We start from the raw sequence: 72,089 nt of genomic DNA, 5'->3' as shown, positions 1-72,089 counted from the left end.
CGCATCTTATTTTATTATCACAAAAGTGCTTTAAATGTCCAGATTTCAGGCCATAATAAATTAACAGATTTCGCGCTCTCATAATGCTTATTAGATTAATAAATACATTAACTTAATAAAGAAAATATCCCCTTTTTTCAGAATGGAATATCGACAAGTTTCATCTCCCGCTTAGGAAGAGAAAAAGGAAGATAGTCATCATTTTCATATGATGACATAATGTTCTTAGAATGTCCCTGTCCTATGTCAAAACTCAAAGTAATAATAATGAAACATATCAGATATTTTTTAACTGTGATTCATATCCACCTCATAATTTTCCTATAAAGTGCTTGAAATGCAGATTGGAATATGAAATATTTTAAGCTCAAGCTTTGCGCTCGCATTATTGATTTTCATGATGAAAAAAAGGTATTTAGAAAACCCAGATTCTAGGTCGAAATCTGAAACATGCGCACGCATGTTTATTCAGATACGCAGCTTGTTCTCTATTTCAATAACTATGATTCTATATATCCAGTTTCCGATCAGAATATCAATTTTTTTCTGCTCACCCTTTCCGCTCGCATTATTAATGTAGGAAGATACCAATTTATTCCCAATTTTTTTCATGATTTACAAAACATGAAGAGAGTGTGTCCCGTTTTTAGGTTTGAAATCTCATTTTTTTTCCAGCTCGCATCAATTGTTTGGTTATATACTTATACCGTTAATGATTACAAAAAGTGCATAAAACGTTAATTTTTTAGGCCGGAACGTCAAAAAAAATTCACCTCGCGCTTGTCATTATTTAATCATTGAAATATGTATCGTCTTAATGGCTAACTGCAAATCTACCTTAAGAGGTCCCTTTTCGACAAGGCTAGAACGCATTATAAAAATCTAGTTACATACGCATCTTCTTCAGGTTTACAAACATTCCCCAGAATGTTCAACTGAATTTTCAGGACAAAATACATGGAATTTCAAAATTGTTTAGCTCGCACTATTCTAATAGGGATCCGCCCCTGATCTACGCCATATCGCTGGCAGAGAACCTTCAGCCTGCGCTGGTGTTGGACATACGTCCTCCACTTCCTCCTTTTGATGGCGATTCCCAGCGCAGACTGCTGAAGCAGGGTATCAGTGAGTGTCCAATCCTTCCTCAGGGCCGAGAGAAAGAACCAGAAGGGAGGATGAAAGCGCCCTAATGCTAAGTTCACACCAACGGCGCTTTGATGGCGCTTTAAAGCGGCGTGCAAAGCGGTGGCAAAGCGTAACAAAGCTTAATTAAAGCGTAAAGACCGTAATAGAGCATGAGAAAGCTTTGAGCAATTCGGGACATTCGGCAAGAGCGCCACAATTTTTTAAACTGTTTAAAAATTTGAAGCGATCTTTCACGGATTGCGTAGAGCGGGGAAAGCGTATTAAAGCTTATCAAATCTTAGTCCAGATTGGACCTTGTTGTTTGGAAGTGCTTTTTCCCAAAGCTAACATAGAGGGCACATGTCTCCCAATCTCTAATCAGCGCCAATCCACTCATCTTCCCTCCCCAACAAGGTCCAGTACAAAACTTTGCTGTACCAGAAAAGCTAGGCATCAATCAAACAAGTTACACGGTAGGGGGTCAGGTGCCCTAGTCTCACACACCAAACAAGACACATTTTTACCCAAAACAACTTCACCTCTAACAGGGTGAAAAATGCAAAGTTGTGTTGTTTTTTTTACACTGTAAACATAAGGCTCCGTGTTCATGCACTTAAAAAATATCTATTCAGCGCCTTCCTCTCTCGCCAAATGATTCCACCCATGAACCAAGTATCAAAGTTTGAATAAGTAGACTACACAAGTCACAAGGAGGCAACAGCTGGTAAACATCTCTGGCTCAGGCAGCATCAACAGATCCTGGCCCCCACCCCCATCGTGGTCAATGGGCAGTGGAGGGTCAGGGGAAACCAGACCAGTGGCCTACAGGTACGACTAGTCTCTTGTACCAAACTTTTGCCTCCACTCAAATACAAGTTTACCCCCAAGGACGATGAAAATACACAGATGTGACCGATGTTCTACAGAATAGACATATACCACCATGATAATTTGATATTCACATTTTGTTCTATTGAAATGTTTTTTCTCTTACCCAATAATTTCATCCGTGGAATAAGTATTACAGTTTATAAGACTAGACTACGAAAACCAGGACCCTGTTGCTGCCATGAAATGACCTCCTGACCTCCATGATAAGGGGCAGTCAGTGGTTTTTGTATATGGAGCTATATATGGTTTGGACATGGTTTGATATGCATGTGTTTGCAGTGTATTCCATACTATGGACATCCATGTCCATACTATGGACATCCATGTCCATACCCAGCTAACTATAATAACATTCATGAAAGATCCTAGATATGCTTTCAAAAGAAATTTTTAAGAACATTTGTATAACATTAATGAAACAATATTCCCCTGATGTTAACATGAAATAAACGTTAATATTATGGTGCCAAGCAGATATATTTTCCTAAATGTTACATAGATCTTTACCCATAGTTGATGAAAAAAAACACAAATGATATTTTTCTAACGTTTTTATAATGTTACATAATTAATGTGAATAATTTTTTTTCCAAACGTTCGATGTTATGACTATGATGATGATAAAAAAGTCATGAATGTTTGTTTTCAAAATATTTCGACAAAACATTTTTGATAATGTTATGATTTTCTTAAATATAGTAGATACATGATAATTTTGCCGTTTTTGCATATTGAATTAACCTTTTGATAGGAACACAATAACATTTTATTGACATCTACATGTACATGAATTGGATGTAAAAATAGCATTTTGAAAATGTTGTTAGAATACTTGAGATGAAATGATCGATATGAAATATGGTTTTACAACATCTCAACAAAGCATTCTTGAAAAATGTTTTCAAGTGTTTTCCAAAATGTTAACTTTAAAAAATATATTAGAAACATCCTGATAATTTTAACATAAATTGTTGAGAAACAAAACAGATATACAATTTTATAATGTTATATACATGTACGTACATTGGATGTGATAATAAATGTTATGAAACTATATGTTTATGTATCATTTTGACTTAATTAACGTTCTTGAAAAAAAAAATTTCCTAATATTTTTCAAAAGCGTTAATTAAATGTATCATTAACATGTTTTTCAATGTTTTATGATGATATGAATATAATTTTTTTCAGAAACTTGATAATACTACTTACATTTTTGTAAGGTTATACATTTGATGTAAAATAAACATTTTAAAAATGTTGTAAGAATATTATGACAATAACATCAACCGTTCAACAAAACATTTTTGAAATATAATTTCCAAAAATATTTTAAAATGTATTAGAAACATCGTTATTTTTAGTAGTATAAGTTTAACATTTTTTTGTATTTTGCTGACATTTTGATAAAGTTATTGGGATCTATGATTTTTAACTCATCCGTCCCGAAGGGCTAGATGAGCTTATGCCGTGGCGTGGCGTCCGTCCACAATTTCAAAATGCTTCTTCTCCGCCATTTCTAGTCCGGAATCAATTCTGTTTGCTTTATATGATAGCACTAGGTAGGGGATTCAAAACTTCTTCATAGAATTTTGAAACTCATTAAATATGCTAATTTATGTGCATTTTTCAAAATTCACAAAAAATGCTTCTTCTTAATTAGTTGACCGATTTTGAATTGTTTGCTTCCATCTGGTAGAGCTTCATGAAGGTCACCAAACTTCTACACAAAATTTTGAAATTTGGCCGGAGTAGAAAATTATTTATGCTAACTTATGCGAAATTCATAAATCACAGAAAATGCCACTTCTTTATTTGTTGACTGAATTTCAAAATGCTGCCCGCTTCGTCATTTCAAGTCTGATTTTAATTCTGTTTGCTTTTAATATGATAGCATTAGGTGGGGGATTCAAACCTTCTACACAGAATTTTGAAACTCATTAAATATGCTAATTTATGCGCATTTTTTCAAAATTCACAAAAAAATGCTTCTCCTTCGTTATTTGTTGACCTATTTCGGCTTCCTTTTGGTAGCACTTCATGAGGTTCACCAAATTTCTACACAGAATTTTGAAATTTTGACTAGGAAAAATCTTATGCTAATTTATGCGAAATTTATTCATAAATCAACAGGAAATGCGTCTTCTTATTTATCGACTGATTTTTTTTTTTCCATCTGGTAGATCTGCATGAGGTTCACCAAACCTGTACATCATTTGTTGATCAATTTTAATTGTCTTTGCTTTATATGCCGCTTTAGGTGGTGATACAAAATTTCAACACAGAATTTTGAAACTCATGAAATATGCTAAGTTATTTATATATTTTCAACTAAAAAAAATAACTTATTTATTTGTTGATTATTTTTGTTCCATCTGAGAGCTACATGAGATTCACCAAGGTTCTACACAGAGTTTAGAAATGTTGACTAGAAAATTATTCATGCTAATTTATATAAAATTTATTCATAGATCACAAAAAAGCTTCTATGCAATTTCTTCATCAATTTCAATTCTATATCCTCAATTTATGTCACCAATATAATTCACTACAGTGACGTCAACTGGGCTGAAATTAAAATTGTGTTAAATATCGTTGCGAGATGCTGGATGAGCTCCACATCATTGATGTGCTAGTTTTAAAAGGTTGTAATACTAGTATCATATCAATGACATCAAACGTTCTTAGAATGTCATAACTGAAACTGCTTTATAGTATTTTCACTAAAAAAAGAGAGAAAATATTGTTTTAATACATATTTATTATGATATAACATCATCTGATCACTTAAGAAATAAATTCATTTTACTATCATCGTTTTTATAATGTTATACATTATGTGAAAAAAATAATGTTGGTAGAATATGACAATAACATAAAACATCATTATCGAAATGTCATGATTATGATTATGCTTCTCAAATATTTTAACAAAACTTATTTTTAGAAATGCTTTTCCAATGTTTAAAAAAAAGGTTTAAAAATGAATCAGAAACATCCTAATTTTGACATTTTTATGATATCATTTTTAAAGGACAAGTCCACCCCAGAAATTTTTTGATTTTTATAAATAGCGAAAAACTCTATCAAGCACAACGGTGAAAATTTCATCTAAATCTGAAGTAAAATGAGAAAGTTACGAAGTTTCCATTATTTTTCACAATACAGTTATATGCACGACTCGGACATGCAAATGAGAGAGTTGATATCCCTCATTCACCATTTTTTGTATGATATTGTTTGAATTATAAAATGTATTTCAATTTTTACAGATTTGACAATAAGGACCGAATTGATCGAACCATAAATTTTTAAAACAAAGGTAATACCACATGTTCAGGGAGGATCAAAACTTTGTTTCACAGGACAACAGGGATATAATTGGAATATTCAATATTTCAAATAATAAAATACAAAAGAAATAGTGAGTGATGTCATCAGTCCCCTCATTTGCATACCTGTCCAAGATGTGAATATAACTGTTTTGTGACAATTATAAAGCGAGACTTAAAAATGTCATAACTTTCTGATTTTGATTTAATTTTTCAGTATTATTCTTGTTGGATTTTTTCTCTTTTTATTCAAATTAACTTTTTATGGGGTGGACTTGTCCTTTAAGAAACGAATAATTATCATGCCATGGGTGTGACAATAACAAACTTTCCCACAAAATTATGATAATATATATATTTTTTTAATAACTAAATATTTTTGAAAAAAAAAGGTTTTCTAATGTTTTCCTGAAGTACTAATGAATTGTACAACAAACATTCATATTTTGATGTTTTTATGATATCATAATTTTAAGAAACAAAATAACATTTTACTATAATATCTCTATAATTACGGTAAATAGATATAAAAAATACTATCTTAAAACTTTGGTAAACTTTAATGATAAAAGTTATGAAAATATCTTCTCAAAATGTTTTAGTTAAACATTCTTGAAAAATGTTTTTTCTTTTGTTTTCCCAAAATGTTGAAAAAAAATATTGAACTCATTTTTTTTTTCGTTTTTATAATATAATTTGGATATGAACGGGGCAGCAACAGGAGGGCAGCAGGCCCAACAGATGAATCATGATGATGCAAAACTATACTTTTGATCATTTCAGACATGTCTTATACTTCATAGACATCACCATTATTGTTATAAAAATTGCAATGCACTTTCCGCCTTCATCTGGTGTTTACAAATGCGAAATTATGTTGATATTTTTTTCGAGTTATACCATATTTTTAACTTGTATTTAAGTGTAACAAAGCTTGCGTGCGCTTGCGAAATCTCTTCTATCCAATGAACGGCCTTATACCTCTCAAATTTTAAAGGTCAAGGCCACCCCAGAAAAAGGTTGATTTGAATAAAAAGAGAACTCAAACATGAATAACGCTGAAAACTTCATCAAAATCGGATGTAAAATAACAAAGTTATGACATTTTAAAGTTTCGCTTATTTTTCACAAAACAGTTCTATGCTCAACTCAGTAATATGCAAATGAGAGAGTCGATGATGTCACTCACTCACTATTTCTTTTGCTTTTTATTGTTTGAATAATACAATATTTCAATTTTTACGAATTCGACAATTAGGATCCCCTTGCTTGAACCACAAAATGTTACAATAAGGGAAGTTCAGGGAGGAATGAGACTTTGTTTCACATGACAATGACGATAAAATAAAAATATTTCATATTTCATATAATAAAATACAAAAGAAATAGTGAGTGGATGATGTCATCGGTCCCCTCATTTGCATGCCGACCAGGATGTGCATATAACTGTTTTGAAAAATTAAGCGAAACTTTAAAATGTTATAACTTTCTTATTTTACATCCGATTTTGATGAAATTTTCAGTGTTATGTTTGTTTGATTTTTTCTCTTTCTATTCCAATCAGCTTTTTGTTGGGGTGGACTTGTCCTTTAAATTATAAGGCCAAATCTACTGAAAATAATAAAATAATTTTTTCTTTATATGAAAGAATAATTTTGATTGGCGCATATACTATTTTTGTGAGCGCTGCTAAAAACCAAACAACAACATCTTGACTTTAACAGTGAAAATAGTAATTTAGTAGGGGAGAGAGATAGGGTTCCCATGCACCCGAATGATATATTTTTTTAACCTACATTTTTGTAATCCGTAAGATGTGTAGTGAATGAATTTTGATGTTCCCAAAACGAAATATTGTCCCATGGGGTTCAAATTCAAGATGGCGTCCAAAATGGCCGCCATATTCATGGGATTTGGATTTTCGTACATAGATTCCGACACAAACATTCATTTGCCACAAAATTAGTGTCATATGAAAGATAAATAAATTTTCTACAAGTTGATACTATTCATGGGTGATAAAATGGTAATTCGGCTGAGATTTTAGTACGAAAAGTGCAATTTTGAGATTTTTTTCCCAAAAATTGAAAAATTGCGAAATACATGATTTACCATAAATCTAAAGAAAATAAAGAAATCACCTCGAAAATTTCTAGAAAACTTTCCTAATATACAATTATTAAGTGGACGAAATTCCAAATCGATGTCGTTTTTAGTCACAAACTTATTATGTCTCAAACTTGAAAATTCAATTTTCAGAAATTTAGCTTTTTTTACTGCATATCGGAGACTTGGATATATTAATGTATATTGTCACATTTTCAACCCAGAAAATGGAAATAGGCCTTCATAAAATGCGAAATTATCGATTATTTTGTTGGTAGAATTTACTACAATCCCTTTATTCTTCGATTTCAAGTCGGTTGATATAGTTTTTAAAAGAATTTGGCCAAAATTTGTGTGTTTTTTGTAAAAAAAAATTGCACATGCACTGTTATTGATCAGATTTATTATGAATATCAGTATTAAATGCACAATCTCAACATTCGATATGAAAGAGGATGTATCAACGAGAATATTTGCAGGCTTCATGCCACCATAAGTATCTTCATTTGCTTCAAATAGAAGGAAAATATGCTGAATGTATTGAGCGATTTTGCGCTAAAGTGAGGCCAAAAAGCAACCTTAGTGTGGCAGTCACATCCATGAAAACGATTGCAAAGTGATGAATGGTATGTCATTCAAATAATACAATAGCTTGGATCAGCCTCTCGCATCGATTGTGTAGGTATGACTAACACACCGTAATGTCCAGTATGTAATGTGCATGGTAAAAGAAATGTATCTGATTCAGAAGGATGCAAAGACAAAAAAAGGTGTTTCTGTTACATTATAAAGAAATTCATTAAATATTGTCTATTGGAAACAGTTATAAGATACACTAGCACTGCAGGTAAAAGAGATGAAGTTCTTACACATCAATACACAGCTCAAAGGAATATGTCGAAGCTACCCCCACTTTATCTGTATTTTGAATCTATGGCCTGTATTCCTAAATCAGGTTTATCTTCGAACACAAAATTAGTGTCATATGAAATATCAATAAATTTTCTACAAGTTGGTATTATTCATAGGTGATGAAAAGGTAATTCGGCTGATCTTAATAAGATAAGTGCATTTTGAAATTGTTTTCCCCAAAAATGAAAATTTGCAAAATACTTGATTTACCATATATCTAAGAAAAATAAAGGAATTGCCTTGAAACTTTCTAGAAAACTTTCCTAATATACAATTATTAAGAAATTGATTATTTTCCTGCATTTTACAGACTTAAATTACTATATTGTCATTATCTTTACCACCCCTTTTCACCACATTGATAAGTTTTTCTAACCTTCACCTTTTCAATCCTGGAGTCGTATACTGAATGAATTTATTTTGATGTTCTGAAAACTTGAATATTGTCCCTTGGCCGCCACTTTGACGGCCATCTTGGATTCTGACAAAAGAACTCTTACCAATATTTTGAGGGTATTCTGAGTATGAGAAATTAATTGAGTGGGTTATCTTTATTCTTTACAATTTAAATCAAACAATTCTGATACATTAAAGTGCCAAAAATGACAAAAACCTCTTTCTGTTGACCAATGTAAAGAAGGGGAAGGCATTTTTGGAACATTGAGATGTGTATGGCTGTGTTATTAATCTATTTAATATTTTCAAAAGTAGAAAATGTGGTGACCAATCAGTACCACGGAAAAGGCCTCCTGTAAATTGCATTTTACAACTTCCAACAATTAACTTATATCATGTCAAAATGCAAGCTTTATGGTTCTTAGGGAGGACTTTGACAAACAGGCAGTCAATCTTAGAAGTCATTGGCAGGCTCATGTGCTACATTTGGGCGATCTTTTTTAGCTAAAACTTTGTGCCAATGTGATCTTGAAAGATATATTCCTGATCCAGAAGTTGTAAACTTTGGACTGGAAAAGCAATTTTGCTTGCTGCAAAATTCAAGAGAGTTTTATTCTCTTTGAGAAAAAAAACCCTGGAATTTTCTTGGTTGCCATCCGGGCAACCATGATGGCAGTTTTGGTTGCCAACGTCACCCGGGCGACCGCTAATTTCGATTCCTGCTTTGGAGTGGGGATGGTGGATGGAATTTCCCTCACGTGTGATCCGTTCCTTTTCAAGATTCCTCCGTTTGGCTTTGATACTTCGTAAGACCTGGGTTCCTCACAGACTTTGGATGCTTTAGCTGGTATCCAAGTGTGTTATCTTGGATGTATAACTCTCACTGGCTGTCCTACATGCAGAGGTGGTAGATCAGGGCCCTGTTGTACAAAGAGTTACGATTGATTCGATCAATCGTAACTATGGCAAGCCAGCAAAGTCAACATACAAAATGCATGTTTGTTAAAAAAAAAATAATAGATATGAATGCATATCCATAAATTCATTGATTTCTTGACAATTTTGGGTGTTCTCCTTTGATTACAAAGGACATTTTGCAAATTTCCTGTAGAAAAAATTATGACACTGATGGATTTCCATAGAGTTACGATTGATCGGATCAATCGTAACTCTTTGTACAACGGGGCCCAGAACTTGCATGTCGATAATGCACTTCCTTCACCTTGCCTTGCCTAATTCAAGAGAAAATCAGTGGCAGTAGAATCTCTCGAGAAATAGTGACTTGATAATGTGGTTCTGATGGGTCTACCAAATAACATTTCTACCGGTGATCTAAAGTAACTTTCGACTGGTGTTGCTCTCAGGTTCATCATTGCTAGTTGACTGTCTTGGCCAGTCTGAGAACATTTTGTCAACAGATTCTTGACTGTACGAACCATCCTCTGAGCTAATCCGTTTGATCTTGGATAGTGTGGAGAAGAAGTAATGTGCTTGATATTCCACTTCTTTTTTTCTGCTGCCTTGCTTGATGTTTCTGGCATGTTTCACTCTGCTTTATCAACTGGTCGATGTCCTCGTTGATGTTTGACAAGAACACCGTCTCACGAGCAAGTCAGCTGGTACTTTCGATTCCCATGTGTCCTAGGTGAAGCTGTCCAAGGATATCATTCCTCAGTGACTTCGGTACGATGACTTGACTTCCCGTGAAGAGTATTCCATGTGATAATCCGATGTTATCTCTATACGACCAATACTGCATAAGGGATTTCAATAACTCTTGGATTGTTTCAGGCCAACTCTTAGTAACTATCTGCCATAATGATCTAGGTATTGGATCATTAGCTGTTTCTCTCTGAAGTTCTGTCCTCTTGTGTTTTCTGAAGAGTAATAAGTCGATCGCATATGCGAATCTTTTTCCTAAGAGCAGATGGATTTAACTCTGACACCTAACGGTACATCGCATGCTTCCTTGGGATTACAAAGTCAACTCAATGAATCGGAAAGAATCATGTTGTTTCCAGGTCGGTAATTGACTTGAAACCTGTTTCCTTGGACTTTGATTATAAGCGATCGCTGTAGATGCGGCAGTGCACTTGTAAGAATTTTTTCCATATAATTTCCAGTGGTCTGTGATTGATTATGACTGTGAATTCCTTCTCGAACTGATATTATAGAAGCGTTTGATACCAAACATTAGGACTAAGATTTCCCTCTATGTTTGAGTAGTTGGACTGTGCAGTGGAAAGACTTTGGATGCAAACGCAGCAGGTTACCATCCTGAAGCAAGGCATGCTCCTAGATCTTTCATTGATGTATCCATCTCGACAGGCCTCTCTCTCTGGGTCATAGGACTGTAGGCATGCACCTGATGATACTGCACATTTCAGGCTGTTCAAGGAATGCTCATGATCATCGTCCCAGATGAACGGTACTTCCTTGTGGAGAAGTTATCGAAGTGGTGCTGACTTTTCCCACAAATTAGGAATATATGCTGCTAGGTATTTGAACAATATTAGGCATTTCTGAACATCATCCTCTTCGTCATTGGGTAATAGTACTTGGGTAATGTGTTGGCTTCTACCTTGCTAGGATCTGAGTAGATATCTGATCTAGTGCACTTGGAGCCAAAGAAGTTGATAGCTTCTTTCTTGATTGTGCACTTGGAGCTGTTGAACACTGAGCCTTCTTGCTTTGCCGTCTCCATGAACAAGTACCGATTCTTGTCGTGTTCCTCCACGTTGATCTTGTCCTACAATTAATGTGCTGCACTTGCGTGGTGCGTCTATGGTAGGTTTAGCGATGTCCTTGACATGAAACATCGTTTTTTCCTTTGAAACTACCAATAGCATCGAACTGCTCTGGAAATGCTTGTTCGAGATCCTCATCACTTGTGATAAGTATTCGTTCAGGTTTAGGGTTAGGTGTTGGTGTGTCATAATTGTACATTGAGTAAATTGTGATAATTCCAAGGTCAGTGCAACCTAACAACCCAAGGATAGCTGAAACCTTGACATCTGGTACATAGAATGTCTATGTTGAACATTTTGGACTGTAACATTTTATGTCAAATTAGTGTACCTTTACATTTGATTGGAATCTCACCATAAGCTTCAAGTTTTACTGGTGTTTGTTTCACTAATGATTCCCACTTTGAACTGTATATTTCCTCGGCGTACGGACTATGATAGTGTTAGTATTTGCACTTGAGTCAACTCTTAGGTAGAGCTTATGTTGACCGGCTCTGTGGGCATATGTAAATGTTAGCAAATGCTACTGTGCCTTCTGAATTTACAACTGTGTGTGGTCCATTGGTATGTATTATGTCAAATTATGCAAAGTTGGATAGACTGCCTTTAGACTGATAATGATTAGGATCTGTGATAGTATCGTGTGCTGTGTCCATTTCGCTGATTGGTTAGTTCTTTCGACGTTTTGATTTTGATCGTGATTTATTTTGTTTTGGTAAACGACCATCACATACCATGTCAGCTCTTCGGTCATCTGAACTACGTTATGGTTTTTAACTATGATCACTTTTTGACTGACGACAGAATTACCCCCAATGATTTTTAATGTGGAGAGCAAATTCCATTAATATTGACCCCAAATGGTTCATAGTTGTCTGAGATTGATAATTGAGGTTTTTTCCTTCATTATGAAAGCAAACGGAACAGAGTTGTAAACATAAGAGATATACAATAAACATAATATTGGCTCTTCATAAATTTAGCAAAGAGTTAGAACGTGTTGGAAAATAAACCTGATTTTGGAATACAGGCCATAGATTCAAAATACAGATAAGGTGGGGGTAGCTTTGACATGTTCCTTTCAGTTATGTATTGATATGTCAGAACTTCATCTCTATTACCTGCAGTGCTAGTGTATCTTATAAATGTTTCCAAAAGACTTCAATAAATAAATTTCTTTATGATGTAACAGAAACACGTTTTTGTCCTTTACATCCTTCTGAATCAGATACATTTCTATTACCATGCACATTCTATACTGAACATTACGGTGTGTTAGTCATACCAACACAATCGATGCGAAAGGCTGATTAGAGCTATTGTATTATTTGAATGGCATACCATTCATCACTTTGCAATCGTTTTCATAGGTGTGACTGCCACACCGACGTTGCTTTTTGGCCTCACTTTAGCGCAAAATCGCTTAATACATTCAGCATATTTTCCTTCTATCTGAAGCAACTGAAGATACTCATGGTGGCATGAAGCCTGCCAATATTCTCGTTGATACATCATCTTTCATATCGAATGTTGAGATTGTGCATTTATTACTGATATTCACAATAAATCTGATCAATAACAGTGCATGTGCAATTTTTTTTACCAAAAACATACAAATTTTGGCCAAAAGTCTTAATTCTTTTAAAAGCTATATCAACCGACTTGAAATCGAAGAATAAAGGGATTGTAGTAAATTCTACCAACAAAATAATCGATAATTTCGCATTTTATGAAGGCCTTTTTCCATTTTCTGGGTTGAAAATGTGACAATATACACTAATATATCCAAGTCTCCGATATGCAGTAAAAAAAAGCTAAATTTCTGAAAATTGAATTTTCAAGTTTGAGACATAATAAGTTTGTGACTAATAATGATATCAATTTGGAATTTCGTCCACTTAATAATTGTATATTAGGAAAGTTTTCTAAAAATTTTCGAGGCGATTCCTTTATTTTCTTTAGATTTATGGTAAATCATGTATTTCACAAATTTTCAATTTTTTGGAAAAAATTATCAAAATTGTACTTTTCTTATTAAAATCTCAGCCGAATTACCATTTCATCACCCATGAATAGTATCAACTTGTAGAAAATTTATTTATCTTTCATATGACACTAATTTTGTGGCAAATGAATGTTTGTGTCGGAATCTATGTACGAAAATCCAAATCCCATGAATATGGCGGCCATTTTGGACGCCATCTTGAATTACCCATGGGACAATATTTCGTTTTGGGAACATCAAAATTCAATCAATAAACATCTTAAGGATTACAAAAATGTAGGTTAAAAAAATATATCATTCGGGTGCATGGGAACCCTACCTCCCTACCAGACTAATTGTGACGATGGTACAACGTTGGAATGTAGTTTGTTCCTGGTTGTTCGAACAATTACGTTATGCCAACGTTGGCATGGTTGGGAAACATTCAACGTTGGGAAAACGTTTGGCCATCTGGACATATTCATTAGCCAGAGAATGACCAAAATTTCAGCTTATATATACGTGACTATGTTTGCGTACCTGTTAAACGTTTCACAAAAGTATGGAGCCTGATTAACATATCATTAATTCATTAAATAGATTATTCATAGGTGAAATTTTAAGGTATATATATATAGAAAAATTGTTATTAAATGTATTCTGCCAGGTATCGGAGAGTCGTCTCATATATAGGAATCAATGGCAGGTTTCAGTGGATAGGTGTAGATATAGAATGATAGGTTTAAGATAAGGATAGGATTAGAATATGATAAACTAGTTTATGGGATAAAGTTGTAGAGATGAACTTCACCTTGAAAGCACATTAAAATTTTGAAAACATTCACTTGTTACATTAGTAAGATACCATTGCAACATTTTCTCAACATTTTTAAAATACTAAACATTAACAATTATATTTTCAATTTTTTTTTAACTTACTGTTAGATATACTTGCTAACTTAATATACAATTGTCCATCAAATTGAATAGCTCAAGGAAGGATGAAGTTTATCAAATTTGAACACAATTGGTACTTGCCGGAATTTTCATAATTTTCAATTTCTTGATAAAAAACCCATTTGATTTGGTCAAGTCCATCCCAACAAAAACTTGATTTGAATAAAAAGAGAAAAATCCAACAAGCATGCATAACACTGAAAATTTCATCAAAATCGGATGTGAAATAAGAAGTTATGACATTTTAAAGTTTCACTTCATTTCACAAAACAGTTATATGCCGCACATCTCGGTTGGTATGCAAATGAGGGAACTGATGACATCACTCACTCACTATTTCTATTATATTCTATTATATGATATATTTTGATTTTCTCGTCATTGTCATGTGAAACAAAGTTTCATTCCTCCCTGAACACGTGCCCGGTGGAATTCCATTATTTGAACATTTTGTGGTTCAGGCATGCAAGGAGGTCCTAATTGTCAATTTCGTAAAAAAATGAAATATTGTATAATTCAAACAATTAAAAAAAAAGGAATAGTGAGTGAGTGACATCATCAACTCTCTCATTTGGATGTAACTGACTCGTTCATATAACTATTTTGTGAAAAATAAGCGAAACTTTTAAATGTCATAACTTTCTTATTTTACATCCGATTTTGAGAAAATTTTCAGCATTGTGCTTGTCTGATTTTTCTCTATTGATTCTAATCATTTTTTTTTCTGAGCTGGACTTGACCTTTAATTTCCATGTTATTTTCATTCATTTTGCACAACAAATTAGTCTAATTAGACCAAATGGTAAATGGACTTAATGGCTATTGGCCAACTGGTCATTAGACGGAATGACATTAAACTAAATTAAAGTAGACCATGTGGTGAGAGGACGAACTGATGGTAGATCAAATATAGACAATTTGCAAATGGATGAATTAGCATTAGACGAATTGGATATAACCCGTATAGGAACTCAGTACCCAATTATGGAGTAACAAACTCATCAATACATTTGAAACAACTTAGCTCCATGCATGTATATATCGCATTACACCATGGACCTAATAGGTCCATGATTACACTGACTGCCCCTTATCATGGAGGTCAGGAGGTCATTTCATGGAAGCAACAGGGTCCTGGTTTTCGTAGTCTAGTCTTATAAACTGTAATACTTATTCCACGGATGAAATCATTGGGTAAGAGAAAAAACATTTCAATAGAACAAAATGTGAATATCAAATTATCATGGTGGTATATGTCTATTCTGTAGAACATCGGTCACATCTGTGTATTTTCATCGTCATTGGGGGTAAACTTGTATTTGAGTGGAGGCAAAAGTTTGGTACAAGAGACTAGTCGTACCTGTAGGCCACTGGTCTGGTTTCCCCTGACCCTCCACTGCCCATTGACCACGATGGGGGTGGGGGCCAGGATCTGTTGATGCTGCCTGAGCCAGAGATGTTTACCAGCTGTTGCCTCCTTGTGACTGGTGTAGTCTACTTATTCAAACTTTGATACTTGGTTCATGGGTGGAATCATTTGGCGAGAGAGGAAGGCGCTGAATAGATATTTTTTAAGTGCATGAACACGGAGCCTTATGTTTACAGTGTAAAAAAAACAACACAACTTTGCATTTTTCACCCTGTTAGAGGTGAAGTTGTTTTGGGTAAAAATGTGTCTTGTTTGGTGTGTGAGACTAGGGCACCTGACCCCCTACCGTGTAACTTGTTTGATTGATGCCTAGCTTTTCTGGTACAGCAAAGTTTTGTACTGGACCTTGTTGGGGAGGGAAGATGAGTGGATTGGCGCTGATTAGAGATTGGGCAGACATGTGCCCTCTATGTTAGCTTTGGGAAAAAGCACTTCCAAACAACAAGGTCCAATCTGGACTAATCAAATCTTAACAAAGTCGTAAGAAAGCTTAACAGAGTTTAAGAGAGCTTGGTTCAAAGCGGTGACCCAACTTAGAATAGTATACAAAAAAAAATTGAAAAACTATGTTAAAAACTCTGAGTTTTCCACAAAGTTTTTTCGATTTATTTTCCTTTTTTAATTTTATAATGTTTTATATTTTATTTCCTTAGTTTTATTTTCTCTGTTACAATAAGGGTTATTTATCTCACATATAAAATTGATTTTCTTACTAATTTTTTAATTAGTAAGAAAATCAATTTGTAATAATCAATTTAACAAAAAATTGCGTATTTTAAAGATCTTTTATCGCACATATCTAAATTTCAAATTCTGCAACTTGATTCCTTTAAATTTTCACTCCTGATTTACAATAGTAGCATTATCTGATTTTTCATGGGTAAAAATCAATAAAGTATGTATTTATATTTTTACAAGCAGATGAAATACATAACACCAATAACATCAATAATATTAATATCTTCACAAGTACACATAATACAATTTTTTTTTCAAACTTATATTAAAATAAACAAAGTGTGCATATGGGAGAATGTTCTTATTTCCAGACACAAAAGTCTTTATCTTCATCATCTGCTTCTGACGATATCTGAGCCACTCCTTTCTAACTCAATCAGGAAATACCACCCCAGCCATTCGTTGTTGCCAGTCAACAACACCCACTAGAGAGACGAAGTATTCTCTGAGATGATCTCTCTGATGTCTGGCATCCACAGTGGCGAGGTTCCCCCTTGCAGGTGGTTGCGGAACATCTTCCCAGCGAGGTCCATCTCTCCAGGCCCCTGGTGCGAAATTGTGCTCTTCATCTTCGTGGTCCACCGCATTGGCTGCCAGCGCCATCATCCTCTTCCTCAGCAGGTTGTGGAGCACCACAGCAGTCTCCACCAAATCTCTGACGTTATCTACCTTCTGTTCCAGTGTTCCCAACAGGCACCGGCCATGATGCCAAAGGCATTCTCCAGCACTCTTCTCCCCCTTGAGATCCTGTAGTTGCAGATCCTCTGTTCATCTGTCATCCCTTTTCTACTGTATGGCTTCATCATGTAAGCTCTTCAGGGCAAAAGCATCATCACCCAGGATGAAGTAGGGAATATCAGGCTGATTTTCTCCAGGGAGCGGGCATGGTGGGGGCAGCCCAATGGACCCATCTTCTAGGCATTCAAAGAGCTCAGAGTCTGTGAATATCTGGGAGTCAGACATGTGTCCTTTAGCTCATTCCAGATGAACTTGTACTCTGCATCTACCAATGCCAGCAGTGGTATAGAGAAGAACCCCTTGTAGTTGTGGTAGAGACTGTCTGTGTTTGCTGGCTTCTTAATTGCTTTGTGCTTTCCATCCAAGGCACCAATTGCATGGGGGATATTCCATCTCTGTTCAAACTGCTGGGCAAGGGTGGTCCATGCTTCAGGGGTGGTAGGTATATGTTGAAGACCTCATCTTTATACGCCTCTACAATGGCACTGCACACTCCTGGAATCAACTCTGATATGGTTGAGATACCACATCTGAAACTATATGCCAGTGATATGTAGTTGTCCCCAGTGGCCAGATGTCTCAAGGTGATAGCCAGTTTGAGGCCAGCTGACAAAGGGTGTCTGTAGTTAGTCTGTTGCTTCTGGATGACTGGTGCCACTCTCGCAAGGATCTCATCGAACACCTCAGGGGTCACTCTAGTGAAGTTTGTTAGGGCAACAGGGTCCTCTAGCCTTAGTTGTGTGTCCAAGAGGATAGTGTACTGGCCATACTGCTCACTTCTTTCTTCAGTGAGCCATGGCCTGGTCCAGCAGCACCTGATGAATGGTCTTCTCCCTCCTGCTGGTAGTTCAATCTCCTCTTGTCTTTGATGTTCTTCCTCTCTCTCCTCTGCCTCGAGGGCTAGGATGTAGTTATATAGCAGGGAGACAAATGTCATGTCTACATCATAAGATGGTTCATACTCTGGTACATATTAAACTTCCATATCTTGTTCTTCTGCCAAAGATGCAATGATTTCGTGTATCTGCTGCATCTTTATATATACTCTGGATCAGAGGCGGGATGCAATCAAAATTTCGAATTTTGTCATTGCGTAACAGAGCATATCAATGCACAAGAGAGCTTGATAATCGTATCAGAGCGTTATTTAAAGCGTGATAAGCGCATCAAAGCTTATCAAAGAGTAATAAAGCATATCAAAGCGTGATTTAAAGCGTAATAAATCCTGATCAATCGACATCATAGCGTGAGAAGCCGTAGCGATTCGAGAAATAATTTGTCGCCCAAAACGGGAACGAACTTCGTATCAGAGCGTATCAGAGTTTATCAGAGCATAACATATCTGAGGAGATCGTGAGATTTTTGGAAAAGTATAAAAAATGACGCCGAATTGATCGTCGATTTAAAGCGCGGCATTCGCCGTTGGTGTGAACTTAGCATAAAAGGAAGTAATAAACAAACCATATGCAACAGCCTAAATGAACAATGCAAACACAAACACTATGCATAACCACCCAGAATATAAACTAGTAGATCCTCTCAGAAACAAAGAACGACGGATTCTAGGCTGCAAAGAATTAAACGATAGACTTCTTAAATCCGCAATTCCTGTGTAAGCTAATGCTAATACCATGCGCAATCGTTATTTCCAATGAAAGTGGCACTTACATTACTCTTTTGTTTTAAACTCTCGGTGTTACATAATGTCTGTGTTATCAAATATTAGGAATGCGTTTAAGCGGCGTGATTCCCATATCATGAGCAATTTCCAGTTGTAAAGGGTTCATAATGTACATTTGTTGTTTTCATTCTGAATACTGAGACTGATCCTCTAATGTTCTGCTCCCAACTCTTTCCAATTTGTAGTTGCAGTTGTTAAGAAGGTGTTATAGATTTGCGAATTCACTGTGAAATAGGGGTGAACTATAATACTTGTACACCCCAGTAAAAGTTTATTTCAATAAAAAGAGAAAAAAATAAAAAGCACAATGTTGAAAATTTGAACAAAAACTGGATGTAAAATAGCAAAGTTGCAGAATTTTTAAATTGTGCTTAGTTTCACAAAACAGTTATATGCACATCCTGGTCAGTATGTAAATGAGGAGACCGATGAGGCAACCCGCTCTCTATTTCGTCTGCATTTTATTATATGAAATATCTTCTTTTTTTTCCTTATTAAAATTTAAAACGAGATTCGATTCCTCTCTGAACATGTTGAAAATTCATTTTTGCAACGTACTGGGGTTCAAATAAGAGCTTCCTTGTTATTGAAACTGTAAGAATGGAAATTTTTCACATTTCATATAATAAAATACAAAAGAAATAGTGAGTGGGTGACGTCATCGGTCCTTCCATATGCATACCGACCAGGATGTGCATATAACTGTTTTGTGAAACTAAGCACAATTTTTTAAATTCTGCAAACTTTTTTTTTCTACATCCAGTTTTGTTTCAGCATTATTGTTGCTTCATTTTTCACTTTTTATTGAAAAAAAACTTTTCCAGGGGCGGACTTGGCCCTTTAGAGTAATAGGTTTATCATTTTTTTAATTCTTATTTATTTTATTTATTTTTTTCTGAGAAATGTTTCGGTAAATAATCGCTACATACCGATGAGATTACCGAAGCTATTATTCCACCCTTCACATAGATTGTTTGTTCGATCCCCATCATGAAGGGTAATCTCATGTACGTTCCAGTCTTCTGGAGGAAAGCGTGGAGGTGTAACTTGTCCATCTGCTCTGACTGTTCCGTTCACATAGGTGCGGTCAAAAGAATCAACCACTGGCTGAAGCGCAGGAGTAGGCATTATGCGCCATAGGAATGCCATTCCTTGAAGTACTCTCTTGTGGAGGGAGAACTGCCAAGCCGTTTATCATGCCTAAGTAGTTTCGGATTTCCTCATCGGCGGATCATTTGTCCCTACATGCGGAGCAAATGTTGGTGGAGGAACTGTCGGCGGAGCAAGTGTCGACGGAGCAATTGTCGACGGAGCAAATATTGGAGGAGCAATTGTCGCCGGAGCATGTGTCGTTCGGGTAGCATTTGTCGCTAAATGTGGAGCAATTGTCGGTGGAGCAACTGTCGGCGGAGTAACTGTCGGCGGAGCAATTGTCGGCGGAGCAATTGTCGGCGGAGCAACTGTCGGCGGAGCAACAATCGGCGGAGCAAATATCGGCGGAGCAAATGTCGGCGGAGCAACTGTCGCCAGAGCAAATGTCGCGGAGCAAATGTAGCATTTTGGGGAGCATTTATCACCGGAGCAATCGTCGCCGGAGCATGTGTCATGGATTCGTTGAGTTTAGTTGACATTTGTTTTATATGAACTATCAGTATGTTCAGTAATTCACTATTACTTTTCTTTATGTATTTTTCTGAATTTTCCTCTAATTCCCCCCATCCAGGACGCGGGGCAAGCAACATCGCAAAAATAATAATCATTATTCAAGAAGATTTTATCTCTTGAGGTAAAATCATTCATGTTGGCATACTTCACGCCATCGGCAATAGAAGTATAAACAATTCAGGGCGGGACGCAGGGACGGATCCTGCTTTCACCAATGGGGCGGTAGTGCCATCTAAAAGACTGGAGTTAATTCAAAGACAGAAGAATACAATGCGAGTGCGAAGCCCGAAGTCATATTTGTTTTCAGACATGAAAATCGAACACTATGCAATTTTTGCAATCATGAACAAGATACATATATAACTAAACAATTGAAGAAATGCTCCGGGCTGAAGATAAGAGAGTAACATTCACAAAGTAAAATGTTGAAAGTTTCAATCCAGATAACAAATAACGAAGTTATTGACATCTAAAGAAATCATAATTGTTTATTTTTTTCATAAATGTGTAAATGATGTGTCTCCATTAAGATAAAATAAGTTGCAGCAAGAAATAACTAATGCGCTTAATCAGTTGTCAATCCAAGTGTTTTAGTTGATAGTAAAAAAAAAATTCAACAAATCTAATTTCATATAATAAAAAACATAAGAACAGGAACATTGATAAGACATGCCTAGAACTGTTTCACCGGAATAATGCAATTCTTTAAAATTCAATGACTTCGTTATTTGGTATCCGATTTTGATCTCATTTCAGCATTTTGCTTTACCTTATCAAGTCAATTGGAATATGATCTTCAGCCCGGAGCATCCTTCTAATACTAGCTCAAAGTGTGAGGTGGAGATTTTGAGGTGACTCCTAAAGACGTAAATGCGGGCATGAAGCCTGAAAAAAAAATTCTTAGCACCTTCTCAAATAATGAACAGAACTTGGCACTATGGGTTACACAAAATATTTAGTGGATTCTAAATTGTATTCAAGATAGATTGATTTAAACAGTACCGGACATGAGAGATGTCTAAGAGCGGTTTGTTTTTAAATGCGATGTTACCAACTTCATCAAAATTAATTGAATTTTTGATGGTTAGGATTGAAATTCGATCAGATACAAATAATTGTCTCCTGTCTTGCTTGTCTTAAATTAATCTTAATGTATCCATGCCTGCACATAATTATATTTTTCTTCATTTGCACTACATCAACAGAACAACTAACCATTTCCCCTCGGACGCTACCGATGCTAGGTGGTACCCGTGTTTTGATTTCGGGCAAATGTTTCAAGCAATCAACTCGAGACATTGAATGTGCCTTTGGAATCTACCGTGTAAAAGGTTATCTAACGATGACCAACAGTGTTACCTGTGTGACCCCAGCGATGTTTGTTTCCGGGGTCATAGATGTTCGGCTCTCACTAGACGGAGGCTCGATATTCAGTTATGTCGGAACTGTTGTTGTAGGTAAGGACTGTTAAATAGCCATGCTCGGAAGCTTCTTGATTTGTGCATGGACCTACAAATCATTGTCAAATAGTCATCTACATGTAATATTTCTCTTCATATCTGTGTTTCTTGGTTTATGATGGCCACTGTGAATTGCTTGAAAGATTATAAATCCGTGATTAGACATTGATATTGCACAAAATCTATGCGCAGGAGATAATAAACCACTTAGTCCTGAAAAATCAAGGTGCGATGATAGCTTCAATATAGGTAATCTTCGTTTCGTATTAATTTTATTTCGCATATTTTAAGATAAAGCGACCGCCCAATGAATGAATTAATCCGTTGGTTGATGGGTTGGTCGGTTATTTGTTGGTTGATTACTCGTATATACTCATTCAGTGGATTAGTTAATTGACTGCTATTGATTGGTTGATTGATTCATGGGTTGATTTATCGATTGCTTGATCGATTGATATCTTGATCGATTCATTAGTATTCTCATATCTTTATCAGGAGACGAAATATCCCCTGTAACATTCACGACTGATCCCGACGGCAATCTCACCATAACCTGGAATCCTTCCGAGCTCCCTGATGTTGACGAAGTCGATGTTGTGGTATACGAGTTTTCTAGTGACGCAAACTTCATCAGTTGGGAAGCTATTAACACTACAACAAGAATATTTTCAAACGAACCAGGACGTCTTGGGATTACTATTCATGCTTATCCTCAAAGGGATGTGGGCGAAATGTCTCCCAAAATTGGAGCTCTTGGAATTTTGGCTCGAGATGAAAGGAATTCATCGTGAGTTCTCAAAAGGGTATATATGAAACATTAGGGGAGTCCGTTGCTGCGAGAGCAAGGGGGAAATCAAACCGATTGAATTACCATGATTAGACCTACGTTATACACATGGAGAACACTAATGCAAAAGCCTTAATTGTTTTATGATGAAAATTACAAAATTGTGGCTGTCCATTAGTTATGTGACCTAGGTGTAGGATCCAACCTTATTGTTGCATCGTGAATGAATGTGAATATCTGCATGGTCTTTATGCTTATTAGTTTCTTTTTTTTTCTTCAAATATGGGCCCCGTAACAGAAATTTTTCTGATAAATTACAAGTATTAATGTACATCTCTGATTGGTTTTGCATGGTCGGTGTTTTTAACAGAAGCGCATAGAATCTGGATTAGCCATGTCATATTAAACTTTGTCACGGAGCCCTAATGACAGGAATAGTCCCATCCTCTTTCGTAAAGTGTTTAAACGTCAGCTTTTTAAAAGCGACGCAACTTCGGCGACGCGTTTGCCTGGGTAAAACTACTGTTATGCGAGTGCCTGAAACAAGGAGTAGGTCCTCTTGGAAAACAATGGTTAGAATGGTTAGAATTGTGTAACAGAAGTCGTGGTGCAAATGCAATGCCAAATGTCTTTCTAGATCACATTTCATAGTAAAATCGTTATATACTTTTGAAATGTAATTACTAAATCTCTAACATAAATTTTGGAAATATCATTATTATAAAAAGAAAACGAGCAGAGTGTAAATTAGTGTTTACCTTAAATGAATCATGTTTTCATAAGAATCGATTAATGAAAATGGTAACTTAATTTTGCAACTCGGAATAATAGCATAATATAAATCAGATCCTTTACCAAAGCATTTTTTAATGTAGTGATTGCTTGACATTTTTCTTTATTTTTTAGAATTGAAAGGAGGGGAATTTGGAGCGCCATCCAACCTCTCAACTGGCTATACCCTGTCAACATGACGTCATGGTGTCAATCATGGATAACTCGAGAACTCACCGAGCTTAACGAATGGCTCCCTCAACGGCCAGCATGTCCATGTACAGAGAGACAAGCAAGAAGAGATATAGGATCATTTACTGTTTTCTTGGACTGTAGGCATAGAGAGGCTGAAGAAAACTGTTTATCTGGCCGAACGGATGCCATGCTCTGTGTGAACACTATCGTTCCAAGGTTATAAGAGCGATTCCTACTTCAAAGTCAATATAAATTATATTATCATTCGTCCCTGATTTAATGAAATTGCTAAGTCTTGCCATGAATGCAGAAGCATGTTCAGGTTTCCTTTATTTATTTTCGACTCCATATTAAACAAATATGAAATAATAACTATAGGGAATGCACTATGTAAGTGATATCATCATAAAGGAAATCGATAAATGTTTTCGGTAAGCTATAAACAATAATGAAAATCATACAATTATGAGATATACAATGAGGGTAAAACAAAATGTAGAACAATCTCGATCACTAAAACATCCTTCTGCAAGGCTATTTTTATAAATAATTTAGATAAAATAAAAGTCGTGGAAACGGAGGGATACACTAAAAAGCAGGGCTTGCTGTGTGCATCAGAGTATGATGTGTAAATCATAGAGATGTCAACGGCTTTCAAACTGCACAATGTTTTTATTTTATCTTCTGCAAGGTGTGTATATGAATTCATATATAATAATCAAATATGAATTGAAATAATGTTAAGAAAAAAATCAGAAGATAGGTTATTGGACGATATAATGTTAAGACTGTAAAGAGTGTTACTTTGAATTAATTTTCACTTAAAATTTTTTTGTTGTTGTTGGCTAGAGAGAACAAAGTGTAGCCACGTGTCGGTAAAAGAATATTTATTATTCCAGAGATTTGTTTTTGAAGACGAGACTTGAGTTGTTTGATCCGTTCTGGGGCCCATTTCATAAAGAGTTGCTATCATAGCAAGTTGCTATGATAGCAACTCTGGTAGAATAGCAGCTTTTACTTCCTATGCTAGCAACTTTGCATTTCATAAAAGCACATTCGCATGAAAGTCAGCTTGACTTTCCAGCGAATTATTTGAATAGTCATGTACGAGGCTGATTAGGGGGAAATCCCCTTTCTCTCCAGTTTTTTGTTTTTAATTCAAGTCACAAGTTTAAGGTAGAAAGCACTGGCGGATCCGGGGGGGGGGCACAGCCGGCCCGTGCCCCCCCCCCCCCCCCCCCCCCACACACACACACCGTTGAGAAGCAAAACAAGAAGAAAAAAAATTGAAAGAGAATACAAGTTTTTTATTTTTATTTATTTTTTTTTTTGGGGGGGGGGCGAAATTATTATTTAGCAGCTGCAAACAGGGTCTGCAGCGTAAGACTAGCCATTGAAGCAGAGTGATGGCTTGCAATTCTGGAAGAGAGTAAGAAGAAAATGTTGATTTTTTTATAGCATTCTTTCTCCATTGTGTATGTTTTCAGAGAATTGATGTATTTTAGCCCTATGCCAGGGAATTTTTTTTTTGCAAAAAAGTGAAAATGTATCATTGCCGGTCGAAATTTCACCTTCAACAAATTTTCTACTGTACAATTTTGATCCCAGTCCCACACTTGACTATTTGTGTCGGTAATGGAAGGTTGTATCAACAACAAGGCAGGCGCAGGCCACTGCTGGTGCAGTGCTGTTAAAAATGACCCTGAAGCAAGAAAAAAAATCCTCTCCATTTGTCTTTTTTTTTAAGTCTGTCTATAACCTCCCTTTTTTTTTCTTCCTTGGCCTGCCCTGGGATAAACTGAACAATTCGCTGTTTCGGAGGAATTTTTTAACATTTTATTTTTGGTAGGTAGGACAAAAAAAAAACCGCATTTCTACTAGAAAGCATTACCTTAATATATTCTTTATTAGCATTATTATCACAGACATTGCTCTAAATATCTGTTCTCTTGTAAGAGCCCTTTGAGCATGCCTGAGCACAACGTACGCCTTTCTTAACAATGAAAAACCCTTTACAGTGTCAACTTGACGCTCCCCCATGACCAGCGTCAAATATTTAACCCTATATGACGCTCCAGTAAACGTCAACTTTTATTAAATGCGCTGCAGCGTCAAATATTAACTTTGACGCTTCAAGTGAAAATTTGACGCTGTTTTGGGACTTGACGCTGACGCCGTACCTTTATGAAATAGGTCCCTGGTCTACTGACCATGTAATGCGCTTTTTCGATGCGGACTTTAAATGAGTGACGAAAGTTATATGACGCGCTTTTACCAATTATATTACTTACAAATAATCAAATAATGTACTTTTTGATCAATAGTGTTTCTGGTGCGGGTCAGGAATGCTGCTACGACAATGACGGCCATCTGATTGAATTTGATGGGAATGGTGCAGGCTTTTCACAGCGTCAACATCAACGTGTCACCTCGCCCAATCCGATTTCCGGACTCGGCCCTGTGCCAATTCTGTCTCACTATCTATCTGACACGGTTCCATACTTGCAATGCTGTGTTGCCGAAGGAAGAGATGAACAACGTTTTTGTGAGCTTTACCGCAGAGTGAGACCACCCAATAATTGTTACAACTATCAACCACCAAAACCAGGTATAAATTACATTATACGCAACTTTAAATCATTTAAGATTCAAATGTAATATATTTTCTTAATAGTTTGCTCTTTGTAAGCGAGAGAACACATAAATGCTGCCTAGTTTTTTTTTTTGTGAGTCTTTTTCACCATTTAATCACATTCTACTATTCATTGCTATATATCATTTTTTCCCAATCATATTACATTAACAGGCATTTTCTCGATGTATTAAAGGCGGTGGATCATTTTATTTTTTGGACCTGATTTTACATTACAACATGTAAAAAGTGGCCCGTATTTACCAAATTACACACCAATTTTTGTTGATGTTGCTGATGTTAGTGACAAAACCTTGATCCTTCGCTCATTTGTTTTCAATTCACAATGAATATGACCACGCTTTCAATAGAGTAACGTGTATTTGTATCATCAAATATAGCTTCTGCTTTTGGAGATCCCCACTTTATTACATTCGATGGTCTGAATTACACGTTCAACGGGTATGGCGAGTTCACACTGGCCAACCTGGATGAAAACGAGTTCATACTACAAGCGAGGAGTTTGCCAATGAGAGGTTTGTAACGTACTATTTAAATTCAATAAGTATAAATCGGCACGAAACTTAATTGTTTTGATAGAGAAATATTATTTAACACCCAAAATATTAAGAAAAGATACATTTATAATTTCTTGATATCATTTTATAAATTATTTGAAGAATAATGATCCCCTTTACCAATAGACACACTATTGTTTCAAAAATTTAATAATTTTCAAGATACTCGTAATAATGTACACGACACATATCTTTTATAATAAGGAAGATTCAGGACCGTTATTGTGTATTTTCTTATTGCGTAATAATAATACTATTATTTACCACCCGATTTTGTGTAGTATCTGTCTTGTTTCTAAGTCATAATTATTCAGATACTTGCTATCATCGATGTATCATTAAGCATATGTCATATCATCTCTCATGTTACTTTGACTGGACCTCTAGAAAGAACAGAGCCATTAATTATATCAATAGCTCTGAATAGAGTGATCCGTCCGTATCTTTTTAAGTGTTTACATATGAAAAGTTTTGTTTCAAAAGGAGCTAAATCTTCTTTCTTTGTTTTTTTTTGTAAATCAACTGTTTTTCATTCACCACTTTCCCTTAACCACTGCTGTTTTATTTGATAGATATAAAAGTACTATCGTGTTAGATTGATTAAATCATGATTTCAAAAGTTTTGCATTCATTATCAATTTTTAAGAATATTGGAAATTTTATTTTTCATGGATTTAGCTAATTTTGGAACAAAATCTTAGTAAAATGTAATTTTTTGCCAATTTAAAACTTTGTTATTGGAAATTGAACAAAAAACACATAAATATGACTAGAAAAATACATTTTACATCTTTTCTGATGTTTATCCATTGAAAATTACCAAACATTTTTATTTTGTCATCTTTTCCAAGGACGGCGATTTTTCGATATCTACTTCCAAAATTAGCTAAATCCAAATATATTCATACAAATTGTAAAATTCTGCTATTGTCGGCGAAATTTGCTCTAATGGTGTAAATTTGTATCCGCAATAATACCTAAACATTTGAATGCATAACTTTATGTAAAATAGGGGGGGGGGTTAGATAACCGTATAGTGCATTTAGCTCTTTTTGGAACAAAACTGTTTTGGATTTAGCTCCTTTTGAAACAAAACTCAAATTTGCAATAAATTTTTACCAACCTTTCAAAAAAATTAAATACGATATGTTGCATTTGATTACCACGTCTAACATACATATATTTGTATTTAAGAATCAATTTTGGTAAAAGGTGGATTTAGCTCCTCTTGGAATCAAGCTCTTCATAATTATATTTATATCTAATCTTATATCTCGTGCAATGTGTTTTGTTGTGATATTTATACGGTATATAAAATATAATCAGACCAAACAAAACACAGCCCTAACCTCACACACACCGTGTACGCAGTAAAGTATGTAACAACATGAAAAATGGATAATGATGTGGCTTAGATGTATGAATTATAATCATAATATTTAACACTGAACATATGAAAACGTTTGATATATAACAAAATGAAGCGATTCATATAAAACGTAAACTTAAAGAACTAGGTAAATCATATGTGACTCAACTTTGTCATTATATTCTCAAACTAGAATTTGAATCAAATGGCAAAATATTGAAGCCCAATTCAACTACTGTATTTCTGGACGAGAAAGCAATTTAATTTTATTCTCGTTAGTTTTACATTATGGCAATGTAGACGAAATAGAATATACCAGAGCATTGCTAAACCTTTCACTCTACATGGTATGATTCATGCTGAATAATTTTTTTTTCTTCACTATACATCGTATGATTCATGCTGATTTCTACGTGATTTTTGTTTTATTGCCCGTTAACTTCCAGAAGCACCGAATGCTACAATATTCACGGCAGTTGCTACAAAGTCTAATGGAAGTGACGTCATACATGTAGAGGCCAATGGGACATTTGGAATGAGCGTGTTTTTCCGAAGGGAAGGAAGGCAATGCTTCGAGGAAGCGGATTTTACGTTGAGGAGTACTTGGTATCTTCGAGGTAAGAGAAGTTAAAATAATAACACCTGAAGGGTCAGTGAAACTTCCTTGAATAGATAAAAGAAGATTTTACTGCGTACACACTTTACTGGGAACTAAGCGGTATTTAGTTTCACGTCCTTGAAATTACAAATATTGCTTTGCTAAGTGATTTTTGACATTTATGCATGTTTAAAAACAAAAATATTATTTTCTGACATGGTTTTTAAATGCGTATGGTGATAATACGTAAAATTAAAGATCGCCCAAATGTAAATGTCACTAGCCATAGTACAGTAGCAGTACTCTGGCAGTCGTCCTTTTTCTTTTCCTCCTCCTCATCCTTCTACTTCTACTTCTTCTCATTCCATCTCCTCCTTCTTTTCAATCGTCTTCTTCCTCTTCTCCTTCTTAAATTATTCTTCTTCTCCATATTCGTATTTTTCTTGCTGTTATTCTTCTTCTCCTCCTCCTTCTTCTTCTACTTCTTCTTCTTCTTCTTCTTCTTCTCCTTCTTCTTCTTCTCATTCTCCATTTCCTATTCCCCTTCCTCCTTCTTCTTCTTTTTCTTCTTCTTCTACCTGAGAGACCGAAATCCTCTGTTAGCTAAAAGGGGGTAGTCGTCGAAAGTTCATCAAGTAACGCAAGCATTTCCATTTCGATCATGTTTCTATTTTCCATCGAAAATATTTCGAAAAAGGTATCACTATACAGTGTGTCCCACAAAAACAAAACAAAACCGAGATTTAACGATGATTTATCATAAATTAATCAAAATTACCGTATACAAATGACCTATCATTGCACAGCTTTGACTCTATTCTTTCAACAAAGAATATTTACCCTTTACGCATGAGTGAGTAAAACAATTTCAAGAAAGGACACCAAAAAGTCATTTGGCGGGGGGTATCTGAAATTCAAAAAGAAAACCACATGCTAAAAACGTTCAATATCTGCTCGTTATTTTGATGCCTCAATCACAGAAAATGATCAATAAATAACAAACTTCTGTTCCTTCGAAACAATGCTTATATATTCTTTTTTTGTAAACAAATTTTCGACATTACTCATATGTGTTTAAGATCACATGCTCGATATGTTATGCAAAAAATGTTTGTATTGCCATAATTTCATTAAACAAACGTGTTTTCACCACTTTCCCACCGGAGCTATCACAAAAGACTTTATGCATGGCCGATTGTCAACAAAACGTAGTGTCGAGTCAGTCTGACAGCTAGCCTGGAAAAGTTCTTCATTTTATGAAATTATTGAAATTCAAGCCGGGATTCAAGCCTTATTTCAAATAAACAGAACTATGTTATTTCCTGACCATTTTATGTGATAGAGGTATCAAATTAAAGAGTAGGTATTGAACACTTACTGTATAAATGTGATTTCTTTTTTTAAACCCAGATACTTCCCGCCAAGTTACTTTTTGGTATCCTTTCTTCATTCTTTTTTAATCACTCATGCGTGAATGAGAAATCTTCTATGATGTACCAGAGATGAAAGAGGGCCCCGGGGGGGGGGGGGGCACTTACATTAGCGAGTGGATACCATGCGGGACCAAAAAACACGTAAAAAGGATGTATTTTCAAGATAGGGCACGTTACGTATGTAACGTAGTAAGGGTGTAAAAAACACTAAAATAATTTTAAAAGGGTATCTATTTTCGCTAGGATAGCTACGTGTTTAGGGTCAAATTTGCGAGGGCGTAAAGAATTAAGACTAAATGTTTTATAAAGGATGTACTTTTTGCCCCAAGAGTCAACACTACGTGTCTAGAGTATGATTTTGCGCGAGATGTGAGAGGTGCAGGGGCTGTACTAAATCCAATCAGGTAAAACCGACGACAGTGCACACAACCATAACAATATCGTTGTACTTGTTTAGGGGGTCAATTCAGGGAATACTTGCCTAGAGTATTGTTTTTTTTCTCCAATACTTGTTAAGGGTAGGGTTTCACACACCAATACTAGTCATGCTAGTTAAGGGGTGCATTTTCAGAATATGGAAAATACGTGTTTAGGGTGCTTTTCGAGACCCCATGGTCGCGCATGGTATCCACTCGTCAATGGAAGTGCCCCCCCCCCCCCCGGGAAGAGGACACTCTAAGCTTTGTACTGTATGCGCTCTGTATATCCTTTTGCATTTTCTCTTAAAGCCGAGATTTGATATCAAGAGCCGGCTGTTACATTGCTGCCACGTTGCATGTTTAAAACTACAGTATATAGCCATTCACGAATACACAGTGTTCCTACTACTGGTACACTGACGCGACGTCTTTTAATAAACAATATAAAACTAATGAACGTAACATTACATTATGTGTCGATAAAACAAATATTTTTTTCAATGAAATAGGGGTGACTGTGAGAGCAGAAGAAAATTTGGCAGTAGATGGGATATCGATCTCCTTCGATAATGGTATCGCTGTCAAGCTTACCGCACGCAATGACGCTCTTGCCCTCTTCGTCACCGTTACACACCAGTTTAAATTCCACACACAAGGCATGCTGGGTACTTGGAATGATGACCAAAGTGATGATCTCCAGAGACCCGATGACGTCGTAATACCGGTGACCTCATCCATGGAGACAATATTTTACGAGTTTGGAAATCTGTGTACGTATTCACATCCATAATGATTCTGATGAGCATGTAAGCCTGTTCAATGTGTTTAATTGCGTATCTTCATTATTGATTTTGGAAAGCTTGACAACGTTACATGATTGAATACTTAAACAATTTCAATCATTTATAATATTAAACTCATAGTGTTATATTAACTTTGATCTCTTTATATCTTGTGGTATCTAACAGGGCGTGTCAAGAGGAATGAATCTCTATTCTTCTACAGAACAGGATACAACCATTCATTATACACAAACTATAACTACACCCCTTCTTTTGAAAAACCAACCTTCTCAATGGATGATCGAGTCACTCACGTGTGTGGCGATGACCAATTGTGTGCCTTTGATTTTGCAGTTAGCGGAAGTGAGGGTTTTGCATCACAGACATTGAATACAATCAGTCAGTTCAAATCGACGAGCTCTGATCTATTACCTCGTACGTATTTTTACTCATAAACTCATAATAAAATCATTATCATTAAATACGAATCTTTTGAATAACCAGCAGTATTTAAAAGGCCAAGTTCGTCCAAAAATCATGTGTTTTTAATACAAAGGGAACAAAGCAGTAGAAAATTCATTTATATTGCTTCATAACTGAAGAAAAATATATAACATCAACGATATCACTTTAGATTTTTAATACAGTAATGTTTATAGGTTTGATACATAGATGTCTTATTAATTTATCAAGAGTACCTTGTACCGTCCAGTCGTTTTCCCCGAAGGCTTCCGCCAGGATGTGTTTTTCGAGGCTGTTAGAGTGATGGTATGGTTTGAAGGTTTAGGGTTTTGGGAAGGCCTTTGTAATTTGATTTTGAAGGTTTCGGAGCTGCTTGAAGCGACAATGTAGTAAATTTAGTAGTAAAAATAGGAACCAGACATCAAAAACAAGTAAATCATAAGGGAGTTAATCTCTAGATCCCACTGGATTTAGAAAAAAATAACATGTTTTGGTTGTTGACGATAGCACTTCCCCCCATCCCCTTTCCATTGTACCGTAGATGTAAACGAATAGGAAAGGAAAATAGCTGTTTGCTGTAATGGGCAAAATTTAAATGTTTTACAAATATTCTGTATTGTATTGTTTGTTCATATTAAAGTAACCTGTCCGTCACTGTTATTGGCAAACGGACGTGTGGTCACCACTTCATCTTCGCCAGGATCTCTGGCTACGTTTAGCTGTGACAGTTGCTATAACCGAAGAGGGCCTACCAATACAACATGTGCATCGGACGGCACTTGGTTACAGCCTCTCGCTTCATGTATACCTATAGGTGCGTTTGAATTGTTGTATTCATGCGACGTTGTATTTTTTTTTTTTAGGTCAGTGCAGGTGTGAAGGTATCTGTAAATAGTTGAAATTCGATAACGACCGAAGTTGTTTTGTTTCCTTATTGCTTTATATACATTAGACAAGAGATGAAAAGAAAAAGAAATAAAAATAAAATAGACAACAGGTATTCTGGAAAAACCATACAAAAGTTGTTCAACTTGAAATAAGTGTGATCCACATACGACGAGTTATCGTTTGCTCTTACATACCTTCAAATGTTACTGTACGCTATTTCTTTTTATAATAGAACTTCAATGCGAAACGCCCGTGGCGCCCTCACACGGTCATGTGATGGTTGGTGGTTGTCCAATCACATACGCTACATTCACATGCAAGGGTGGTTATGACCTTGTTGGTACGTCAATGATGGAATGTCTTCATGATGGTTTTTGGTCACATCCAATTCCAAAATGCAAGATTAAAGGTAAATATGCCATATATTATGAATGAAACAGCGAAACAACACCCTCCTTTATGAAAGTTATTTCTCAACCTTTAATTTTAGTTAGGTTCTATAACAGTGTCGGCTCTATCAAAGGGATGCTCCGGGCTAAAAAATGTTTAAATTGAAATGAGAAGAGTAAAATTCAAAAAACAAAATGCTGAAAATTTCATCAAAATCGGAAAACAAATAACGAAGTAATTGAATTTTAAAGATTTGCATTATTCCGGTGAAAGAGTTCTAGGCATGTCTTTATGAATATTTATATGGTGGGATAAAGATGTCACTTCCCCCACTTTATTTTTTTTTATTACATGAAATCATAAATTTTTCATTTTTTCATAAACGTGTAAATGATGGGAAGTTGCAGCAAGAAATAAATAATGCTCTTAATCAGTTGTCAATCCAATTGTTTTAGTTATCGGTAGAAAATTTTGGAATAAACCTTATTTTACATAATAAAACAAAAAGAACAAGTGGGGATATGACATCATCAGCCTATCTAATAAATATTCATTAAGACATGCCAATAACTGTTTACCGGAATAATGCAAATATTTTAAATTCAATATCTTCGTTATTTTTTATCCGATTTTGATTAAATCTCCAGCATTTTACTTTTTGAATTTTAGTACATTTATTTTAATATAAATATCTAGCCCGAAGCATTCCTTTAAAAGGGGAAGGGTCACATCTCCCCCTTGAGGGTCATAAGATATTGTAGTACAAATTGTCAGGTAACGCAAGATTAGCCTTTTTTTTTAGGAAAGAGGCTTGTCAAATATTTCGTGACATAAATGCAATTCAATCGTGAGTGCAAAGCCTATTACACTGGCGTGTCAGATTTCTTGCACAAAAATCTAACCCCTTGCAAAATTTTGGATCCGTCCTGGGTCATGAGCAAAAAATTTAAGATAGTGACAATCATGATAAAAGTAGTGTAATGTGTGGATTTCCTGTGTGTTATACGCACGACAGATGCTGGGGACATCCTTCCGAGTTAAATCAGCAAATAAGAGTTTTATTTCCTCCATTATAACTGATGTGAACTTTCTTCAAAGCAAATTTGAAAACTTTGTTTTAAGATGCGTGTTAGCAATAGTTTAAAAACAGATCGAATTTTAATTTTTTGATGATGGGATGAAAGTGACTGAAAGTATGATTTGGGTATCTTACGAACAACTTAATATTTCAACCATACAAACGAAACCGACTCAAGACCGATCAAAGCTAATGACACGTATTCACAAAGGGATTTTTAAACCGTCGAGTGAACCCATGATTTATCCAGATTTCTTAAATCCAATGTTGATGCGCGCTTTTGTCACAGTGCGCCAAATTAACGCCTGTTGCCCTGGTTAAATACGCTATATTGATGAGCCCACTGTTTTGAATTAACGAGTCCACTCTTCGAACAGTGGACTCATAAATAAAATAGCGTGGATTTATTCAGGAAACCATGGATTCAAACGATGGTTTTAAATAATAATAATAGAGTATTTCTAAAGCGCCAAATCCACATTGATTATGTGCTCAAGGCGCTGCGAAAAGGAAATAAGAGAACAATTACACGGTACAGGAAGTGACAAAGATAAAAGAATGACAGTCGTGACAATGAAAGGAAACTACTGGAAGGCAATTTTAAACAAATGGGTTTTTAGAGTAATTTTGAAATTATCGATATTTGAAATACTACGAATGGAATATGGCAACTGATTCCACAAGGGTGGCCCAGCATGTGCAAATGACCGATCCCCCCATGATTTCTTGGATTTAGGAACTGTAAGCAATTTTGAATCGGAAGATCTTAAACGTCGAGGAGGATTGTATGGCATCAACAAATTAACATTATATTCTGGGGCAGATCCATGGATGCAGTGAAAAACTAACAATACTAACTTAAATACAATACGGTACTCGATGGGTAACCAACGCAGTGAGGACATAACTGGAGTTATGTGAGTAGAGCGTCTGATAAGGGTAACAATACGGGCTGCAGAATTCTGTAATTTTTGTAAGCGTGAGAGTTGGTATTGTGGAAGCTGAAACAAAAGAGAATTGCCAAAATCAAGTCGAGATGATATCAGAGCATGTATTATCTTTTCTGTAGCGGAGCGTGTTAAATACTTGCGAATGATGCCTAAATTACGCAATTGATACCTGACTGATTTACACACGGCAGTGATCTGGGTAGACATAAACATTGTTGAGTCGAACAAAACTCCAAGATTCCTGCATGATTTGGATGGCATTACGTTAGCATTACCTATTATCAAAGAGGGAAGTCTTATCTTATGTAGCGCAGCTTTAGAGCCAATAAACAGCAGCTCAGATTGATCTTCATTTAATTTCAAAGAATTGCCGCTCATCCACCTATTGATATCGTGAACACAAGCCTCAAGATTTTGTTACAGTATCAATGGCATTGGTCTGGTTAGGTAGGAATGATGTGTACAGTTGAATATCGTCTGCATAACAATGATATTTAAAACAATGGCATCTTAAAATATGTTTAAGACCACCCAAGTACAATGAGAAAAGGGTCGGGCCTCCGACTGATCCCTGCGGTACACCATGAACTAATTCAGCAGGATCGCTCTTTGAATTGTTAATACAGACTACTTGAAACCTTTCAGATAAATATGACTTAAACCACACTAAAGCTATCCCATCAACCCCAAGGGATCTCAGAGTATTTAGCATGATTGTATGATTGACAGTGTCAAACGCTGAAGATAAGTCAAGAAGTAAGAGAACAGTAGTTTTTTCCATTATCCATGTCATTTAAGATGTCATTAGATAGATTGACAAGCAAAGTCTCAACGCTATGATGCACTCGATATGCTGCCTGGCGATTGTCTAAGAGATCGTTCTCCTGTATATATTCTGATAGCCTTGAAAAGACCACGAATACGAACCATTAGGTTTATTTCCAATGTCACATCAATATAATCGTTGGTTTGGAGTCGGCTTTGTTGGTATGACTGTTGCATAAAAAAACACTTGGATAATCATTAAAACGCATCACAGTGACATTCGCCATGTATTTATTCACTTTCAAGGTATTAATATGGAGACTATGAAGCTCAATTCGATCCATGCTGCAGCAATAGGGGGAGGGGCAGCTGCCTTCGTTCTTATTCTGTGTCTCATCATCGCCTGTCTGGTTACCAAGCAACGGGATAAACGGAGAAAACAAGCACTGAAGTAATGAAATCCCCTTTTCTCTCTCCCTTCTCCCCCCCCCCCCCTCTCTCTCTATATATATATCTTCCTCTCTCTGTATAAAACTCCAATCTACCCTCCATCCATTCCCCTGTCTTTTCCCACTATCTCTCTCTCTCTCTCTCTCTCTAATAATCATAGACCAACAGGTACATGCACTTAGTTTTCTTCAACTTATTTCATTAAAGTTTCATCCGAAATGAATAACATAATTTCAACGTAAATAATTACAATAATTCAAAATGATCATTTTGTTTCTAAAACAGTCTACGATAATTTTTGTACTAACCACTGCAGCTGCGACAGCAAAATACTGATGGAATGAAACGCTTAAAAATATACGAAGAAAAGAGATTAACTGAAAACATACTTAAGAACGACACGTGCACACGTTGGTATCAATAAGGCATAGGTCTATCTTAATTGTTTGACGAAAGATGGTAAAGCAGTGTAGTTGTAATGCCTTGGTCAAGGACCGTGCCTGGAATCGAACCCCGGACTCCAATGGTATAGTCCGGTGCCTTAGACCACTCGGCCATTGTACATGTTGTACCTACACACATCACTATCTATCACTCTCCTTCTCTCGCACACGACACACGCACACACTTCCCCTCACACTTCCATCTCTGTTTATCTCGCTCTCTCCTCTTATCCTCTTCGATCTCCATTTTTCCGGTTCCCCTCCTTTCTTGTTAGTGTACCTCTAAGGATTATAATATGTATGACAACATCGTTTGAAATAACCTTAAATTATAATCGTTTCCATGAGATTCCTAAGTCATTAATTGGAAGATAACCTTTTGTGTCCTAACGAAATTATTGCCATGAAATCAAAGCAATGCTAGGTTTCATTGTAAATAAATCTATTTCAATTCAATTCAATTCAATTCAAGGTTTATTAAAAACATGAGTCGCAGCCAAATGGCTGAATTGGTCATGCATACAAAGTAAAAACAATTAAAAGACTCATTGTAATCATGGTAATCTAACCATTGTAATCATATAATTAATTATCAGGACTATTCATATTAACCATTGTAATCATCTAATTAATTATCAGGACTATTCATATTTTCATCATCGCGAGTGTTTGTATTTATCCTGGGTATTTGTTTTATAGGTGAAGCATTCTTGCTTGTTTTACCTAACTGGGGGATGAGTTCAATGCAGCTAAACATGCTGATGTTACGTCATAGTTACTTATAATGTTAATTCTTCTACGTGTTTCAATTTATTCTTCCCTTCAGAAAACGTTTATCAAACAGATGGTCTACGACACGAAATCCTCTCTACGATCCGAACGCTTCTAATAGTTGAATTTATCCCATGGCCTGACGGATGACGACTGCAAGAGAAAGCTTTCCATAATGAGCCCTATACATATGGACGTTTTAACTAGCGTAACATGTATATTTACGAAGAAGAAACTAATTGAAAATTATCATGTATCTTACAAATGACTTGCATAAATCGTTAGGTTTGTGACAGTTCCATAATTAAAATGAAATATAAATAGCCATCATATCAGCCTAAAATGTGTCATTTATGTATAATGACGTCTTTCGAAATTTTCCGTAATTTTGTAGAGATTGTTACATAGAAGTAGGATTTGGTCAAACTCTCTACCTTCAAGTTGAGCAAATGCGCCCCCTCCCCCCCCCCCCAAAAAAGTCAAACACCTATTTAGACATTTATCTTTTCTAAATAGCACACAATTGCAATAGCTGCAATTGCAACTTTGTCGTGTTTGTATCTAGTCGGGGAGACATGATCAAGATTATTGCATGACATGACCGCCAAATTGGGTACGTATGCGATTTTTCTTGTCAAAAGTTGTAGGCCCACGTGTAGTATGGGTTGTCTACTTCAAGAATTCGACGGATGTCACCTGGCCACTCTTGTGTATTTTTTATTGACGTGTTAAGGAAACGCCCACATTTTCACATACCTCTTAAATATGACTTTCATATTGTTCAGAATAAACATGTTAGGTTTAGTATCAAATTTAAGCAAAAAAAATCAAGCGTAAACGTATGACTCTCTGATTATTTATATCACGTATAGGTCAGCTAAGTGTCATTTAAATGTGATTAATGTATATAAGGCGGAACATTTCATGTTTTAAATACAAATAATTTAAGTATTTTATATGCATTTTTTGCTAAAAGTTAAATTAAGGGTGTTTATATGAAGAATCTGATAGTTGCTATACCGTGGCATATTGAGGAATGTTATTTTTTTCCGACGTAGTCTTTTAATTATGACTTTTCTATTGAGCGGAATAAAGATGTCATGACATGTTGGATATTACGTTAAAGCAAATGCAAAATTAAACCCATATATGTGAATCACTAGGCATTTAAAACGTGTCCAGAGTAATCAAGCGTCATTTGGGGTCATTAAAGTCAAATTGGGTCTGAAATGTATAGGCCTACAACATATAATGCGGAGTACATCATATTTGGAATACGAAAGAAGTTTGGTAACGAATTTAAGCCTGTGGCAAGTGAAATGCAAATATAAAGGTTAAAATAGTTTAAATGCATTACAAGATCCCCTAAATTACATTTATGTTCATGATAAGTCAAATGATGTCAGGAAATTTACAGTGACTTTAATCAAAACATGTTTGATATCAAACACAAGCTTGGTATCAAATCACACTACTTTCTAATATGAAAACGAGTTCTTTTAGTAGTTTTATATAAAACATATTAATTATCATCAAGGTCAGGGTCATAAACAATAAACAGTGTATTACACTTGGGTTCTGGTTTAAGATCGATCATGTAGGAGCCACATAAAAACACGGGTCGTGTGGTCCAGTGGTTAGAATTAACATTGGACTCATAATCGCAAGGTTGTGAGTTCGAATCCAAACTCTGCCATTGTCTCCACTTTAATAAAAAGACCCGAGAGCGATATATGTCGTCTATAACGTCAGCCACTATGACTGATTAACCTAGACGTAAAATGTTTCCTAGGTAATTGGTTATATACCAGCTTGGCGTTTACCAGCATAATGCTGTCCTGTCGAGTTCCTACGGGAGTTACCATAAACAGAAATAAAACAAAAACAATGACTTCTAAAACACAAGTTAACATTTTTTAGACAAGTATCCAAATAGACAAAATATGACATTTTACACCGTCCTGACTCCACTTCATTTTGTTCTCTAATTCCTCTTCAAGACTGATTTTCCTGCTTTTCAGTCTGAACTGTCTTGACTCTATGTGTAGTTTTCCTTGTACAGTATATAGAATGGCACTATGTTATACAGTACACCAAATTCCGAAAATGCTAGCCGTAGAACATGAATAATAGTGGGCCTGATTTGCTTCCGCATGAAACAGTTTCTGATAAGTCTTCGGGAGCAGCCACTGTGCTACGAACAGGTACAGGAACTTCCATCTAATTTATATTTCCATCCAGATAAGTGCAAGGTAACTTGAGTGGAGTCATTTTGATCAGCTGCTCTCCAGGCAAAACTCCTGAAGAAGAGCACCTTTGACATGCTGTTTTGCTGACTTAACAGTTGGGGTAATCTATTTATCCTTGAAGCATATTTCTTCTTGGTAAATAATGTGAAGTAATGCTAAGTTACTTTAGGGAAACATTTGCATTTATCATTAGTTAGGTAGAGATAAAGTATCAAAATATAAATATTACAGCTTTAATTCAGTCCACTACCCTCTGCATCAGGCTCTATAGAGTAGGAACTTATTCGAGCACGAAGTTCAGAGTGGAAATCTTTAGCTTGCCAAAATGACAAAACATAGTATCACAACATGATAGGATATTGTGTGTGCACAGCATATATTTCCTAGCTTCAATACCATACATTTAATGTCAATCACTTTCCATCAGTGTGCAGAAGACTTGCAAACCCAAATGGCGAACACTGGTAGAACAAAAATATCAATGTTTAGTTTGGGTAAATTTTGTAAATTTGACGAGGAAAAGGCCATTTTGCACGAGCGTTTGTCCCGGGGATGGGGGATACACCCTCCACTTTATGGAGGGGGTTGGCATTTGCCATCATCCCCCCACTTTTCAAGAGAGAAATTATATTTTGTAATCATCAAATTATTAATACTACTGTTGATGTGTTGATTCATCTTTAAATGCGATCAATGTGCTTAAATTTGCCCAGATTTGCATTCTATAAAAATGTCAGAGTTCTCGCGATGTCGCTCTGCTCCCGCTTTCAATCTATAATCTTACAAGATTTTCCCATGGCAAATCCCTACTTTTAGAAAATTGTATATCCCCTTCATCATGAGATTATATGTATACGTCCATTTATGAATTTTATGATAGAAATGACTTTTACATATGCTTATAAATTTGATCATTAACCAATCAAGACATCCTTTGAATACACTGGCGTGAATGTTGGGGAAGTCATACTATCTTAGCATTTTTTGGAGGCGGGGGATAATATGTACAAAAATATTTAAATAGGCATACTCTTTACTTCAAGTTAAGTGGATGAGAAGTTAACGATGGCTGACCAAAAATCTTTGTCGTTTATGAAACACAGGGGTGATTTAGGACTCTGCTATTTAAAAAAAGCCCAACAATCTCATCCGCTTATAGGAGACTTAAAATCACATTAATTCCGTTAAAATGTAATAAATATTTGAAAAAATGAAATTTATTTATTTATTACATATGCTTAATGCCTTCCTCCCTGATCTATGAAGTATTTTGAATTTGATACTGGACCCCCCCCCCAACATATCCCCTATTTTTTCCTTTTGTTCTGAGAGATTTTTGTAAGATTTTTATTTCCCATGGAAGAACAGTACTGTCTATGGGAAAGAGCTGAACTGGGTGTCCTTCCGTTTTCACTATTCTCATGTCTCTTTGATATTGTTGTTTCTTTGTATATGTTTATTCTAACTTGTTATTTTTAACTTGCTTTTATATGTTCCTTTGTACACTTATGTTTTTTACTGTGAATTCCGGATAATAAATACAAAATACAAATTCAAAATTTTGAAAATTGCATCATCTCTCAATATTCTTAAAGACTATCCCAAATCTTTCTTTTCTGCAGTATGTTTCTTTTAATTTGCACGACCGTGGTAGTTCAGCTTTTTTGAAAGTTTATATTGTGGTCTGTGATACCTCAAATCATAAAGCACCCTTATTCCTGATTCATGATACCTTCTTTTTATTCTTATATCACCTTTAACCAGAGAGCAAATGAGTTTTCATTGAACAAAATATCTGTTTACTACTTACTACTTGTTATTTACTACTACGCTCAGTCGCTGCATCTCTCCCACATTTACACACCCCTTGAAAGACGATTTTTGTTATCATTCTGCCTTCCAACTAATAAAAAATTTCCTCGCTCGCTTCGCTCACTTGCATATCGATATTTACTGTAATTCATTATTTTATATCCCAACGATCCATTACAATAAAGCCACTGAAAAAAGCATGATACAGTGTAGGTCTTTTAACTTAAATATGGTAATATAAACCCCTCAAAAAAAGTTTGGAAATCTGTGTTTGGCCATTAATTTCTCCCAACTCCCAATTTTACACAATAGATATTTTACATCATTCAAAAGATCATTTAATTTTCTTTAAAATGATACCATGCTTGTTAAGATCATGCCATCACGAAAAAAAGCAGGATTCAAATGTGTTGGATACGGTCAAATCTGAAAAGCTGCAAAACGAGCAGAAAAGGTCATAAAGGGTTCTTTTGTCTGTGTCATTACAGATGAAAATCCAATCAAGTCATGCCCCTGCTTCTGTAGTGATGGTTCTGTGAGATAACATGGTTTGAAATACTCATGCATCTTTTTTTTTATGTGTTTGCTTGTGCAGAGTTGTGTTTGAATCCATGTTAATGTTGATGTTAAGGTTCATGAGAATAATTAAAAGAAACCGCTGAGAAACTCACTCATCACCACTGAAAAAAGAACAGTGGCATTCAATATTGTGTCATTTTGCAACTTTGGAGTTTTGATATTGCCCCACATTTCAAGGCACTGCACCTCCATGTGAACGATAATCACATCATGTAGGGTATCATACATTGAATATACTACGATCAGGTGTCAAAGTCTCGGACAAAGTGCATGATTTAATAGCATTTTTACGATTATAAGTGGATTTTTGGATTTGGTAGATTCTTTTATTATATTGGAAATATATTCATGATATTGGAGACATATTCACTGGAATTCTGAGTGATATTTTGTGGTGAATTTGATCTTAGTCTCTCCGTGCTTCCATATACGACTTTCCACCATAGTCCCATCTGTATAGACAGGAACCTCCTGAACTCTTGGAAACACAAATCGGTAATTTTACACTCTATTCGTCTATTACTGAGGCTTATACTGATTGATTCATATCTTACTAGTGTGATTATTGAATACACTCTGCAAAATGACTAAAAATAAGCTTGCATCGAAATTAAAAACTAACTCATGTCATGGAATTCCTGGATCTGATCAATTTAGATGCAAATTACCAAAGCATTTGACAATTTCTAGTATAAACACTATCTTATCTCATCTACTGAAACATGATATTGTCAATGCAGCACTTGATGAGGAATTGATTGATTATCTAACATCTGAATTAGGATCGATATATAGTCATCTGAATACAGATATTGCCCGTCATTACAGCATTTTAGCAGCAAAAAATTGCCGCCATGACTTTCACAACTCTAGATTACATGAGCATACTCTCCATGACAACGGCAAGCAAACGGATTCCCCCACTACCTTAATTGGTCATGGTAATTCGTATGCAAATTTTGTTGATAATAGCTGCCAAACGGATTCTTACCCCATGTTCAACAACCGTGACGTTGAGTCACGAGGAAATCCCATTCATATACACAAAAGCTGTTTATGTACAACGGACCCATCTGTAGTAGGAAAGGATTCCCCATCTAAGAACACGTCATCAAAGGATTCACCCTCTGCTCAGTCGAGGGTAAACTGCTCTTTGTCCACTTGCTCATGCGCGAAGCAAAGTACAAGCTCTTGTTTGTATACAAACTACGAACTGCATTTGAAATTGGATCGCCTTTCAAAGGAATTCAAAGATTTGCAACTGAAGGTAAATGAACTTTTAGTAGGGTTGTGCCCTGATGAACCCGCTCCCTTACAGAATGCCTGCATTAAAGAATATGATGCTATTCAGCGATCTGCTGATTCAAACTGTTCCCATGAAGAGTCCCCTGAAGTTATCCGTCCTACTCCAACACACATCGGTCATGCCGATATATCTGATATTGATAAACAACTCAATGAGTACAGAAACAAGCAAAAACTGATATACGATGAATTATCTGGCAGAAATGATGATAATAACACTCAATCGGACCATGACATTAAACATGCAAATGATAATACTGTTGTGGTAGAAGATGCTATGATGAGACATGACGTCCAAACCACAATCGACTCTCGGCATACAGGAAATAACGAAAAAGACGAAAATCCAGCAAGTAAGCACAATACAAAGAATTCTTCGCAGACACAAATGAAAGCAGATGTGCTGATAATTGGAGACTCTATGACTAAACAAATAAGACCATCAAAACTTTCTCGAAGTAAGAAAATAGTTTGCAGAACTTTGAACGGAGCTAGGATTGAAGATGCGTACAGTGATGTACATAAACTAGCCAATGAATACGGAGTGAGCGAAGTTGTGGTACATCTCGGCACAAATAACATTAGATGCGATGAGGCAGATGAAATAATCGCCAAGACAATATCCCTTCTTGAACAAATATATGAAATTCCAGGAGTCAAAATCATTGCTGTATCAACTATCATGCACAGACAGAACGAAGACCACAGAGAATACACCAAAGTTTCAGATGTGAACGCAGCTATCAAACTTTCAGCCAATCAGCGAGGCTGGTTCATCATTAGCAACGACAACATCGTCCCCGACCGTCACTTGAACGTAGATGGCGTGCATCTAAATCGTACCGGGACAATCACCTTCGCACAAAATATTATCAGTTTTCTCCGGCGTACATCGAGATCTGCATCGAATGACTCGCGATATAGGTCCTGTGATGCTGACTTTCCTCCTCTGAATAACGACGGAATCCCATGGAATGGAGCAGATGGTGCATTGACATCAACTCGTGATTTGTATCCACGTTGGACGCCATATGAAGACTCTCAAATGAGCAATGAACCTCCACCTTTTCCTTGGCGAAGTTGTACCAAGTCACGACGGAAACCAGAGAACAGAATGTTTCCAAAGGATTGGATGGACTGTCTCACGACAGCAAAGAACCTTCTAAACAATCCTCACAGTTAAATGTTAACAATTGTGATGAAAACAGCTCTATGAGTACTTTTTCATTTTACTCACAACATGATGTAAATTGGGCCCATACATGTAAATATTTCGGAACCCAGGATAAATTGTTTAGAATTTCTTCCAAAGAAGGGTTTAAAGTTATGTCACATTAATATAAATTCACTAGTGTCAAAGCTATCTGAACTTAATTTTTTCCTACGAAATCATCCTTTCCATGTTGTTGCCATCTCGGAGACCAAATGTGATGGTACAATATCTGATTCTGAATTAGATATTGAACACTACAATGTTTTCCGCAAAGACCGCAATCGACATGGAGGAGGTGTAGCACTCTACGTGAAAGATGACATAAATTGTTTGTATGAAAATTATATCGTGTGTGACGATATTGAAACTCTTTGGGTTAAACTGTCAATAAAACACTAAAAAACAATGCTTATATGTGTTATATACAGACCACCGAACTCGGCGTCTAATTTTTTTGATTTATTGAACAGAATGTTAAATCAAGCTATTACAAACACAGATGTAGAAATTATTGTTGTGTTGGGGTTGGATCGATTGCACTTTTACTTTCAACCAGACTTATAAGTTATAAATGAGACGAAGCAATACAAAGCCTGTACAGTTCATATTTACATTTATTGAAGATTATAAATAAGTTGATGATGATGACAAATAATACAGGAACATGAGTAAGTCTGATGGTGACTATACTCTAAAGATGAAGATGATATAAATTCTGCAGTATAAAATATAAACTCTTCTGTAGCTGTCTGTATGCTGGAACCATCTCTAAAGTAATCTGTAAACCAATCTGCATTCTGATTTGGGTTCAGAAGTGAACCCCTTTTATACTGGTCTGGTCTAGACTCTTTACAACCAAACAGGTGTTGGTCAACCTTGGATGCTTGACCAAAACAATATGTGCGTCATAACTTTACTCTGAATTGGGGGAGTTGACCTTATAGGGAGAACATGAAATTTAGTGAATAACAAACCCATAAAATGTGTGTGGTCAGAAGTTTAGCTGAAAGACGGATGAGTAATACTTTCTTAAGAAAGTTGGAATTGGTAGACATATAGTTTCCTGTTATACTTCCTGTAGAAGCATTGATTAAGTATTGATTATGTATTGATATATTATTGAATATGTGAGATATATCTTATCATCACATAACATCCCCTTTTGTTAGAAAATGTGGCTTTCCCACATTTGTTTAGAAAAAAATATTGAAATAATGGTCCAATAGAGTTAACAATTAAAGTTCATATAAAACAAAATAATAATATTGTGAAACTTTTTAATTTACCTTCTACCTCCTCTTTCTCTCAAACTCTCACACAATGCCGTATGAAAATACATCGATAAAATTATAAAAGAAAACTGTTTCCAATAATGTGCAGACTTATGCACTATTCCTGAAAAACTATATAACATATTTACACTGTACAAACTATCTTACATACAAAAGACTACATCTGAACTCGACAAACCCAAAGAGTTCTTAAATCCAATCATATAAGCCAATACATTCAACTAAACAAGGTATACATAATACAATTCAACAATCGCAAAACACAAAATATCAAATTCACTGTTCTGTCAGAAGATAGATCCATAATCTTCAATCCAATCAATAACAATCTAAAAATTTATGATTTTGGAATAAAACGAGGGCGCTCAAGATGTTGGATATACTCTATGCAAATCTAGACCAATTTTACTTCATATAAAAGAAGTGTAAACACAGAATATTGTATAATCCAAACCTTACTCGTATAAGTTATAAGTCATATAAGACAAAGTTCTCCTACGTCATAAATCTTTAAAACGGTTCTTCAACAAGTGTATTTAAACTTGTAAACGATCATATAATGATCTAAAAGCAAATTATCACATCTGCCAAATTATCAATGTCTTGATACATACTAAATACATTTGTATGTTAATAAGAGAAAAGCTCTAAAACTTAGACATGATAAATAAACCTTTATCAATTTCACACATCAAATTACCTAAACAAATTCTGCAACATCCTCTTAGGAGTGCCTGTTACTGGTATAATTCTATCAAACAAAATCTTATGAATCAACGGTTCTTCATCTGGGTACATATCTATATTCCACCAAAAATTCACTTGTCTACTAGGTTTGTTGTCAACCTGTGATTTGTCAAATGAAACCAAAATTTGCAAGTGCCCTGACTTAAATCGTCCTCTATGAAGAGTCATAGTATCACTAGTAGGGGCAGTCAACAATAAGTCAATTTGTTTCCTTAACTCGTCCTGTGTCAGTTTCCTAGGGGTAGCTATACCTTGGTTATCTATCATAGATGAAGTATAGAGACTCTCATCGATTGGTTCTGTTTGTTGATAGCACATGATTTGTTCACAATCAAACTTTGACAAAATTTCATCATTTTCATTGATGAATTGTACTGTCTCTTTTTCAGAGCTTTCTTTGTCATTCTGTGTTTGGTTGTTCTCGCCTAGTGCTTGTTTCAACTTTTGGATGTGAGTGATATTTTTCCTTTCATTAGATGCTCTTACAAAGCAGGGTTTAAGCCTATTGTAATTGAACGCATCTCTCAGGATTTCTCCCTTTAGTGTAGCCAGAATATAGTGAGTTCTGTCTAGTACCTCATGGATTACCAAAGGTCCACACCATTCAGCAGCAATCTTTTTGGAGTTTGCTGTCAGGGAAGAAGAGCTTGGTTTGTACAAATATACTAATTGTCCTACTGAGTAGATTGGGCTCTTGCTTAGCTTCTGTGAAATGTTTGAGTTCTGTCTATCTTGTTGCTTCCTTTGCAATGAAAGCATGGTTCTAGAAATTTGTTGGAATTTCTTCTTAAGATGATCTACATATTCCTCATAGGTCTGGGATAATCCTTTCATAGGATTGAAAGTCAAATTAGTCAAGTTGGGGGGTTCCCGTCCGAACACTAACTCATATGGGCTATGATTCCCTAATTGGGCTGAGGAGAATGAATTGTAAGCATAGCATGTAGTTGAAATATATCTAACCCAATCATTTCCAAATTGGTTCAAATTCACTTTCAAGAACTGTGAAAGTGTACGGATATGTCTTTCAACATGCAAACTACCATGATTCTCTACGCTAATTACTTTCTTCTCTATCTGAAGTGTATCACACAACAATGTCAATAACTTTCCTGTCAATGATGCGGCTGCATCGGTTACAATGCAAGAGGGTGGTCCAAATACACAGATAACTTTCTGAATCAAAGCTTCACAGATAGTCTCTGCGTCTAAAGTTTTCAAAGGTGCACAAATTACAAATCGAGTTATCTCATCACATACAACCATCAAATGTTTGTAGCCTGTGATTGAATTTGGCATAGATTTAAAGTCTAAGCTAATCCTACCAAATGGGCGGTATGAGTCTGGGACTCGAGTATGAAAGGGTCTGACTTTGTCTGGTTTACCACGAAACTGTTGACATCTAAGACATGGAAAAACCCTTGAATTAATTAGTATAGAAACCAATAATTCCCAGTGGAAGAGTGTGGCATACAATCTACCCGAAAGAGTAACCAAATTTATGCTTAATGCTCTAACGGACTCATTGAATACACGGGCAAATTTGCTTACATGGGGTAAAAGGTCAAGCGATAGGTGCACGAAATGTTGTAATCGTGAAACACTTCACCATGTGCTTAATCATTGTCCAGTTGCCTTGGAACAAGGCCGTTTCACTTGGCGCCACAACAATGTATTACATCATATCGTTGAGGTCGCCAAGTCGGGTATTGATGCGCACAGTGAATCTGTATCGGGTCCTGTCATCCAAAGTGATCTCGCAGGTGACGCACGGTCTGTCCGGTCTACTGTACCTCTTGAATGCACCCAAACAGACTTAATCCCAGATATGTGCATATTTTGGAAACGGGATAAGAAACTTGCAATTATTGAACTCACGGTTCCTTTCGAAACAAATCTGATCAGGGCAAATGAACGAAAATCAAATAAATATGCACCTATGATTTCGGACATAGAAGCCAATGGTTTCGATGTGCTTTTCTTTCCTATAGAAATAGGTTCCAGGGGCTATATCAATAGCGACAATTCACAAAAGCTGAAGAAATTTCTCTCGTTATGTGGGAAACCAGTGCCTTTCAAGACCTTTCGGGATAAACTTGCGTCACTTGCCATCACTTCTTCATTTGTAATATATTCGGCCAAGGAGGAACCCGTATGGGAATGTCATGACCCACTAATGTAATAATGTAATAATAACCAAATACCGTAAGACAAAAAAATAATTTTAACAAAAAAAAATTACTACGACTTATTGTGAGGATTTCCAAAATGTGACCCCCCCCCCCCCCATAGCATACACTCTCGGGGATATTTTGTTCAATGTATTGCCGTTGGTGGGCGTAAGGGCCTTCCGACTGTTGATTGATAAAATGCATTCGTTTCGTGTGCAATTTCCTTTGCCCAGCGGTTGGTGGATTCATGTGTTGACCAGCCCAATGCTTTTTCTTTCTTCTTTCTGGGAGTGTATGATGTGTGGAGGGAAACAAATATCCATTTATATGTATCCAATGAAGACAGAAACGTAATCTGGTCATTTGCCTGTGTCGGGGTATATTATGTGCAATCATTTGAATTTATGTAATGCCCTGGAAGTCACATGTTGTTTTTCTTTCTCTCTCACACCCCCTCTCTCTCCCACCAGCCCTCACCCTCTCACTCTCTCTCCTCTCTCTTTTACTCTCCCCCTTTTTCATTCCTTCTCTTCTATTTTTTTTATTTCACCTTTGTATGTACCATCTCTCCCTTCTTTTATTTCTACCTCTCTTTTCTTAACTGCTTTAGTTCCCGTTTTTCATCTACATACTGTACTTCTTTATAATAATTTCATGCTTGTTTTAATACTTTGATTCGGGGTAATTATAGTAATGTATTGTATACGCTATTATGTTAATGTAATCTATGTTATTTATGTATGCCCTGCTTGTTCTGTTACTCAGATATGTCCTGGGCGTTCCTTTCTTCTATGTTTGTATATATTTTATTCCTTTGTTTGAACGATTTGAATGTTAATAAAGTGATGAATTACTACTAATTACTTATCCTCTCAAACATATTTGGGAAATAGAAATTACGTCTGACAGTCAAGTACGTACGCATAGTTCCTTGATGGTTACTAAGAAGATTGTCATGATACTGTGATATGATTGTGTCTGTCAAAGATTCTGGGATAGCAAGTTGCAAGGTGTAATCGTCGTCATTGTCATGAAAGAATAAACGAAACAAAAGACCATCACACAAAATGTATTGCTCTGACTTGGTCTGTACAGCTCTAGCTGCTTTCTTGTCACTCGGCAATATATCATAAGCCAAATAGTCATAGACTGGCTTGTAAAATGGTGATGTTTCCTGTTCGGTCTTCACAGTCCTCATATTAATTGGCAAATTGTAATCCCTAAATAATCTTTCTTTTGATTACTTCCATGATTTTATCCACCTCTTGTTGTCTCGGAATATGTCCGGCTACTACATTGTTTACTTTAGTAGTAAGAGTCTAGGAGGTGTGTACAAATCACTTGGTACTTGCCTATAATTATCATCTAGAGAAGATTCTCTCTTCTTATCAACTAATCTTGGTTCGACTTGAACATTATTCTGTCTACTAGTCCTGGGTTGAACAGGTGGGTCACTATTCAGTTCAGTCTGACCATATGGAATGTCATGCTGAGATTGAGATCTAGGTAAATCTCTTGTTATTGGTAATGGGCCATTTGTGGTCTGCTGTGACATATCGCTAGGATTTATTGGGGTCTGTTCACATTGTCTGGTATCTGAAAGTTTCTTTGGAAACAAATCTGGGACTGAAATTCCCATCTTCTTGGCATAAGCCCTAGTAACAGTTCGCTCTGCGGGTTGTACAGGGTTAAGTGAATCATCACTCTCAATTAAGTCTTCTTCTGAGAATAGACTATATGCCATAGGAACTACATTGTCAATTTCTACAAGAGGTGGATAAAAATATACGAAGAAAAGAGATTAACTGAAAACATACTTAAGAACGACACGTGCACACGTTGGTATCAATAAGGCATAGGTCTATCTTAATTGTTTGACGAAAGATGGTAAAGCAGTGTAGTTGTAATGTCTTGGTCAAGGACCGTGCCTGGAATCGAACCCCGGACTCCAATGGTATAGTCCGGCGCCTTAGACCACTCGGCCATTGTAAATGTTGTACCTACACACATCACTATCTATCACTCTCCTTCTCTCGCACACGACACACGCACACACATCCCCTCACACTTCCATCTCTGTTTATCTCGCTCTCTCCTCTTATCCTCTTCGATCTCCATTTTTCCGGTTCCCCTCCTTTCTTGTTAGTGTACCTCTAAGGATTATAATATGTATGACAACATCGTTTGAAATAACCTTAAATTATAATCGTTTCCATGAGATTCCTAAGTCATTAATTGGAAGATAACCTTTTGTGTCCTAACGAAATTATTGTCATGAAATCAAAGCAATGCTAGGTTTCATTGTAAATAAATCTAACCATTGTAATCATGGTAATCTAACCATTGTAATCATATAATTAATTATCAGGACTATTCATATTAACCATTGTAATCATCTAATTAATTATCAGGACTATTCATATTTTCATCATCGCGAGTGTTTGTATTTATCCTGGGTATTTGTTTTATAGGTGAAGCATTCTTGCTTGTTTTACCTAACTGGGGGATGAGTTCAATGCAGCTAAACATGCTGATGTTACGTCATAGTTACTTATAATGTTAATTCTTCTACGTGTTTCAATTTATTCTTCCCTTCAGAAAACGTTTATCAAACAGATGGTCTACGACACGAAATCCTCTCTACGATCCGAACGCTTCTAATAGTTGAATTTATCCCATGGCCTGACGGATGACGACTGCAAGAGAAAGCTTTCCATAATGAGCCCTATACATATGGACGTTTTAACTAGCGTAACATGTATATTTACGAAGAAGAAACTAATTGAAAATTATCATGTATCTTACAAATGACTTGCATAAATCGTTAGGTTTGTGACAGTTCCATAATTAAAATGAAATATAAATAGCCATCATATCAGCCTAAAATGTGTCATTTATGTATAATGACGTCTTTCGAAATTTTCCGTAATTTTGTAGAGATTGTTACATAGAAGTAGGATTTGGTCAAACTCTCTACCTTCAAGTTGAGCAAATGCGCCCCCTCCCCCCAAAAAAAAGTCAAACACCTATTTAGACATTTATCTTTTCTAAATAACACACAATTGCAATAGCTGCAATTGCAACTTTGTCGTGTTTGTATCTAGTCGGGGAGACATGATCAAGATTATTGCATGACATGACCGCCAAATTGGGTACGTATGCGATTTTTCTTGTCAAAAGTTGTAGGCCCACGTGTAGTATGGGTTGTCTACTTCAAGAATTCGACGGATGTCACCTGGCCACTCTTGTGTATTTTTTATTGACGTGTTAAGGAAACGCCCACATTTTCACATACCTCTTAAATATGACTTTCATATTGTTCAGAATAAACATGTTAGGTTTAGTATCAAATTTAAGCAAAAAAAATCAAGCGTAAACGTATGACTCTCTGATTATTTATATCACGTATAGGTCAGCTAAGTGTCATTTAAATGTGATTAATGTATATAAGGCGGAACATTTCATGTTTTAAATACAAATAATTTAAGTATTTTATATGCATTTTTTGCTAAAAGTTAAATTAAGGGTGTTTATATGAAGAATCTGATAGTTGCTATACCGTGGCATATTGAGGAATGTTATTTTTTTCCGACGTAGTCTTTTAATTATGACTTTTCTATTGAGCGGAATAAAGATGTCATGACATGTTGGATATTACGTTAAAGCAAATGCAAAATTAAACCCATATATGTGAATCACTAGGCATTTAAAACGTGTCCAGAGTAATCAAGCGTCATTTGGGGTCATTAAAGTCAAATTGGGTCTGAAATGTATAGGCCTACAACATATAATGCGGAGTACATCATATTTGGAATACGAAAGAAGTTTGGTAACGAATTTAAGCCTGTGGCAAGTGAAATGCAAATATAAAGGTTAAAATAGTTTAAATGCATTACAAGATCCCCTAAATTACATTTATGTTCATGATAAGTCAAATGATGTCAGGAAATTTACAGTGACTTTAATCAAAACATGTTTGATATCAAACACAAGCTTGGTATCAAATCACATTACTTTCTAATATGAAAACGAGTTCTTTTAGTAGTTTTATATAAAACATATTAATTATCATCAAGGTCAGGGTCATAAACAATAAACAGTGTATTACACTTGGGTTCTGGTTTAAGATCGATCATGTAGGAGCCACATAAAAACACGGGTCGTGTGGTCCAGTGGTTAGAATTAACATTGGACTCATAATCGCAAGGTTGTGAGTTCGAATCCAAACTCTGCCATTGTCTCCACTTTAATAAAAAGACCCGAGAGCGATATATGTCGTCTATAACGTCAGCCACTATGACTGATTAACCTAGACGTAAAATGTTTCCTAGGTAATTGGTTATATACCAGCTTGGCGTTTACCAGCATAATGCTGTCCTGTCGAGTTCCTACGGGAGTTACCATAAACAGAAATAAAACAAAAACAATGACTTCTAAAACACAAGTTAACATTTTTTAGACAAGTATCCAAATAGACAAAATATGACATTTTACACCGTCCTGACTCCACTTCATTTTGTTCTCTAATTCCTCTTCAAGACTGATTTTCCTGCTTTTCAGTCTGAACTGTCTTGACTCTATGTGTAGTTTTCCTTGTACAGTATATAGAATGGCACTATGTTATACAGTACACCAAATTCCGAAAATGCTAGCCGTAGAACATGAATAATAGTGGGCCTGATTTGCTTCCGCATGAAACAGTTTCTGATAAGTCTTCGGGAGCAGCCACTGTGCTACGAACAGGTACAGGAACTTCCATCTAATTTATATTTCCATCCAGATAAGTGCAAGGTAACTTGAGTGGAGTCATTTTGATCAGCTGCTCTCCAGGCAAAACTCCTGAAGAAGAGCACCTTTGACATGCTGTTTTGCTGACTTAACAGTTGGGGTAATCTATTTATCCTTGAAGCATATTTCTTCTTGGTAAATAATGTGAAGTAATGCTAAGTTACTTTAGGGAAACATTTGCATTTATCATTAGTTAGGTAGAGATAAAGTATCAAAATATAAATATTACAGCTTTAATTCAGTCCACTACCCTCTGCATCAGGCTCTATAGAGTAGGAACTTATTCGAGCACGAAGTTCAGAGTGGAAATCTTTAGCTTGCCAAAATGACAAAACATAGTATCACAACATGATAGGATATTGTGTGTGCACAGCATATATTTCCTAGCTTCAATACCATACATTTAATGTCAATCACTTTCCATCAGTGTGCAGAAGACTTGCAAACCCAAATGGCGAACACTGGTAGAACAAAAATATCAATGTTTAGTTTGGGTAAATTTTGTAAATTTGACGAGGAAAAGGCCATTTTGCACGAGCGTTTGTCCCGGGGATGGGGGATACACCCTCCACTTTATGGAGGGGGTTGGCATTTGCCATCATCCCCCCACTTTTCAAGAGAGAAATTATATTTTGTAATCATCAAATTATTAATACTACTGTTGATGTGTTGATTCATCTTTAAATGCGATCAATGTGCTTAAATTTGCCCAGATTTGCATTCTATAAAAATGTCAGAGTTCTCGCGATGTCGCTCTGCTCCCGCTTTCAATCTATAATCTTACAAGATTTTCCCATGGCAAATCCCTACTTTTAGAAAATTGTATATCCCCTTCATCATGAGATTATATGTATACGTCCATTTATGAATTTTATGATAGAAATGACTTTTACATATGCTTATAAATTTGATCATTAACCAATCAAGACATCCTTTGAATACACTGGCGTGAATGTTGGGGAAGTCATACTATCTTAGCATTTTTTGGAGGCGGGGGATAATATGTACAAAAATATTTAAATAGGCATACTCTTTACTTCAAGTTAAGTGGATGAGAAGTTAACGATGGCTGACCAAAAATCTTTGTCGTTTATGAAACACAGGGGTGATTTAGGACTCTGCTATTTAAAAAAAGCCCAACAATCTCATCCGCTTATAGGAGACTTAAAATCACATTAATTCCGTTAAAATGTAATAAATATTTGAAAAAATGAAATTTATTTATTTATTACATATGCTTAATGCCTTCCTCCCTGATCTATGAAGTATTTTGAATTTGATACTGGACCCCCCCCCCCCAACATATCCCCTATTTTTTCCTTTTGTTCTGAGAGATTTTTGTAAGATTTTTATTTCCCATGGAAGAACAGTACTGTCTATGGGAAAGAGCTGAACTGGGTGTCCTTCCGTTTTCACTATTCTCATGTCTCTTTGATATTGTTGTTTCTTTGTATATGTTTATTCTAACTTGTTATTTTTAACTTGCTTTTATATGTTCCTTTGTACACTTATGTTTTTTACTGTGAATTCCGGATAATAAATACAAAATACAAATTCAAAATTTTGAAAATTGCATCATCTCTCAATATTCTTAAAGACTATCCCAAATCTTTCTTTTCTGCAGTATGTTTCTTTTAATTTGCACGACCGTGGTAGTTCAGCTTTTTTGAAAGTTTATATTGTGGTCTGTGATACCTCAAATCATAAAGCACCCTTATTCCTGATTCATGATACCTTCTTTTTATTCTTATATCACCTTTAACCAGAGAGCAAATGAGTTTTCATTGAACAAAATATCTGTTTACTACTTACTACTTGTTATTTACTACTACGCTCAGTCGCTGCATCTCTCCCACATTTACACACCCCTTGAAAGACGATTTTTGTTATCATTCTGCCTTCCAACTAATAAAAAATTTCCTCGCTCGCTTCGCTCACTTGCATATCGATATTTACTGTAATTCATTATTTTATATCCCAACGATCCATTACAATAAAGCCACTGAAAAAAGCATGATACAGTGTAGGTCTTTTAACTTAAATATGGTAATATAAACCCCTCAAAAAAAGTTTGGAAATCTGTGTTTGGCCATTAATTTCTCCCAACTCCCAATTTTACACAATAGATATTTTACATCATTCAAAAGATCATTTAATTTTCTTTAAAATGATACCATGCTTGTTAAGATCATGCCATCACGAAAAAAAGCAGGATTCAAATGTGTTGGATACGGTCAAATCTGAAAAGCTGCAAAACGAGCAGAAAAGGTCATAAAGGGTTCTTTTGTCTGTGTCATTACAGATGAAAATCCAATCAAGTCATGCCCCTGCTTCTGTAGTGATGGTTCTGTGAGATAACATGGTTTGAAATACTCATGCATCTTTTTTTTTATGTGTTTGCTTGTGCAGAGTTGTGTTTGAATCCATGTTAATGTTGATGTTAAGGTTCATGAGAATAATTAAAAGAAACCGCTGAGAAACTCACTCATCACCACTGAAAAAAGAACAGTGGCATTCAATATTGTGTCATTTTGCAACTTTGGAGTTTTGATATTGCCCCACATTTCAAGGCACTGCACCTCCATGTGAACGATAATCACATCATGTAGGGTATCATACATTGAATATACTACGATCAGGTGTCAAAGTCTCGGACAAAGTGCATGATTTAATAGCATTTTTACGATTATAAGTGGATTTTTGGATTTGGTAGATTCTTTTATTATATTGGAAATATATTCATGATATTGGAGACATATTCACTGGAATTCTGAGTGATATTTTGTGGTGAATTTGATCTTAGTCTCTCCGTGCTTCCATATACGACTTTCCACCATAGTCCCATCTGTATAGACAGGAACCTCCTGAACTCTTGGAAACACAAATCGGTAATTTTACACTCTATTCGTCTATTACTGAGGCTTATACTGATTGATTCATATCTTACTAGTGTGATTATTGAATACACTCTGCAAAATGACTAAAAATAAGCTTGCATCGAAATTAAAAACTAACTCATGTCATGGAATTCCTGGATCTGATCAATTTAGATGCAAATTACCAAAGCATTTGACAATTTCTAGTATAAACACTATCTTATCTCATCTACTGAAACATGATATTGTCAATGCAGCACTTGATGAGGAATTGATTGATTATCTAACATCTGAATTAGGATCGATATATAGTCATCTGAATACAGATATTGCCCGTCATTACAGCATTTTAGCAGCAAAAAATTGCCGCCATGACTTTCACAACTCTAGATTACATGAGCATACTCTCCATGACAACGGCAAGCAAACGGATTCCCCCACTACCTTAATTGGTCATGGTAATTCGTATGCAAATTTTGTTGATAATAGCTGCCAAACGGATTCTTACCCCATGTTCAACAACCGTGACGTTGAGTCACGAGGAAATCCCATTCATATACACAAAAGCTGTTTATGTACAACGGACCCATCTGTAGTAGGAAAGGATTCCCCATCTAAGAACACGTCATCAAAGGATTCACCCTCTGCTCAGTCGAGGGTAAACTGCTCTTTGTCCACTTGCTCATGCGCGAAGCAAAGTACAAGCTCTTGTTTGTATACAAACTACGAACTGCATTTGAAATTGGATCGCCTTTCAAAGGAATTCAAAGATTTGCAACTGAAGGTAAATGAACTTTTAGTAGGGTTGTGCCCTGATGAACCCGCTCCCTTACAGAATGCCTGCATTAAAGAATATGATGCTATTCAGCGATCTGCTGATTCAAACTGTTCCCATGAAGAGTCCCCTGAAGTTATCCGTCCTACTCCAACACACATCGGTCATGCCGATATATCTGATATTGATAAACAACTCAATGAGTACAGAAACAAGCAAAAACTGATATACGATGAATTATCTGGCAGAAATGATGATAATAACACTCAATCGGACCATGACATTAAACATGCAAATGATAATACTGTTGTGGTAGAAGATGCTATGATGAGACATGACGTCCAAACCACAATCGACTCTCGGCATACAGGAAATAACGAAAAAGACGAAAATCCAGCAAGTAAGCACAATACAAAGAATTCTTCGCAGACACAAATGAAAGCAGATGTGCTGATAATTGGAGACTCTATGACTAAACAAATAAGACCATCAAAACTTTCTCGAAGTAAGAAAATAGTTTGCAGAACTTTGAACGGAGCTAGGATTGAAGATGCGTACAGTGATGTACATAAACTAGCCAATGAATACGGAGTGAGCGAAGTTGTGGTACATCTCGGCACAAATAACATTAGATGCGATGAGGCAGATGAAATAATCGCCAAGACAATATCCCTTCTTGAACAAATATATGAAATTCCAGGAGTCAAAATCATTGCTGTATCAACTATCATGCACAGACAGAACGAAGACCACAGAGAATACACCAAAGTTTCAGATGTGAACGCAGCTATCAAACTTTCAGCCAATCAGCGAGGCTGGTTCATCATTAGCAACGACAACATCGTCCCCGACCGTCACTTGAACGTAGATGGCGTGCATCTAAATCGTACCGGGACAATCACCTTCGCACAAAATATTATCAGTTTTCTCCGGCGTACATCGAGATCTGCATCGAATGACTCGCGATATAGGTCCTGTGATGCTGACTTTCCTCCTCTGAATAACGACGGAATCCCATGGAATGGAGCAGATGGTGCATTGACATCAACTCGTGATTTGTATCCACGTTGGACGCCATATGAAGACTCTCAAATGAGCAATGAACCTCCACCTTTTCCTTGGCGAAGTTGTACCAAGTCACGACGGAAACCAGAGAACAGAATGTTTCCAAAGGATTGGATGGACTGTCTCACGACAGCAAAGAACCTTCTAAACAATCCTCACAGTTAAATGTTAACAATTGTGATGAAAACAGCTCTATGAGTACTTTTTCATTTTACTCACAACATGATGTAAATTGGGCCCATACATGTAAATATTTCGGAACCCAGGATAAATTGTTTAGAATTTCTTCCAAAGAAGGGTTTAAAGTTATGTCACATTAATATAAATTCACTAGTGTCAAAGCTATCTGAACTTAAATTTTTCCTACGAAATCATCCTTTCCATGTTGTTGCCATCTCGGAGACCAAATGTGATGGTACAATATCTGATTCTGAATTAGATATTGAACACTACAATGTTTTCCGCAAAGACCGCAATCGACATGGAGGAGGTGTAGCACTCTACGTGAAAGATGACATAAATTGTTTGTATGAAAATTATATCGTGTGTGACGATATTGAAACTCTTTGGGTTAAACTGTCAATAAAACACTAAAAAACAATGCTTATATGTGTTATATACAGACCACCGAACTCGGCGTCTAATTTTTTTGATTTATTGAACAGAATGTTAAATCAAGCTATTACAAACACAGATGTAGAAATTATTGTTGTGTTGGGGTTGGATCGATTGCACTTTTACTTTCAACCAGACTTATAAGTTATAAATGAGACGAAGCAATACAAAGCCTGTACAGTTCATATATACATTTATTGAAGATTATAAATAAGTTGATGATGATGACAAATAATACAGGAACATGAGTAAGTCTGATGGTGACTATACTCTAAAGATGAAGATGATATAAATTCTGCAGTATAAAATATAAACTCTTCTGTAGCTGTCTGTATGCTGGAACCATCTCTAAAGTAATCTGTAAACCAATCTGCATTCTGATTTGGGTTCAGAAGTGAACCCCTTTTATACTGGTCTGGTCTAGACTCTTTACAACCAAACAGGTGTTGGTCAACCTTGGATGCTTGACCAAAACAATATGTGCGTCATAACTTTACTCTGAATTGGGGGAGTTGACCTTATAGGGAGAACATGAAATTTAGTGAATAACAAACCCATAAAATGTGTGTGGTCAGAAGTTTAGCTGAAAGACGGATGAGTAATACTTTCTTAAGAAAGTTGGAATTGGTAGACATATAGTTTCCTGTTATACTTCCTGTAGAAGCATTGATTAAGTATTGATTATGTACTGATATATTATTGAATATGTGAGATATATCTTATCATCACATAACATCCCCTTTTGTTAGAAAATGTGGCTTTCCCACATTTGTTTAGAAAAAAATATTGAAATAATGGTCCAATAGAGTTAACAATTAAAGTTCATATAAAACAAAATAATAATATTGTGAAACTTTTTAATTTACCTTCTACCTCCTCTTTCTCTCAAACTCTCACACAATGCCGTATGAAAATACATCGATAAAATTATAAAAGAAAACTGTTTCCAATAATGTGCAGACTTATGCACTATTCCTGAAAAACTATATAACATATTTACACTGTACAAACTATCTTACATACAAAAGACTACATCTGAACTCGACAAACCCAAAGAGTTCTTAAATCCAATCATATAAGCCAATACATTCAACTAAACAAGGTATACATAATACAATTCAACAATCGCAAAACACAAAATATCAAATTCACTGTTCTGTCAGAAGATAGATCCATAATCTTCAATCCAATCAATAACAATCTAAAAATTTATGATTTTGGAATAAAACGAGGGCGCTCAAGATGTTGGATATACTCTATGCAAATCTAGACCAATTTTACTTCATATAAAAGAAGTGTAAACACAGAATATTGTATAATCCAAACCTTACTCGTATAAGTTATAAGTCATATAAGACAAAGTTCTCCTACGTCATAAATCTTTAAAACGGTTCTTCAACAAGTGTATTTAAACTTGTAAACGATCATATAATGATCTAAAAGCAAATTATCACATCTGCCAAATTATCAATGTCTTGATACATACTAAATACATTTGTATGTTAATAAGAGAAAAGCTCTAAAACTTAGACATGATAAATAAACCTTTATCAATTTCACACATCAAATTACCTAAACAAATTCTGCAACATCCTCTTAGGAGTGCCTGTTACTGGTATAATTCTATCAAACAAAATCTTATGAATCAACGGTTCTTCATCTGGGTACATATCTATATTCCACCAAAAATTCACTTGTCTACTAGGTTTGTTGTCAACCTGTGATTTGTCAAATGAAACCAAAATTTGCAAGTGCCCTGACTTAAATCGTCCTCTATGAAGAGTCATAGTATCACTAGTAGGGGCAGTCAACAATAAGTCAATTTGTTTCCTTAACTCGTCCTGTGTCAGTTTCCTAGGGGTAGCTATACCTTGGTTATCTATCATAGATGAAGTATAGAGACTCTCATCGATTGGTTCTGCTTGTTGATAGCACATGATTTGTTCACAATCAAACTTTGACAAAATTTCATCATTTTCATTGATGAATTGTACTGTCTCTTTTTCAGAGCTTTCTTTGTCATTCTGTGTTTGGTTGTTCTCGCCTAGTGCTTGTTTCAACTTTTGGATGTGAGTGATATTTTTCCTTTCATTAGATGCTCTTACAAAGCAGGGTTTAAGCCTATTGTAATTGAACGCATCTCTCAGGATTTCTCCCTTTAGTGTAGCCAGAATATAGTGAGTTCTGTCTAGTACCTCATGGATTACCAAAGGTCCACACCATTCAGCAGCAATCTTTTTGGAGTTTGCTGTCAGGGAAGAAGAGCTTGGTTTGTACAAATATACTAATTGTCCTACTGAGTAGATTGGGCTCTTGCTTAGCTTCTGTGAAATGTTTGAGTTCTGTCTATCTTGTTGCTTCCTTTGCAATGAAAGCATGGTTCTAGAAATTTGTTGGAATTTCTTCTTAAGATGATCTACATATTCCTCATAGGTCTGGGATAATCCTTTCATAGGATTGAAAGTCAAATTAGTCAAGTTGGGGGGTTCCCGTCCGAACACTAACTCATATGGGCTATGATTCCCTAATTGGGCTGAGGAGAATGAATTGTAAGCATAGCATGTAGTTGAAATATATCTAACCCAATCATTTCCAAATTGGTTCAAATTCACTTTCAAGAACTGTGAAAGTGTACGGATATGTCTTTCAACATGCAAACTACCATGATTCTCTACGCTAATTACTTTCTTCTCTATCTGAAGTGTATCACACAACAATGTCAATAACTTTCCTGTCAATGATGAGGCTGCATCGGTTACAATGCAAGAGGGTGGTCCAAATACACAGATAACTTTCTGAATCAAAGCTTCACAGATAGTCTCTGCGTCTAAAGTTTTCAAAGGTGCACAAATTACAAATCGAGTTATCTCATCACATACAACCATCAAATGTTTGTAGCCTGTGATTGAATTTGGCATAGATTTAAAGTCTAAGCTAATCCTACCAAATGGGCGGTATGAGTCTGGGACTCGAGTATGAAAGGGTCTGACTTTGTCTGGTTTACCACGAAACTGTTGACATCTAAGACATGGAAAAACCCTTGAATTAATTAGTATAGAAACCAATAATTCCCAGTGGAAGAGTGTGGCATACAATCTACCCGAAAGAGTAACCAAATTTATGCTTAATGCTCTAACGGACTCATTGAATACACGGGCAAATTTGCTTACATGGGGTAAAAGGTCAAGCGATAGGTGCACGAAATGTTGTAATCGTGAAACACTTCACCATGTGCTTAATCATTGTCCAGTTGCCTTGGAACAAGGCCGTTTCACTTGGCGCCACAACAATGTATTACATCATATCGTTGAGGTCGCCAAGTCGGGTATTGATGCGCACAGTGAATCTGTATCGGGTCCTGTCATCCAAAGTGATCTCGCAGGTGACGCACGGTCTGTCCGGTCTACTGTACCTCTTGAATGCACCCAAACAGACTTAATCCCAGATATGTGCATATTTTGGAAACGGGATAAGAAACTTGCAATTATTGAACTCACGGTTCCTTTCGAAACAAATCTGATCAGGGCAAATGAACGAAAATCAAATAAATATGCACCTATGATTTCGGACATAGAAGCCAATGGTTTCGATGTGCTTTTCTTTCCTATAGAAATAGGTTCCAGGGGCTATATCAATAGCGACAATTCACAAAAGCTGAAGAAATTTCTCTCGTTATGTGGGAAACCAGTGCCTTTCAAGACCTTTCGGGATAAACTTGCGTCACTTGCCATCACTTCTTCATTTGTAATATATTCGGCCAAGGAGGAACCCGTATGGGAATGTCATGACCCACTAATGTAATAATGTAATAATAACCAAATACCGTAAGACAAAAAAATAATTTTAACAAAAAAAAATTACTACGACTTATTGTGAGGATTTCCAAAATGTGACCCCCCCCCCCCCCATAGCATACACTCTCGGGGATATTTTGTTCAATGTATTGCCGTTGGTGGGCGTAAGGGCCTTCCGACTGTTGATTGATAAAATGCATTCGTTTCGTGTGCAATTTCCTTTGCCCAGCGGTTGGTGGATTCATGTGTTGACCAGCCCAATGCTTTTTCTTTCTTCTTTCTGGGAGTGTATGATGTGTGGAGGGAAACAAATATCCATTTATATGTATCCAATGAAGACAGAAACGTAATCTGGTCATTTGCCTGTGTCGGGGTATATTATGTGCAATCATTTGAATTTATGTAATGCCCTGGAAGTCACATGTTGTTTTTCTTTCTCTCTCACACCCCCTCTCTCTCCCACCAGCCCTCACCCTCTCACTCTCTCTCCTCTCTCTTTTACTCTCCCCCTTTTTCATTCCTTCTCTTCTATTTTTTTTATTTCACCTTTGTATGTACCATCTCTCCCTTCTTTTATTTCTACCTCTCTTTTCTTAACTGCTTTAGTTCCCGTTTTTCATCTACATACTGTACTTCTTTATAATAATTTCATGCTTGTTTTAATACTTTGATTCGGGGTAATTATAGTAATGTATTGTATACGCTATTATGTTAATGTAATCTATGTTATTTATGTATGCCCTGCTTGTTCTGTTACTCAGATATGTCCTGGGCGTTCCTTTCTTCTATGTTTGTATATATTTTATTCCTTTGTTTGAACGATTTGAATGTTAATAAAGTGATGAATTACTACTAATTACTTATCCTCTCAAACATATTTGGGAAATAGAAATTACGTCTGACAGTCAAGTACGTACGCATAGTTCCTTGATGGTTACTAAGAAGATTGTCATGATACTGTGATATGATTGTGTCTGTCAAAGATTCTGGGATAGCAAGTTGCAAGGTGTAATCGTCGTCATTGTCATGAAAGAATAAACGAAACAAAAGACCATCACACAAAATGTATTGCTCTGACTTGGTCTGTACAGCTCTAGCTGCTTTCTTGTCACTCGGCAATATATCATAAGCCAAATAGTCATAGACTGGCTTGTAAAATGGTGATGTTTCCTGTTCGGTCTTCACAGTCCTCATATTAATTGGCAAATTGTAATCCCTAATAATCTTTCTTTTGATTACTTCCATGATTTTATCCACCTCTTGTTGTCTCGGAATATGTCCGGCTACTACATTGTTTACTTTAGTAGTAAGGGGTCTAGGAGGTGTGTACAAATCACTTGGTACTTGCCTATAATTATCATCTAGAGAAGATTCTCTCTTCTTATCAACTAATCTTGGTTCGACTTGAACATTATTCTGTCTACTAGTCCTGGGTTGAACAGGTGGGTCACTATTCAGTTCAGTCTGACCATATGGAATGTCATGCTGAGATTGAGATCTAGGTAAATCTCTTGTTATTGGTAATGGGCCATTTGTGGTCTGCTGTGACATATCGCTAGGATTTATTGGGGTCTGTTCACATTGTCTGGTATCTGAAAGTTTCTTTGGAAACAAATCTGGGACTGAAATTCCCATCTTCTTGGCATAAGCCCTAGTAACAGTTCGCTCTGCGGGTTGTACAGGGTTAAGTGAATCATCACTCTCAATTAAGTCTTCTTCTGAGAATAGACTATATGCCATAGGAACTACATTGTCAATTTCTACATCATCTTCGCGTGGTGCGCGAGAAAGAAAGTCCGCCAAAACTAATTCTGATCCCTTCTTGTAACCAATTTTGAATGAATACTCTGACAATTTCAGTATTAGCTTCTGTAAGCGTTTAGTGCAAGGTTCTTCTTTTGATTTCATGATTTGTACTATTGAGCTATGATCAACAAATGCATCAAATTCACAACCTTTGAGTAAATACTTAAAGGCAGTGACATTTATCAAAAGTCCAAATAATTCTAATTCAGTAACACTGTATCTCTGGCATGCATTTGGTAAGACTTTTGAATAATATCCAATGATTCTTTCCTTGCCTTGAACAGTTTGAGTCAAATAAGAACCCGTTGCTGTTCTAGAAGTATCACTATACAACGAAAATCTACCAAATTTATGTGGCATGTGAAGTACAGGGGGGTTAGTCATCAATTCCTTAATTTTCTCAAATGCGTGTTCATGTTCATCAGTCCATACAAATTTATTCTTTTTCCTGGTCAATTGGTGAAGTGGTCGTAAAGTGGCCTGAATGTTTGGAAAGAAACTGGAGACATAATTTACTGCTCCCACGAGTCTTCTAACCTGTCTAGGGGTCTTGGGCTTGGGTAAATCCCTAATTGCCTTACAACTATCAGTCATCGGTTGGATGCATGGGTCACCAAACTTGTCAATTGTTATTCTATGTCCCATGTACGTAACATCATCCCTGAAAATCTTACATTTCTTAGGACTGACCTTCAGTCCATTCTTAGTAAGTGCTCGAAGTACAAGTTCTAATTGTCGCTTATGTGTATTCTTGTCTGGGCTAAACAAAATTATATCATCATGATGGGCTATGCAAAAATTCCTAGAATTTGGTATCGTACCCAAAATATCATCTATCTTAGCTTGAAATATCCCTGGTGATACATTCAATCCTTGAGCTAGTCTCTTGTAATAGTAGTGTTTACCTCCATGGTATGATGCAACACCTGTGTATTTCTGTGCTTTCTTAGAGAGTGGGATGCAATGGAAAGCTGATTTCAAATCAATAACACTCATTACCTTGGTGTTAGCATTTCCTATTCTTTTCAATGTCTCAGATAGTAATGGAAAGGGGTGATTAATACGTCTAATACGAGAATTCAGATACCTAAAATCTGTCACTACTCTTTTCTCTGTTGTATCCTTCTTGGATATGAGAAGAACTGGGGAAGTGTAAGCCTGGTGTCCTACTTCAAGTATTCCTAGTTTCACTAGTTTATTGAGTTCAAGCTCAATTCTTTTCTTGTCTTGTTCAGTAGCAAAGTAAGGGCGAATGAAAAATGGATCGTCATTAGCAAGTTCAATGTCTACTTCGAAATTTGGGCAACTGGAAAGCTCTCCATACAAAGAAAATGCTTCCCTATTTTCTTTAAGTAATTCGTACATACTATCTTGTTCATCATGAGAAAGTACCCAGGTAACAATACAGCGTTGGACCAACGTTGGATCAACGTTGGGAAATTTTTTCCCAACGTTGCCTCAACGTTGGCAGGCCAACGTTGCATCATCGATAGAAGTGCACGCGCATACATCGTCAGACCAACAACATTTCCAACGTCAGTTCAACGTTGTCCAGCAACAATGTTTCAACGTTGTCTGGCAACGTTGATCCAATGTTGGCTAAATAGTCAAATACAACATTGCTACATCGTTGGTAAGCAACGTTGCATCATCGATAGAAGTGCACGTCCATACATCGTCAGACCAACAACATTTCCAACGTCAGTTCAACGTTGTCCACCATCAATGCTCCAACGTTGGTATAATGTCGGCTGAGTCATCAATAACAGCATTGCTGCAACGTTGATGGGCAACGTTGAAGCAGCGATGGACGTGCACTTGCATACATCGTCAGTCCAACTATGTTTACAACGTTGGTTCAACGCTGTCCAGCAACAATGCTCCAACGTTGTCTGGCAACATTGCTCCAACATTGTTACAACGTTGTCACAACGTTGCTCCAACATTGCTCCAACGTTATTCCAACGTATGGCAGTAATTAACAAAACATTAATTGGTTTCAAGGTGAAGTCCACCATTACAACTCTTCACTCTAATCTTTATCATCATGTCTTATCCTATCCTAAAATCCTACATCCTAATCCTATATCCTATTCCTATCATCCTACACCTATCCACTGTATCCTGTCATTGACTCCTATATATAGAGCAACTTTGCTATACTTGGCAGAATACAGTTAATATCATTTTCCACACTTAACCTTGAATATTTCACTTAGAATAATATGTTTTGATTATAAATGATATGGTAATGGAGCCACATACTTTTCTGAAACTTTTCATGGTGGAAATATTGAATAAACATAAATACTCTAATTATTATAGCAATATTACCTAAAATTTTGGTCATTTACTGATGTAATGAATATTCATGAGTGCATAATCATTGTCCAGATGAGGCAGGTTTGGCAGCGTTGGTCCAATGTTGGTCCAACGTTGGGTGACGTTGATCCAACGTTGGTATAATGTTGGTCCAATGTTGATGGAAAGTTGATTCAACTTTAGTCCAATGTTAGCGTCAACGTTGATTCAATGTTTGTCTAATATCGGTTAAATGTTGTTGTAACGTTGATTCTTTGTTGGTCTAATTTTAAACAAATCCAACGATGCACCATCTCCATCAAACAGTTTTCAACACTGTGCCATCATCATCTGTAACCTGTTCATGATTCTATCAAAAAACATTACAACTATTATTACAGCTATTTATTTCTTTTCATTCTTTCTGTTACAAGTCTCTTCACATAATTAAGAGGAATCAAGAGAATTACGTGTGATATTTATTTATCACAAAAACTCACATGTGTAATTGCAGTCTCTCAGTATTTACAAAATCTAAAAGGGAGGTCGCGTAACTTGGCCTCACTCAGAGTAACGTAACTACTGCCTACTGCAACTAAAGAGTGCCTCTTTTTTATTAAGATAGAAGTCAACTGATATCTCAATATGCATGGCCATGGCCCAGTCTCGCTCGTGCCATAACTATTAAATGATATTTCAGCGTCAGGTGTAGCATGCCTCACATAGCAACTACAGGTTTGACTGCAGTTGGAAAACACTCGGTCCAGGCTAGGCCAGGCAGGACCGACCAGGTCAATTCAAGGCAGCGTATAATAAATAAGGCAGGAATGCCAGGTAGCAAGTCATTGGGTGATTTCAAGTACGGTGTACGGTGTTGAGAGCGTGAAAGGGCTGCTGAACTGAGCTCCAACACCAAGCGTAATATTATTTTTCATTGAAATGTATTAAAACTCTAATGATTTGCTCTCATCTTAAATGTAAAAGATAATTTTACGGAGATGGTTCGTCGTGTTCGCCCCCTGTTCGTGAGCTACAGTTCATCAACACCAACACTGAACTTTAAATCATGATTCTCCCAATCCCTGGGGGCCGATGTTGCTGAATGGGGAAATTGCTTGTAGATCATCAACACCATGCAGCCACAGTGCAGTGTTGGGTTCAGCAGATGACAATCAACACCAGCCTTCAACACAAACTGCCGGAAATACACCATATTTTCCAAGGTCAATCTCAACACCAGCCTGATTCAAGTACGGTGTTGTCACAACTCCAACACCAGATTTCAACACTGTACTTGAAATTATTGAAATCACCCAATGACTGTTGCCTTGCCCTTGGTATCGCATACTCGTTCCCACTCACACGTATTGCGAGGTTAGTATTATATTAGTCACTCACACAAGCTAATTACGAGGTTAGTTAGTATGTTATACTGTGCATGCAGTGACTGGTGTTAAGTACTACTTTACTACTACTTACACGAATATAGTAGCGTCGGACTGTACGCGCACAGAAGCTGACTCCGGGATCTTTCGGAGGGGATCAATGGTTGCAGTTACCGATTATCTGCAAGTGCAAAGAAAATTCCACTGTAGATTGTAGGTCCTAAATATGCAGCTTATAAGTACTGTTCCAGATCACTAGATATTCTGGAATTCAATTGTCTATATCCACTATCCAGTCCAAATTCTACCAGATTCTTCAAGTTCAAAATTGAAGGAAGCAGACTACACAGACATGACAGAAGGAGTCCGACGTCGAGACTAATTCTGCGCATCAGAATAGTATGGTATTTTTAAATAGGCACATTTGATGCTTGTATTTCCTTCTTCAATTTCTTCTAGTTATGTGACGGTAGGCCTATGAATTATCTCGTACTTACTGTGAAAGGCCGAGCCAGCTGCAAAGGACGAGGGCGTTTCTGGAAATTCTGGTCTTGAACTACATTTTTTTTCTTGTTTTTCTCCTTTATTTTCTATATTAATCGACACATTTGCATCCCCCGGTGCATGCAGCCTCTCTATTCTACCCCATCTTTATTTTTGTTTTCCCCTTAGACTTAGTTTTAGTTCCTCTTTCCCTTCCCATTATTTTCCTTCTCTCTCGATTTCTTTTCCCCTTATTGCTGGGGGATACCAAGGGTGACATGGATAGACAAGCAAACTTACTTGATCGACCCCCCCCCCCCTTGGCCCCATTAATAATTATGCGAGTAGTCGTCTGTATATCATTATCAATTCTCCAATGAACCAGTTTCTAACGTTCTCAACACTGTGTATATTATGCCGGGATATTATGTTGACTGTCAAACAAATATCCAACAAACTATAGTTTCCAACATTGTGTCAATGTTAACTGTCAACAACTCTCCAATAAACTATTCCAATTACGCTGTCCACGTTGTGCCATTGTCCGTTGTTCAACAACTCTCCGTCAAACTAGTTTCCACTCCTTTGTCAACGTTGTGCCATTGTCGACTGTCCAACAAATCTCCAAGAAAATAGTTTCCAACGTTGTTCCTTTGTCGGTTGTTCAGCAACTCTCCATCGAACTAGTTTCCGACGTAGTCAACGCTGTGCCTTTGTTGGCTGTTCAACACCTATCCAATCAAACACGCGTTTCCAACGTTGTGACGTTGTTGGCTGTCCAGCAAATCTCCAACACACTAGTTTCCAATGTTGTGCCATTGTCTGTTGTTCAACAACTTTCCAACGTTGCCAACGTTGTGTCATCGTCGACTATCCTACTGATCTCCAATCTACCAGTTTCCAACGTTGTGCCAGTGTCAGTTGTTCAACAACCTCCCATCTAACTAGTTTCCAGCTTTATCAACGTTGTGTCATTGTATACTATCTAACTAATCTCCAATCTACCAGTTTCCAACGTTGTGCCATCGTCGACTATCCAACAAATCTCCATCGAACTAGTTTCTAGCTTTGACAACGTTGTGCCATAGTTGGTTGTTCAACAACTTTCCATCGAACTAGTTTCCAACGTTGCCAACCTTGTGTCATCGTCGACTATCCAACTAATCTCCAACCTACTAGTTTCCATCGTTGTGCAATTGTCGACTGTCCAACAACTCTCCAACTAACAAGTTTCCAACGTTGCCAACGTCGTGTCATTGTTGATTGTTCAACAACTTTCCAGCGAACTAGTTTCCAACGTTGCCAACGTTGTGCCTTTGCTGGCTGTCAACAACTATCCAATCAAACGTGTCTCCAACGTTGTGACATTGTCGACTGTCCAACAACTCTCCAACTTACTAGTCTCCAACGTTGTGCCATTGTCGACCGTCCAACAAATCTCCAACAAACTAGTTTCCAACTTTGTCAACGTTGTGCCATTGTCGGTTGTTCAACAACTTTCCAGCGAACTAGTTTCCAACGTTGCCGACGTTGTGCCTTTGCTGGCTGTTCAACAACTATCCAATCAAACGTGTTTCCAACGTTGTGACATTGTCGACTGTCCAACAACTCTCCAACTAACAAGTTTCCAACGTTGCCAACGTCGTGTCATTGTTGATTGTCCATCATCTTTCCATCAAACTAGTTTCCAACGTCGATTCAACGTTAATCCATCAAGTTTTTCCAACGTCCAACGACTTTCAAGTTTCCAACGTGGAGCCAACGTTGGCTTGTTACCTGGGTACACTATCTTTCAAATTAATTTGTTGTCTAATTATTTCTTCTTCTGTCATCTTACTTATAGGGTCATCATGATTCAGATGGGGATACTTATCTAGATTCTGGGATTGAACATCATTTGATGTTCGTCCATTGTCTTTTAGTGTCACAAACATGTCATCTACTGGAAGGGGTTGAGTTGTGTTAATTAGGTTCCCTAAATCTAATGAGGCAACTGGTCTGCCTTTAGTTAGATGTATCGGCCTATCAGTGCGGTTAGTCACTAGGATCTGAGTCCTACCTTTCTGAAGTGTTACAATCATTGTATTAGGACAATGTTTACCAAGATAATTATTAGCATTGATGGTAACTTCTGAATTTCTGACATAAGCAGGCGTCTTGCCTTGCAATGTGACATGTTTCGTCTCTCCTGGGTTTATGGTTACTTTGCTCACTGGAGCCAATGTTACCTTCTTAGGTTTGATCCTAAACCTATTGTCTCGAAAGGTTAATGTACCATCTAGATCAGAAAGTGTATTCTGCCCTAAAATCAAATCAACACCTACTAGGTTATCAACAATCAGTGCTGAAATCTCAAATTTATGTCCTTGTACAGTTACCTGAAACTTAACTACAGATCTAGCAAGCAATAATTGTCCATTTCCAATCCTGAATCTAACAGGTTTAACTTTGGACGTTGGAAGAGTGGAAAGATATTTGCAGGATTTAACATAGTTTCCAGAAATTATAGTCTTGGAAGCACCACTATCAAAAAGTATAAATATATTCTTTCCACTGGGCAAATGTCCTTTAACAAAGTTACGTCCATTAAGTTTTAAGTCTACTTCGTCCGTACCTAAGTATTTAGAGTCATCGGTCATTGTTGGTCTAGATTTTCCAAAAGTCGGGGAGGATGCGAAATGAGCGCTATTCCCATTCTCCCGCTCTAAAAATCCTGTTGTCGGTTATTAGTGGTCCTACGTCTGTTTTGTCTTTCTTCCATGTCTCTTTGTCTAATTCGGCATGCTCGCCATACATGTCCGGGTATGAGACAGTAGTCACAAATAGTCCGTCGTTTGTCATGGTTGGGACGTTGGGAGGGGCGGTTGTCTGTACGGTAAGGGCTACGTCCTGCGCTTGTGCTGCGCTCGCG

The 72,089-nt window shown here is 36.3% G+C and overlaps 2 protein-coding genes and 1 pseudogene across 2 annotated transcripts in view; 1 reads left to right on the top strand and 2 right to left on the bottom strand.

The window, feature by feature from the left end:
- Positions 1 to 21,909: 21,909 nt before the first annotated feature.
- On the top strand, positions 21,910 to 41,726 carry LOC129276100 (sushi domain-containing protein 2-like). The gene is made up of 12 exons (XM_054912538.2): positions 21,910 to 22,158; positions 22,657 to 22,948; positions 23,855 to 24,130; positions 26,239 to 26,522; positions 26,948 to 27,082; positions 28,940 to 29,110; positions 31,453 to 31,713; positions 31,912 to 32,160; positions 32,828 to 33,001; positions 33,308 to 33,484; positions 36,565 to 36,709; positions 37,978 to 41,726. The coding sequence occupies exons 1-12, from the start codon at positions 21,939 to 21,941 to the stop codon at positions 38,045 to 38,047; spliced, it is 2,454 nt and encodes an 817-aa protein (XP_054768513.2). The 5' UTR covers positions 21,910 to 21,938; the 3' UTR covers positions 38,048 to 41,726.
- An 8,420-nt stretch (positions 41,727 to 50,146) lies between these two features.
- LOC135156705 (uncharacterized) lies at positions 50,147 to 51,819 on the bottom strand (annotated as a pseudogene).
- A 19,979-nt stretch (positions 51,820 to 71,798) lies between these two features.
- LOC135156639 (uncharacterized) overlaps positions 71,799 to 72,089 on the bottom strand; it is a 1,060-nt gene continuing 769 nt past the window's right edge. Inside the window, exon 1 of the mRNA XM_064109483.1 lies at positions 71,799 to 72,089. This exon is cut by the window's right edge and continues 769 nt beyond it. Coding sequence (XP_063965553.1) covers positions 71,883 to 72,089 — 207 coding nt within the window. The 3' untranslated portion in view covers positions 71,799 to 71,882.

This window comes from Lytechinus pictus, chromosome 14 (genome assembly GCF_037042905.1).
Source record: "Lytechinus pictus isolate F3 Inbred chromosome 14, Lp3.0, whole genome shotgun sequence".
NCBI lineage: Eukaryota > Metazoa > Echinodermata > Echinoidea > Temnopleuroida > Toxopneustidae > Lytechinus > Lytechinus pictus.
This window is presented reverse-complemented; position numbering and strand designations above follow the sequence as displayed.

Bases quoted from the DNA above. Each gene is read 5' to 3' on its own strand.
- LOC129276100 (XM_054912538.2), top strand. From the start codon at position 21,939: ATGCTAGGTGGTACCCGTGTTTTGATTTCGGGCAAATGTTTCAAGCAA. The intron at 22,159-22,656 runs GTAAGGACTGTT...TATCTTTATCAG, and splicing joins TGTCGGAACTGTTGTTGTAG to GAGACGAAATATCCCCTGTA. The intron at 29,111-31,452 runs GTAAGAGAAGTT...TCAATGAAATAG, and splicing joins GAGTACTTGGTATCTTCGAG to GGGTGACTGTGAGAGCAGAA.